This window comes from Schistocerca serialis, chromosome 6, assembly GCF_023864345.2.
Source record: "Schistocerca serialis cubense isolate TAMUIC-IGC-003099 chromosome 6, iqSchSeri2.2, whole genome shotgun sequence".
Taxonomy (NCBI): domain Eukaryota; kingdom Metazoa; phylum Arthropoda; class Insecta; order Orthoptera; family Acrididae; genus Schistocerca; species Schistocerca serialis.
Window position 1 is genome coordinate 263,671,152 of NC_064643.1, and position 72,089 is coordinate 263,743,240.

Below are 72,089 nucleotides of genomic sequence, written 5' to 3' on the forward strand. Positions count from 1 at the left end.
ATTGATATCCTTTCACCTTGTATTTTAATTCCACTCCTGAACCTTTCTTTTATTTCCATCATTGCTTCCTCGATGTACAGATTGAAGAGTAGGGGCGAAAGGCTACAGCCTCGTCTTACACCCATCTTAATACGAGCACTTCGTTCTTGTTCGTCCACTCTTATTATTCCCTCTTGGTTGTTGTACATATTGTATATGACCAATCTCTCCCTATAGCTTACCCCTACTTTTTTCAGAATCTCGAACAGCTTGCACCATTTTATATTGTCGAACGCTTTTTCCAGGTCGACAAATCCTATGAAAGTGTCTTGATATTTCTTTAGCCTTGCTTCCATTATTAGCCGTAACGTCAGAATTGCCTCTCCCGTCCCTTTACTTTTTCTAAAGCCAAACTGATCGTCACCTAGAGCATTCTCAGTTTTCTTTTCCATTCTTCTGTATGTTACTCTTGTAAACAGCTTCGATGCATGAGCTGTTAAGCTGATTGTGCGATAAATCTCGCACTTGTCAGCTCTTGCCGTCTTCGGAATTGTGTGGATGATGTTTTTCCGAAAGTCAGATGGTATGTCGCCAGACTCATATATTCTACACACCAACGTGAATAGTCGTTTTGTTGCCACTTCACCCAATGATTTTAGAAATTCTGATGGACTGTTATCTATCCCTTCTGCCTTATTTGACCGTAAGTCATCCAAAGCTCTTTTAAATTCCGATTCTAATACTGGATCCCCTATCTCTACTAAATCGACTCCTGTTTCTTCTTCTATAACATCAGACAAATCTTCACCCTTATACAGGCTTTCAATGTATTCTTTCCACCTATCTGCTCTCTTCTCTGCATTTAACAGTGGAATTCCCGTTGCACTCTTAATGTTACCACCGTTGCTTTTAATGTCACCAAAGGTTGTCTTGACTTTACTGTATGCTGAGTCTGTCCTTCCGACAATCATATCTTTTTCGATGTCTTCACATTTTTACTGCAGCCATTTCGTCTTAACTTCCCTGCGTTTCTTATTTATTTCATTCCTCAGCGACTTGTATTTCTGTATTCCTGATTTTCCTGGAACATGTTTGTACTTCCTCCTTTCATCAATCAACTGAAGTAGTTCTTGTGTTACCCATGGTTTCTTCGCAGCTACCTTCTTTGTACCTATGTTTTCCTTCCCAACTTCTGTGATGGCCCTTTTTAGAGATGTCCATTCCTCTTCAACTGTACTGCCTACTGAGCTATTCCTTATTGCTGTATCTATAGCGTTAGAGAACTTCAAACGTATCTCGTCATTCCTTAGTACTTTCGTATCCCACTTCTTTGCGTATTGATTCTTCCTGACTAATGTCTTGAACTTCAGCCTACTCTTCATCACTACTATACTGTGATCTGAGTCTATATCTGCTCCTGGGTACGCCTTACAATCCAGTATCTGATTTCGGAATCTCTGTCTGACCATGATGTAATCTAATTGAAATCTTCCCGTATCTCCCGGCCTTTTCCAAGTATACCTCCTCCTCTTGTGATTCTTGAACAAGGTATTCGCTATTATTAGCTGAAACTTGTTACAGAAGTCAATTAGTCTTTCTCCTCTTTCATTCCTAGTCCCAAGCCCATATTCTCCTGTAACCTTTTCTTCTACATCTTCCCCTACAACTGCATTCCAGTCGCCCATGACTATTAGATTTTCGTCCTCCTTTACATACTGCATTACCCTTTCAATATCCTCATATACTTTCTCTATCTGTTCATCTTCAGCTTGCGACGTCGGCATGTATACCTGAACTATCGTTGTCGGTGTTGGTCTGCTGTCGATTCTTATAAGAACAACCCGGTCACTGAACTGTTCACAGTAACACACCCTCTGCCCTACCTTCCTATTCATAACGAATCCTACACCTGTTATACCATTTTCTGCTGCTGTTGATATTACCCGATACTCATCTGACCAGAAATTCTTGTCTTCCTTCCACTTCACTTCACTGATCCCTACTATATCTAGATTGAGCCTTTGCATTTCCCTTTTCAGATTTTCTAGTTTCCCTACGACGTTCAAGCTTCTGATATTCCACGCCCCGACTCGTAGAACGTTATCCTGTCGTTGATTATTCAATGTTTTTCTCATGGTAACCTCCCCCTTGGCAGTCCCCTCTCAGAGATCCGAATGGAGGCTTATTCCGGAATCTTTTGCCAATGGAGAGATCATCATGACACTTCATCAATTACAGGCCACATGGCCTGTGGATACACGTTACGTGTCTTTAATGCAGTGGTTTCCATTGCCTTCTGCATCCTCATGTCGTTGATCATTGCTGATTCTTCCGCCTTTAGGGGCAATTTCCCACCCTAGGACAAGAGAGTGCTCTGAACCTCTATCCGCTCCTCCACCCTCTTTGACAAGGCCGTTGGCAGAATGAGGCTGACTTCTTATGCAATAAGTCTTCGGCCGCCACTGCTGATTATTTATCAAAATTTAGGCTGTGGCAGGGATCGAACCGGGGACCGAAGACGTTTTGTTGTGAATCAAAGACGCTACCCCTACACCACGGGTGTAATATGCCCATTATATCTGTTCAAAATATCAGTTGTTGTTGAATTCTGAGTTAGAAACTGTGAAAACTGAGTCTTACTGTGATTTAGCATCAAATTATTTTCCACTAGCCACGAACTTATTTCATGAACTACATTATTTGATACTGTTTCAATATTACACACAAGATCCTTTATTATCAAGCTGGTGTCATCTGCAAACAGAAATATTTTTGAATCACCTGTAATACTAGAAGGCATATCATTTATATAAATAAGAAACAGCAGTGGCCCCAGCACCGACCCTTGGGGAACGCCCCACTTAACAGTGCCCCATTGGGACTGAACATCACTACCACTCTCAATATCGCGGAGAATTACCTTCTGCTTTCTGTTCTTAAGGTAAGAGGCGAACCAATTATAAGCTACTCCCCTTGCTCCATAATGGTTCAACTTCTGCAGTAATATTTTGTGGTCAACAGTCAAAAGCCTTCGTCAAATCTATTCTCGACCTGTCTCTGCAGACCAGCCACTTCCTTTACGACTGACCATATGGTGTTAATTTTATTCTGAGACTTAGCCATTCTATCTGCATACCACATACTTTTTGCCTTCCTAATAACATTTTTAAGCACCTTACAATAGTGTTTGTAATGGGCTGCTGCATTTAGATTTTGATTGTTTCTAACGTTTTGATATAATTGCCACTTTGTTCTACAAGATATTCCTATCCCTCTAGTCAGCCACCCAGGCTGCCTGTTTCTGCTAGTACCCTGTTTTGAACGTTCTAACGTAAAGCAACTTTCAAAGAGCACGAGAAAAGTCTTGAGAAAAGCATTATATTTATCGTCTACTGTATCAGCGCTATAAATATCTTGCCACTCTTGTTCCTTCATAAGGTTTACAAAGGTCTCTACAGCAACTGGATCAGCTTTCCTAAACAGCTGATGACTATATTTAACACGTGTTGCAGCACAAAAATCTTTTAGAGTTAAAATTTGTGCATCATGATCTGAAAGGCCATTCACCTTTTTGCTAACAGAATGCCCTTCTAGTAATGAGGAATGGACAAAAATGTTGTCTGTGGTTGATTGTCTATGGTTGTTCTACTGTTCCCTTGCACTCTCGTTGGAAAGAATACGGTTTGCATAAGATTATATGAATTAAGGAGGTCTACCAGCATCCTCTTCCTTGCACAATCACTTATACAACTAATATAGCTAACTTTTTGTATTTCCTATAAAGTGAACCAAGAACCTCCTCTAGCTTTAGTAAAAATGTTGTGAAATCGGAGTCTGGGGATCTATAAATAACAACAGTTAGAAGTTTAGCTCCGTTAAATTTAACCACACCTGCACAACATTCAAACACCTTTTCAGTGCAGTACTTTGAAACATCAATTGACTCAAATGGGATGCCGTTTTTCACGTACATGGCTACTCCCCCAAACCGCAAAGAGCTCCTCGAAAATCTTCCAGCCAACCTGTATCCTGGTAAAGGAAGCCTCTGAATTATCTCCTTATTTAAGAAGTTCAGATATACCAATAATTTCAGAGTCAACATCTACAAGCAGTTCACTAACTTTATCTCTAATACCTTGTATATTTTGATGAAATATACTAATTCCCTCATTACTCGGATACCTAAGCTTTGTCAAAAGTGGCTCCTTTGTTAGAGAGACTTCCCTTAAGCAGGAATACCTATCAGCTGACTTCAATCTAAAACAGGTGCAGCTCTAACACCCACTACTACATGAATTTTCCCATGAGTGATCCCACCAACCCCACCTATGCTGTCACCTATAAGCTTTGCCAACCTCCCCTTCCCATACCTGTTGAGGTGCAGGCCATGTCTAGTGAAACCCGTCCTGCTGATAGACTCCACCGACACCACTGAAATGTGACCCATGCTTTCTGTCATCAGCACACCCCCAAGTCTCATGTTATTATGCCTGACGGCTGTATTAAGATGAGGCCGATCGTGACGCTGAAACAGTTCCACGAAATGCACATTCGTGTTGCCGGTCTGAGTGGCTATCTTTTCCAGGTCACCATCTATGTCATACTCCCCATCCCTATCAACACTATTACCAGCCCCACCAGCAATCACTACCTGATCCTCTTTAGTAAAATCACTACATAACCCCCCTATGTTAACAGTCACCTGAGCCAATCCTGCATTAGGCTTCACAATGCTGGTGACAATGTTAACTGGGCGCCATAATGCTATATCGATAATCTTGGCTGATTGTTGCGAAATATTAATATACAAATACAAACTCGTCATGACAGAAGCAAACAGAGTCAGGATACTGTCGTTTTAAATAAAAGACAATGTGTCTGGTGATTTACTTTATCATCTAAACAGATTATTACCGTCTGCTAGATTGCGGTAATACTTTCGTCTTCAAATTTTAACAGGAGAATAGAAATTATTTAAGTTTTTGTCTTTTGTTTTAGAAACAAAAATTATCTGAGATACTATCTCCTATGCCTGTCTCATGTACATAAATTAATTATTTGCCACTACTCGGCCTAATTATTCCATAGAGACTTTTCTAAATGATCTATTATGTAACCAAGTTGCCCAAGAGTGTTTCCCACACTAAAAAGTGCTACGAAAGTGTCCTTAAAGCCGCCGTATGTTTGTCCTCCCGTCCATTTTTCTTCCTGTCATATTTCAGATGGTTTATACTCTAACATTTTTCGCCTGAAACTCAGTTATCCATTCGTCCTAAGGGAAACAGGATCAGCAACCGGAGAATTACTGAGGGGATTGGATGTCAAGACTGGGCACTGGGTGCCATTCATTTACTTCCCGACGACGGAGTAAGTAACCCTATCAAGTCCATACCTAGGAAGTGAATTGAGATTATTCCTTTTAGTATACCGTACAAAACTTTAAAATGCCTCGAAGATACAGAGCCATAGCACAAAGTTGTAGCCATCGTTGGTTGGATGAACATTTTACTGTTGCAAATTCAAGAACTTTATCTTACTGATTCTGAACTCCAATGGTCAGTGAGAAGTATTTTGACGCAAACTTTTCTATCGACCCCCTTGTGTGACCTTAGTTAGCTGTTGTTTCAATTCTTGAGCATCATTCGATCTACTCGTGTTGCATGGCTGTTTGTCCTTGCTGGTGTTTTTTGTGATGATCAAATCTCACCTGACAGAATCAGGAAACATATTTTTTGGTAATGTATTATATCTTTAGGTTATGTCATCGTCTATTGCTACTGGGTTTCGGAAAGTGTTCCTTTACTTGATATTACTTACCGTATAGATATAGATACTTTTTTATTTCACAGTTCTGAAAGTTTCATATTATCGACTTTGTATATTCCTTTTATTATTGATGTCTTAATCTATTTCCACGTTCTGTAATAGTTTTCGAACTGTTCCAGCAAACCTAGCAGGTTTAAATTTTCTTTGATTATTAATTTTGACGTGATCGTGCATGAATAACTGCTAAGGAATGAGCCAACTTATTGAAATATTATAAGTAATTTCTTAAATAGATGATGTTTGTAAATACATTACTTTTCTTAGGCGCACTTGGCAATGACTTTCTGTGTAAGGTTCGGCTGATTCTTCTACTCGACAGTAGATATCTCTTCAAATGAAAACTTGTTTTATCGAACTTCGAAAACATGTACTAACCGAAAAAATGGTTCGTACTGGACTATTTAAGTGCATTTAATGAACACGGAGCCTTTCGCCATGTGAAGACGTAGTATAGCTGAGGATGAATTAAATCAGTTGCTGTATGCAACAATATGCGAGTGCGCATAGTATGATTGCACCTCTACAAAATACAAATGACAATGGCGGTGAGCCGTATAAATCTGCCGTAATCGCAGATAAAACGTTCGTCTTGGCTCGCTTCTGAAACAAAAAGGTGCTGTCTTCTTCACAAAAATAATTGAGGGACGTAGCTCTACATTTTTTTCTGTGGTTGTATCCTGAATTCGATACAACCGTTCGTTGTACTTAATTTTTAAATAATACTTTATTTATTTACTACGTTTCAGATGTTTCCTATGTAAATTACGCTCTTCCCTTGGATGTGACTTTAATCTGGCCAATGTTGATGATCGAAGCCAACTGAGTATTGTATATTAGGTGCGTTAATTAACTTTTTTATAAATTTGCTTTGTAGTCGCTGGAGCACCTGATTTATTTGTACACTGACCGCAGTAACGGCAAGAAGGAGCTGTAAACAGTAAACGACAGTTGCCAGGCGTGTTGCTACATCTGAAAGATGATGTCTATTCACGTTTCTCACCAGTAGCATAAGGGAGGTGCTAGTAGTGCCACTATAGGGATGCAAATCAGTTTGCTTTAAATATACGCTGTAACGGTCGTGAGCGTTAGCTAACAATGAGATTGGATGTCGTGTGATGACGTTAGTTAAGAATATCTTTAAGGCGACAAAGATGACATTATCAATACCTCAGTAAGTTCGGACGAGGTCGTGTAACAGGGCTACGAGAAGCTGGAGGATCCTGCTGCAATACTACGGAAAGATATGCAGTAACATAGCCACCGTAGCAGCAGTGATCACAAGAATGTACTGTTGCAAGAGGACTTGGCTCTGGAGGACCGTGCAGCACTACCGAGAGGAAAGATCGTCGTATTCGGCTTTTGCTCTGGCGCATCGCCCTGCATCTGCAGCAGCAATTTGACCAGCAGTTGGTCCCACGGTGATACAGTGTACTGTTACAAATTGCTTACTTTACGGTCAGCTCTGAACCCAGACGCCATGCCACGTACATTCCTGTCATCCCAAACCATCGTCATTCGTGACTTCATTGGCGTCAAGCGAGAGCTCGCCGCAGGTCACCGTGGAGATGCGTTTTCTGATGAAAGATGGTTCTGCCTCGGTGACAATGATGGTCATTTGTTGGTTAGAAGGAGGCCAGTTGAGGGAAATCTCTACCGGAAATCTGTACCTTAGTCTGGTGATTCAACCTGTTGTGCTGCCAATCATGAACAGGACTCTAAGGGTTGTTTTCCAACACGATAACATTCACCCACACACCTATGTTGTAGCTCAACATGCTCTACAGAGTGACGTCATCTTGCCTTAGCCTGCTCGGTCGCCAGATCTGTCTTCAATCGATCACATATGGGACATCATCGGACGACAACTGCTGCGGCATCGACGAACAACATTAACCGTCCTTGTACTGACAGGTCAAGTGCAACGGGCATGTAACTCCATTCCAAAAACTGACATCCAGCACCTGTAAGCCACAATTCATGCACGTCTGCACTCTTGCAGTCAACATTATGACGGTTACACTGGTTATTAATGTACCAACATTTCACACTTGCAGTGGCTTATCTCGTGCTTACATTAATTCGTGATCTTGGAATGTTAATCACTTAAATACGTTACCTAGACAAATGTATTAACGAAATTTCGTAGCTCTAAATTAATTATTTTTGTGTTGTATTGTGTTTTTAGTCAGTTTATTTATTTGTGACTGCAGCCTAACGAAAATAACATTGTGTAGATTCTATCGCTTTGTGCAGCGCTGCCCTCAAAATGTTTTCTGAGCTAAGTTCATTTATTTATCTGTTTTATATGGAGTGTAAATCTTCCACTACCAGCTCCTCGCTTTCCACCCTACCTCTCACAACTCGAAAGGTAATAATTAAAGGCCCTATAGTTAGATTAATTACTTTAAGAAGAGAATACGAGGTGCAATCATTGGTCTCCCATTTTCATCAATGGTCAGTCAACAACGTTCAGCTGAGTCTTAGAATTTGTCATTCAACATCACCATATGGCCGAGTGGTCCTAGGCGCTTCAGTCCGGAACCGCGCGACTGCTGCGGTCGCAGGTTAGATTCCTGCCTCGGGCAAGGATGTGTGTGATGTCCTTAGGTTAGTTAGGTTTAAGTAGTTATAAGTTCTAGAGGGAAAGTGGCCCGTGGTCTATGGGTTGCGTCTTTGATTCATAATCAAAAACGTCTTCGGTCCCGGGTTCGATGGCCGCCACTGCCTAAATTTTGATAAATAATCAGCATTGGCGGCCGAAGACTTCCGGCATAAGAAGTCAGCCTCATTCTGCCAACGGCCTTGTCAAAGAGGGCGGAGGAACGGATAGAGGTTCAGGGCACTCTCTTGTCCTAGGGGTGGGAAATTGCCCCTAAAGGCGGAAGAATCAGCAATGATCAACGACTTGAGGATGCAGAAGGCAATGGAAACCACTGCATTGAAGACACGTAACGTGTATCCACAGGACATGTGGCCTGTAATTGAAGAAGCGTCATGATGATCTCTCCATTGGCAAAAGATTCCGGAATAGTCCCCCATTCGGATCTCCGGGAGGGGACTGCCAAGGGGGAGGTTACCATGAGAAAAAGATTGAATAATCTACGAAAGGATAACGTTCTACGAGTCGGGACGTGGAATGTCAGAAGCTTGAACGTGGTAGGGAAACTAGAAAATCAGAAAAGGGAAATGCAAAGGCTCAATCTAAATATAGTAGCGGTCAGTGAAGTGAAGTGGAAGGAAGACAAGGATTTCTGGTCAGATGAGTATCGGGTAATATCAACAGCAGCAGAAAACGGTATAACAGGTGTAGGATTCGTTATGAATAGGAAGGTAGGGCAGAGGGTGTGTTACTGTGAACAGTTCAGTGACCGGGTTGGTCTAATCAGAATCGACAGCAGACCAACGCTGGAAGGAGTAGAAGAAAAGGTTACAGGAGAATATGGGCTTGGGACTAGGAATGAAAGAGGAGAAAGACTAATTGAGTTCTGTAACAAGTTTCAGCTAGTAACAGCGAATACCCTGTTCAAGAACCACAACAGGAGGAGGTATACATGGAAAAGGCTGGAAGATACGGGAAGATTTCAATTAGATTACATCATGGTCAGACAGAGATTCCGAAATCAGATACTGGATTGTAAAGCGTACCCAGGATATAGACTCAGATCACAATATAGTAGTGATGAAGAGTAGGCTGAAGTTCAAGACATTAGACAGAAAGAATCAATACGCAAAGAAGTGGGATACGGAAGTACTAAGGAATGACGAGATACATTTGAAGTTCTCTAACGCTATAGATACAGCAATAAGGAATAGCTCAGTAGGCAGTACAGTTGAAGAGGAATGGACATCTCTAAAAAGGGCCATCACAGAAGTTGGGAAGGAAATCATAGGTACAAAGAAGGTAGCTGCGAAGAAACCATGGGTAACAGAAGAAATACTTCAGTTGATTGATGAAAGGAGGAAGTACGAACATGTTCCGGGAAAATCAGGAATACAGAAATACAAGTCGCTGAGGAATGAAATAAATAGGAAGTGCAGGGAAGCTAAGACGAAATGGCTGCAGGAAAAATTTGAAGACATCGAAAAAGATATGATTGTCGGAAGGACAGACTCAGCATACAGGAAAGTTAAAGCAACCTTAGGTGACATTAGAAGCAACGGTGGTAACATTAAGATAGCAACGGGAATTCCACTGTTAAATGCAGAGGAGAGAGCAGATAGGTGGAAAGAATACATTGAAAGCCTCTATGAGGGTGATGATTTGTCTGATGTGATAGAAGAAGAAACAGGAGTCGATTTAGAAGATATAAGGGATCCAGTATTAGAATCGGAATTTAAAAGAGCTTTGGAGGTCTTACGGTCAAATAAGGCAGAAGGGATAGATAACATTCCATCAGAATTTCTAAAACCATTGGGGGAAGTGGCAACAAAACGACTATTCACGTTGGTGTGTAGAGTATATGAGTCTGGCGATATACCATCTGACTTTCGGAAAAGCATCATCCACACAATTCCGAAGACGGCAAGAGCTGACAAGTGCGAGCTGTTCGAGACTCTGACAAAAGTAGGGCTAAGCTATAGGGAGAGATGGGTCATATACAATATGTACAACAACCAAGAGGGAATAATAAGAGTGGACGATCAAGAACGAAGTGCTCGTATTAAGAAGGGTGTAAGACAAGGCTGTAGCCTTTCGCCCCTACTCTTCAATCTGTACATCGAGGAAGCAATGATGGAAATAAAAGAAAGGTTCAGGAGTGGAATTAAAATACAAGGTGAAAGGATATCAATGATACGATTCGCTGATGACATTGCTATCCTGAGCGAAAGTGAAGAAGAATTAAATGATCTGCTGAACGGAATGAACAGTCTATTGAGTACAGAGTATGGTTTGAGAGTAAATCGGAGAAAGACGAAGGTAATGAGAAGTAGTAGAAATGAGAACAGCGAGAAACTTAACATCAGGATTCATGGCCACGAAGTCAATGAAGTTAAGGAATTCTGCTACCTAGGCAGTAAAATAACCAATGACGGACGGAGCAAGGAGGACATCAAAAGCAGACTCGTTATGGCAAAAAAGGCATTTCTGGCCAAGAGAAGTCTACTAATATCAAATACCGGCCTTAATTTGAGGAAGAAATTTCTGAGGATGTACGTCTGGAGTACAGCATTGTATGGTAGTGAAAAATGGACTGTGGGAAAACCGGAACAGAAGAGAATCGATGCATTTGAGATGTGGTGCTATAGACGAATGTTGAAAATTAGGTGGACCGATAAGGTAAGGAATGAGGAGGTTCTACGCAGAATCGGAGAGGAAAGGAATATGTGGAAAACACTGATAAGGAGAAGGGACAGGATGATAGGACATCTGCTAAGACATGAGGGAATGACTTCCATGGTACTAGAGGGAGCTGTAGAGAGCAAAAATTGCAGCGGAAGAAAGAGATTGAATACGTCAAGCAAATAATTGAGGACGTAGGTTGCAAGTGGTACTCTGAGATGAAGAGGTTAGCACAGGAAAGGAATTTGTGGCGGGCCGCATCAAACCAGTCAGTAGAATGATGACCAAAGAAAGAAAGTTCTAGGGGACTGATGACCTCAGATGTTAAGTCCCATAGTGCTCAGAGCCATTTGAACCATCATTACCATAACAACAAAGCAGGAATAAAGATCAATGTCCGTATGAAAAGGTTCCATAAAAAAAGAATTGACGACACTTGAATACGTAGTGCAGCGAATGAAATTTAGTGACATGAATTAACCCCAACCAAGTGCGACACTTTTAATTAACGCCAACGCCAGCTACCTAATAGCCCCACACTCTGCTATGAAGCCCTCTAAAATGTCTCGACTCCGTTCCACCCATTTGCTTCTTCTTTCTACTCCTCTTTGTTCTCTAGAATCTTTCCGCAAAATTTTCCACACTTGACAACTGGTTAACAGCTTTTCCACCCCTTACCTCCGATTCATCAACTATTCTAGGTGAATCTCTCCTGTCCCTAGCTTCCACCTGTGTAACATCAAAGACGAAATCCAGTTCTTCGTACCTCTCTTGACTGGATAAAGGACCATTACTGCCCGTTTACTTGGGCAACGATCATCATATTTTGACTGATAGTCATGAACAATTTTCCCATCTCTTAATGCCTGTTTTTTGCCTTTCAGTTTCTCTATTTCTCATATTATTTGTTCTAGCCCTGTTACTGAATGAGATTTCACGTCTGAAAGCGCCATATTATCAACCACATCCAGCATTTCAGGAAGCACCGACTTTTCTAAAAGAGTTTCATCATCATCAGATTTTGTCTTCTCAGATTCATTTGGTTCTTTATTCACAGTTTCTGTATCATCTCCTGATTGAAACTCTGTTGGTGCCGAACTCACTATGAGAACTTTTGGGAAACTTGTAGGTAGATACTCAGCCTTTCAGATATGTTTCCATATAGTTCCCTCCTTGTGCAATGCTATCGTTGATTCCTGCCTCATAGTCATTAATTCTGTCAAGTATTCCTCACTTGCATTTTCCTCTAAATTCACGCTGGCCTCTCCTCACCGAAGCTAATTTAGATCTGGTTTTGCTACTACGTTCTGCCATACATTTAATACTGATGCTATTCATCCTCTAATTCAGGGCATCATACAGTAGCCCTACATTTTTTCCTTTTTACATTGTGAAACCATTAATGTTATTCACCGCATTGTCTGTAATCTGATTTAGGACATTAGGCTTGAAAAACCAAAATGGCTTCAAAATCTCCTTTTTCCATTCAAGTCCTTTCAGTTTTTTTCCTCAAGGATATTTAATTGGCTTTCTACCACTTCCCTTTTTCACGCTAGCGAAGGTAATGAATAATTAAACGCAGAAAAATCTCCCAGCTTCTTGTTTAAAAATATCGCTTCCAAGAAGTAAATCATCAGTACTAATTTCAGCAGTTCAGAGTGTTATCGAGCCAAATATCTCAGACAAGAACAAAACCGATTACTTGTATGCAGACAGCTCAAACTGTACTGCACTAAAGCTACGCAACATACCTTACTGCATTTACTTATATGTGGGGCCCATAGTGGTATGATAATCGATGCTTCCAGCTGGAGATAACACAACAATCTATGTTTTCGACCTGTGAGGACTCAACAGTCGATACCTCCAGCTTATAAAGATATTTCTGTGAATGTTGGCAGCTGGTAAAGATGCTTTCAGCTGAAGAAGATGAAGTTATATGTGCTTATTCCAATCCTGGCAGGGTCGCCACCTGAAATGTCTTGCCACAGAGATTTCATAGCATTATGTGAAGGCGCAATATGCCATCAGGTAGAATTCACGCACTCTTGCCATTGAGTATTGCACAGGTCAATTTATATGATCTACTACTCTATGAATGTAATTGGAAACTTTCATTGGCGGAACCAGATTAGTTATCTGCACTGATACATACCAAATCAATATAAATAATGGTCTTACGCCATTATTTGATCCGTGAGGCGTGGTTAAACTGCTCAAAACTCGTAAGTTAGTAATTAAAAGCCCTGTAGCAACCTAAATTACTTTCAGGAAGATTCTGAGGTTCGAGCACTAGAATGCACTACGCTCACCACAGGTCATTGCACCACTTTCACCTGGCAATGGAGGATCATTTTTGCTAAAGTTAATGACTGATCAGTGGTTCGAAATTTAGCTCCTTGTAGTCACAAATCAACCTCTTTGCAATGCAGGATCTGTTGAAACATTTTTGCCAAAAGTCGATATTCATTGTGGTTATTGGGTGTTGAAAACTACGACTTTTTGCAAAAACTATTTTGTTCTCAGCCATTTCAAACAGAAGTTAACAAATGCAAACTGTGATTTGCTTCTGAGAGAACTGAAGGGACAATATCAATGTATTACGTCACTGTCAGTGGAAATGTGAGAGTTTTCCCTAAACAGGGAAAGTAAGCTGTAGGCAAGTACTTTCCGCCAGAGCCAGAAATAGAAACAAAAATTAGTGGTTTACCCAATAACATTCACTCCTGGTTATTGTTCACCTCAAGCCAGCTTTTTCAGGGAGATGGAACAACAAGCAAGAGGCAAAAAGGAAGAATATTGTTTCGATAAAATACAGCATAAGGGAAAAAGGTGGCCAGAGGGTACTTGAACGTGCCGCAACATTACAAGCAACAGCAGGGATATCCAGAGACAGTCTCTCAAAGGAATCAAGATCTGGAGAAAAAGGATCAACTAATAACAAAACAAAGGTTGCAAACTTCATGCAACAGAGTTCTATGCAATCCTGACGGAGGAAAATCCAAATGTGGTTAAAAGATGTTTCGATAAGTAATAGAATTTGCCTTAGCCAAAGCTCCTTGTATGTGAAGTAGTGTATTCAAGACAAGTTTGGCTATAAGGTTTGTGCATTATAATTATTTTCAAGCACAAACAAGTGAAAGGATTGTTTTCATACTCCACTTGAAACAGAAGGACCGAAAGGATACAACCAAGTTAAATTCATTCATTTTCTAACTCATGTAACAGACAAAATTAAAATACAATAATGATATGCGACGTGCAAGCTAATGGCCTTCACGGAATAAAACAGATAATTTAGAAAGTTGGTACATTACTTTCGTATTCGTGAACTCAGCTATAATCCTATGAGAGCGTTTGGTAGAGTGGATAAAGAAACCAGTAAAAGGAAGACTTCCTTTCCAAGATGAAATTCTCACCCTGTAGACTTCCTTTTATCGACTGAATATCATAATGTGCCGGAACAATGTGGTATTTTGAAGATACTAAATAAAGATTCAGAAACGTAGGATCTCAAGTCCAGTGGGCTAAAACTCCTACGATGTAAGAGGCCTTTCAAAACAACTGCTCGGCGAGGGAACGGTTTATGAAAAGTCTAAGAGGAAGGTATTGTTGTCGGTATTGGATACTTACAATGAAAGTTCTATAGAGGTTGAAGTACGTTAATCTAACAACTGCAGCCAAGAAATAAGGAAGGCAACCACTTCGGAAAAGAAGAATATGGTTAGTACGGATCAGAAGAAAGCATGTCTTAAAACTTATGAGACATTTTAACGTACCGGTAAAGGTGTAATACTAAGTATTAGAGTGCATTACAGCGTATTATTTCTATGTAAAATGAACAGTGCAGTAGTTTTCTTTGTAATTAATGTTAAAGATAAAAAACAATTGGAAGTAATGTGTTTGAATGTGTATGCTAATAAAACTTTTAGCTTCCATCTTCGCGTTTATCGGCTTTTGAAAAAAAACTTAGAAACTTTGTCTCCTTATTCTAAAATAAATAATAAAATTTTTAAAAGTCGAACACTCTATTGGAATCGTGCCTGTAAAAGCTGTGTAAATGTTAATTTAACTCGTTTGTGTAATTAGTATTTCGGTATTATATTTAAAAAAAGTATTTCGTAAAAAAATCTACCTTTTGGCATTGATCGAGGTTTGAAGAACAACGCTTCTCACTTAACAATAGCGGTTGGTAATTACCTTAACAACAAATCTAGAACACAGTTCAAAGTCAGCGAGAATAAGATCTCGTGAAAAACACCAGCCACACATTTGCAGTGCAATAAATGAAATTTTTTTCCATGACTTATCCCTAGCTACGTCTGTCACTTTTAATTAACATCACCTTCAGCTAGCTAAAGGCTAAACGCTCCGGTCGGAGATTTGCTTTGAGCGGACAACTCCACATACGCTTATCCACAAGATCCGCTGGAAAAATACATGATAGTATCCAAGTAGAAATTTGTATCCGTGCACACGAAATCGCTTTCGAAAGTCTTGTAAGATTTCCGTACCGGAAACGTAACCTTGTTGCTCATGGTGGATCACTAACTCCAGAGCTCCGAAATGCCCACCACTTTAAAGCACAAACTCCATGCCAGGGGAGCCACGACTTCCCACGCCAATCTCCCAAGGACCTCTGGCCGACCTCCCTCGTTTCAGAATCTCCAACCTGCCCTAGGAAATTATTCAATGTTAAGGCCTTCCAGTCTGTCAGAATTAGAACCTTCTCAGTGGCCATTTCCTGCTGCTTCTTGCAGCACTTCTGCAAAGTGGCGCTTCCTAGAAGGACATTAAAAACTTTTTCTGTAATGGATGCTGAAAACACTGAGCGCCACTAAGGAAATGCTCGCCCTTAAAATTCACCTCGTAGGAAATGCTCGCCCTTAAAATCGGCCTCGTTGGCTCCAGTCATAGCTCATCCAGGAGGATTTGTGGAAACATCTGCCATCAGCTCCAGGTTAAAGTAAAGCTCCTTTTCGCAGTAACGCTACCCTGTGGTAGAAAATGGTGAAAGGTCGTTACCAAGGGGTGGGCACACAGGCATGGCCAGGAAATGAGATTTTACAACATGGATAAGACGAATCTAGTGTTGTTTATATTAAGGGGCTGAAGAACATTGTAATCAGGCATGTTCTTGACGTTTCGTAAGAGGTTCGTTTTTATGAGACCGATAGTTACCCCAATGCGTTGTTACCTCAGTGCCCAGCACGTAACCTGGAGGATCAGGAAAGCATTATATTCACTCACTAGCTACTACAATCCAAAATAAGGATATACAAAAGCATAATGAGACCAGTATTAATGTATGTTGCAGAAATATGGAGAACAGATAAGTGTACAGAGAGAAAGATAAAGGTTTTCGGAAATAAAATCCCGAGGAAAATGTTTGGACCAGTTTATGAGGAAGGAGAATGGCGAGTCAGGAGAGTGAATAAGTAAGTATGTTGTAATCACACTGTTCGAAACGAGCAGGCCAACATTCATCATACCATACACATGGTGTAACAAAAAGATACCGTCAAACTTTCGGGAAACATAACTCAAACGTAACGGAAGAAAACATGTCGTATGACATGGACCCAGAAACGCTTTATTTCCATATTAGATCCCGGTTTCTGCAACATGATAAGTTTCTCCGTTGAGCCTGCATGGAAAAACACGGTCTCTTAGAGCCACCAACAATGCCGGCCCAAATATTAACGAAAATTGATGCTGATGACGTGAGTGCACAATTTTATGAGGATTTTCGGCTGTCCATACACGCAGACTGTGAAGCTTTGCAATCGGATCATGTTAAAATGCAGCCTCAACAGTGAACAGCAAATTTCCACTAATGTTCGGGTTGATGCATTGTTCAATGAATCATTCGCAGAAGTGTACATGCTGCTGATATTGCAAGCACACGCTGTACCAAGTACGGATACAGCAGGTTCTCATGCAGATAGATTATTCCATAGCCTGCACGATTCTTTAATATCAGTCTTTAAGATTCTTATCTGCTTGGCGACCAAGAAGATTTCCTTGATACTACGATAATTTCATACGTAGTTTATATAGCAATTTTCAGCAAAGAATTGCAGCCGACATATTTATAAAATAAGGCCGTAAGTTCTAAGCAAAATTCTTTTAAACGCAGACACAAAATCACGTTAATATGCACACACTAGTAAAACGATAACACATCCCAATCTCGATCCATGCCACAATCGCAATGTCACAAAGCAGACATATGTTTCATGAGGCGAACCAAAAGTTAGGGCTGAAGATATGTACGGAAATAAAAATAGAACTATATTTGTGATGTGTGTTAACTCTGTTTTATCCTTTCCTTTACAACTCATTCCATATTTATTAATAACAATACTGATGCAACGGAAAAGAATTTAAGAATTACTTATTTGAAACACCCTTCCAAGTCTGGACAGATAAATCTTAACCATCTCCACTAAGATCTTACCAAAGTAATGACTATTATAGCCTTTGCTGACGGGTTCATTAGAGACCACGTAACTTACAACGGTAATGAGGGTTTTGCTAAGGAAAGAATTACTTTAGAATCTGACCTGGAGGTCCCTGAACTCAAAGATTTTTTAAGAGAAGGAGGATTCACGCTCTCCCTGAAAATACCACTTCTGGCCCGTCATAACTCGGTAAACGACTGACTTGGAACAGCGCAGTTACGACTGGTTTATGGCTATTTTTATGTACAGCCAGTTTCAGAAGAAATCTCGGGGAGAATTAATTGACCGTTTGAGCAATTGCCAACTGAAGTTAACACTAAGTTAAAATTACCATAAAAGGTAGAAGCGAGAAATTAATACAGTGATAATAAGTAAATAGGAAAATAGCACGTTGAAATATGATCAGGAATGTCTTATATTTCGTTATCATATCGATTCAATTTTCTTGGAAAAGAACTTTCAATGATAAAAGTGATAGCACACTGTTGTGCCCGACGCATTGTGAATATTAACTGTGTAGCATCATACATTGTGATATACTGCAGACATAAGCCTAGCAACAACATGAAGCTACGGTGATGGAAATGGAAAGTGTTACAATGTGAACCTCCTGCCCGACATTTATCAAACTTTGTGGAGATTCTCGTCTTATTATGAGTATTGAATGATTTAGTTAATTATTAGTTTATTTATCCACAGAGTGTTTACAAAATGATATCGAACATATCATCTCAATGAAAAATGACAATTTTTAGAGATTTAAGTAATTCATGCAGACAGTAATATTATCTCCTTCCGTGTTATTGATTTTGATATATTGTGTATAGCGGTTTTTATACAAGTTGCAAGCTAGTTCATAGTTCATTTAAAAAATTCCTTTACCCAACTCATTTTAATTACCCTACTGGTCAGTGTCCACACTACACACAACTTATACTACACTACACTGCACTGGATACACACACACACACACACACACACACACACACACACACACACACACACACACACATACACTACTATTTTGGGTCAGGTTCCACACTACACACAACTTGTAATACACTACATTACACTACACTACACTGAACACACACGTACACAGACACAGACACACAAACACACACACACACACACACACACACACATACACACATACACACATACACTACTATTTTGCTGCAAAAACTACCGCTCACTGCAGAATTTCCTCATTATATCGAAACCATCATCAGTGTGAAGAAAGAAAGAGAATGTTAACTCCAATGAAAAAACATCTACGTTAAGCAATTTTTTCAGCCACAAATTACACGACCTGAGAACATCTCTTGTGTCAAAATCACTTTCCATAAATAAACTGTCATGCACATACCTATTACAAGCATTTCAGACACGAGAAATAACATTAGAGAATACAGTCTTTTAAGCTATTAGCTCACATGACGGAAAAATGCAGTCATTTTATGTTCGATAGCAGCGTGCTATAATTCAAGAGGACATTACTGTTTTGTACAATATTGCAAGTCCCATTTTACCAATGCGATGCTATATCACACTGGTGTTTAAAAAACAAATCGTGAGAGCCTGTCTTGTAATAGAATCTCCTTTAAGATGTTACCATGTGTCTCTCTCTTCTGTTACATCAAAACCAATTACCATCTGCTTGCTTACATTTGACATTTTTGATGCATAACTCACCTCTACCGACATATCTGTAAAATTTGTATCACACAGCATATTCTTGTATTCTAGATTTGTAAGCAATTTGATCATCACATCCTGCTGCACATAATGTAATCACGTCAGGAAGAAGCACAATCATTTCTAAGTTCCACAACGAGCTATAAATAGACTTTATAATAAGCGGTTGTGAAGTTTGAAATAACACAGCACTTGCAGTAACACCTATTTTTTAAACACGCAACCATGATGATAATAATATAAAGAGTCATGATTCCACGAGAATAGATACAGTCAATTTCTAATATTTTTATGAGCAAAATTGGTGCAATTTTGAGAGAACTATCAGCATCCAAACTTTAACCGGAGATACCACTCCTTGTAATAGAACCTCCTATAAGATTTTGCGGCATCTCTTTCTTTCGATGTATCAAAACAACAAATACCGTCTGTAACTGACATCGGGCATGTTAAATATACACATATCACTCCACTGGTGCACATGGGCAGTGATCGAAGTTGCTTGTACAAATCTGCATAAAGTTTTGTTGACTGTACTGGAGGAAGACCATATATAACAGACCATCAACCACAAGGGCAGGTTGCTGTATTTGTCCATTGTAAGCAGTTTAACACATAGTGTTTCCGGCTGTAACACATCCAAGCAGTGTACGACTACAGCTTCGTGCACCATCATAAACTTTGCTTTTCTACCTTGCCTCCGAGGTCCACGTGAGCTGCCAAGCTGACATTAACACATTTCGATCCTTTGGCTCGCACAGAAAGCTTAAAATTGCGTGGTGTAAACCATACATGTCCCACAACAGACAAGTTGGTAGAAATAAACCACAGAGGCAATGTTTCTCACTGAGAAAATATGGAAGACATTGTAACGTACGGAAACTGGAAGCGTTTGCAGTACACTGCAGAGAATTTCCAACAGCTATCCAAAGGTGATAATCTATACAGATTATCTCATCTTCCACAGTGATGGATAGCAGATGTCTCAGTGTTCTGTTTCGAAGAGCATTGTTACCTCATTTTCAATCATGTGTGTCATTACTGTTCAACTGCTGATAAATGCCAGAATGTACCATTCACAACAGGCATTAGGTAGTAGATATAAAAAGAGGTACTGTTATCTTATTGGTAAAAAATATTAAAATATGTGGAGGGCATATCAGTACATTGAAACAGGATGACTCTGCAGCATTGAGGAATGCTCCCAAACAACTGTCAGAAGGTGTGACCTGTACATTTAGTCCCGTGCTCCACAGTGACAAGTAACAGATATATAGTGTTTCGCCAAGTCTCCCACCTCCTGAACCAAGTGGTGTCAGTCAATCATTATACATTAATTTACTGCATACCAGTGGATGAATGGGATGTGAAATACACTGTTGATATGGGGCGATGTACAATAATACTCACCGCAGTTGACAGGATGATCAATTTTATCAGTTGCTCTGTTATTTCAGTGCCAGCTAATGACACAGCAGATTGCTTCATAATTTCTGTATCATAGCTAAATCATCTCTCCACTACTCTGGAAGTACCATATGCTAAATTTCAAATGGAGATATATGATGGCGCTGTATGTCCATTCTGCCATATACATCGAAGTATACCAGTTGTTTCGTAATTTAAGTGCCAGACAATGACATGGCAGAATGCTTCCCAATTTCTCTATCATCACTAAATCGCCCCTCCACTACTTTGCAGATAGCATCATATGCTAGATTGTGACTGCAACTGATGACTGTGTAATACATCTATTCTGCCATATACACCAAAGTATAGCAAACAGAGTCCTATACTGATTTTATTGTTACAACTGGCCATCTTTCCCTGTGTGGCTGGGTGTCAGAGTATTCTCGCATTTGTAGGATAAAGTGGAAGACTGACAGATCTCTCCCACATTGTCCTTGATCAATCCTCCCTGAAATACCAGTCTTACCCATGACACCTATCCAAAAGCACAAGAGCTTTCCAGATGCATTCGTGTCAAGTAGGGTAGCACCTCTTATTGTTGTATTGTAGACATGAGAGTATTGCAGTGATATAACCGATGGTTAAGAAGAAACATGTGGTTTATCTATGAGGGAACTTTCGATGGGTGGAGTTTGAAACATTTTACATAATCCACCGAGCTATCATTTCTGAAGGATTATTCCACGGTCTAGAATCAGTACCAGGAAGCTACTGACATGAGAGAAATAATCGTATAGCATAAATACACACTCAGATGGTTACACAGTACTACACATAAAAATGCTATGTTGTTAAAGCCATACATTCTCTGAAGGAATAGTCATGATGAATGCAATGCTGTGCAATGCTCTTAATACTCTAATGCGGGATATATTTGTCCAACAAGAGACATACAGCCACTATACAAGTTTCCTACACCTGCCACTATATTTAAAAACTTTAAAATGATAAAAATACTTCCCCTTACACTATTATAGTGTCCTAGGAAGGCATCGTCACTGTATATCCACCACTCGAGCTGCTTATAAACCAACCAGAACAAAGACTTGACTGCTGTTCTGTCTCTTAGGAAGTTAATTGATTTTATATGTCTTTATAAGTTGGAAACATACCTACCCTCGGTCATCCTTCCCACATCAGTCTTGCTTATCATTAGCAGTAGTAGTAGTAGTAGTAGTAGTAGCATCAGTTTTGGCAGGTGCGGCTACATCTCATTAGGAAATAGAGCAAAGAAAAAATACCATAAATATTTTTAACAGCTGATACATTCAACTGGCACCCATTCCGTGCCACTCGAAAATGCACACAAAGAAGCAGTACGAGAAAGTAAGCACCACAACCAGTAGCCAAAGGAGATGTTACCATATTCTTGTTGTTTTCAGTAGCATCACCACACCTCTGGTGGTATTCCTCTTGCACAAAGAAGTTCTGGTCTGATGATGGGTAGTTTTGCTCATGTGTAGAATAACATAATAATTTCGTCGTAACACCACATCTCTTGAGTACACCCCCATTATACTATTTAAGGTGATACATGGACATGAATCCACTCTCCTACAGGACACTGTAGGGAATAGCTTATGTCTGATAAATGCATTGATTTTTCTTTTTAATACCTATCATTGTTTTTGAGGACGAACCTCAATTCTGTAACACCTATATACGCCCGCAAGTGTTAGAACACAGTTATGGATTGGGATGCAAAACGTTTTTCCTGCTTTAATAAGATGCCTCTGTGTAATATTTATGTCGCCTTTGTTGGAGCAAGAATTACAAAGGGGGGGGGGAGGAAGAGGATTAAAAGTGAATGCAGTCAGAGCACAATTTTTAAGCTTTTTAATTGTATGTTTCCTCAGTCAACATAAGTAATTTTGCAAGCTTTGTCGCCATTTTAGTTAATTCATCGTATTTCCCTCAATTCCGTATTTCCCATCAATTTTTCGTAATTATACCATCTTTTCTTTCATTTTTAATGATGTTATGTTGTTTCTAATATTTTTTGATATTTTTACGAATGGTCATATTGCTAGCATACCCGTGTATTTTTGATTTTATACTATGATATTTGCGTGTCCTTTACATCAGCCTACTAAAAATCCTAAGGATTACCCCCTTCCCAATGATCTACATGCATGCGTGTTGGATAGGATGTTAATGAGAAGTATAGTAAGACTCTCTTCATACCTAGATTGGACTCAACATGTGATTCAGATTGGAAACTCGTAGTGTGGAAACAAATCCATGCACTGCTATGGCACATCAGACAACTCGTCTGCAGACTCATGTAGCAATGCACTTAATGGGAACTCAAAGTCCATCACAGTTCTACATGTTCGTCTTCCACTCTATTGTGTAGGTATCTGCAACGGGGAATTGACATGTGTACAGTGATGATTTCTGCTGATGCTCTGATTTCGTTTTTCCAATAAGTGTATGCTCTTATTGCTTACCAAATTAACCTCACCAGTTTTGTTTACAACATTTAACTCTGATTGTCCCCACAATCATGTTACGATACCTACAAACTGTAGATTACAGGTACTTTTTTGATCCTTATAGTAAGTTATTCGTTAGTTGACAGTATGTCTACTGCAATTAACATGCAAGATCATACGTACTCCCATCAATGTAATTTATAGATGAACATTTAGCAAGTTATGCATGTGAACTGCAACAATCTGCCACTGACAGCACCTATGCACGCATATTACTAATCACGAAGTCTCGATTTCAACCTCTAGTAAATTATTTCCGACAGTGTTAAAGCCCCTCAGAGACCGAAAACTCTTTGCAAAACTATTCTGTGGGGCCTGTAGAGACATTGAAATTCATCCTGCTAAAGAGCATAACATCTTCAATGCAGGTTATACTACCGATATTTCGTAACAATATTTTCTATATTTTCCAGTAATAATAACAAGCAACAGCACCCTGGTGTGGCTATCAAATATCAAATATCCTCCTACACACTTAAACATCCACAATTACAGCACATAATCATCTCAAATCAACTATTTTGTGTGCTAAATGTACGTCAGATTTAGGGAGCCAGTCCTTCATGTGTATTTCCCTTAAGCTACAGACTCATTCTATTTCCATATGCTGCAATGTCCTCCACATGTTTTTATTTTTTATTTCTACTTTTTTCGCCAGTAAGATAACAGAAATTTTTATTATTTCTACTAACTCACGCATGTTGTGAACAGCACCTATCGGTGATCGGCGGCCACAGAACAGTACTCACATACATGACTGGAAAATGAGGAAACAATGCTCTTCGAAATGGAACACTGCGACATCCGATATCCCAATGCTGTGCAAGATGAGTTTAACTGCATAGGTCATCGCCTTCAGATAGCTTTGGACATGCACAACAATGTTACAAGCTCTTCCAGTTTCCATATGTTGCAATGTATTCCACATTTTTTGCAATGAGAAACGTCGCCTCTGTGTTTTATCTTTATCAACCTGTGTGTTGTGGAAGATGCATAGTTTACACCATGTAATGTTCAGGTTTCTGCGAGGGCCAAAGGATCGAAATATGTTAATGTCGGTTTAGGAGCTCACACAGACTTCAAGGTCATGGTAGGAAAGCAAAGTGTATGGCAGCGTATAAAGCTGTAGTCGTACACAGCCTGGATATGTTACAGCTGGAAACACAATGTATTAAACTGCTTATAAAGGACCAACACAACAACCTTCACTTGTGATTGATAGTCTGCTGGATATGGCCTTCCTCCAGCACAGGCAGCAAAACTTTATGCAGATCTATGCAATCAACTTCAGGCACAGGCCACATGCTTCAATGTTGCAATATATGTGTATATGTAATATGCTCGCTGCCAGCAAACAGACAGTATTTAATTTTTTTATATATCCAAAGAAATATATGCTGAAAAATGGTACAGGAGGTTCTATTACAAGGAGTAGTATAATTGGTTAATGTTTGGATGAGGATAGTTCTCTCAAAACTGTATCGATTAAGATAAAACTAATAAAAATTGGCAGTGTATATTCTTGTGGAATGATGCCTGTTTTTATTATCATGATTGTGTGTTTAAAAAATTGATGTTACTGCAAGTCCTGTGTTATTTCATGCTTCATAACCGCTTATTATAATGTAGTCACCACTTGATTTATAAATCTTTGTGGAACCTAGAAATGATAGTGCTTTTCCAGACATGTGAATACGTTGTATGAAACAGGCTATGATGATCCACTGACAAACCCAGAATACATGAATCTGCTGTATGATAGAAACTTTACAGACATGTCGGTAGAGGTGAGTTATGTATCATAAATGTCAAATGTAAGCATGAAGACGGTAATTGGTTTTGATGTAAAAGAAGAGAGAGACACATGGTAAAATTTTATAGGGAGTTCTATTACAAGACAGGCTCTCACGATTTATTTTTTAAACGGCGGTGTGATATAGCATCACACTGATAAAATGGGACTTGCCCAGTGTACAAAACAGTAATGTCCTCTTGAATAATAGCATGCTGTTGTTGAACATAAAATGATTGCATTTTTTCCGACATGTGAGCTAATGGTGTGAAAGATTGCATTATCTAATGTCGTTTTATGTGTCTGAAATGTTTGTACTACACACTAGCACGACAGTTTATCTACAGACACTGATATCAATGCACAAGACGCTCTCAGGTCGTGTAATTCGTCCATCGAGCTGAAAAAAAACATAGATTTTTCCTTCAGATTTTAAATTCTCGTTTTTTCTTTACTTAGATGCGGGTTTCGAAAGAAAGAGAACATTATGCGGCAATAGCCAGTTTTCGCAGCAAAATAGCGGATTTTATTTTAAATTTTTGGCAAGGTGGACAGGTATAGGCGTCTGCAGTGTGACCATTTGTAATCGACGATGGTTCACATCATTGGATGTCCCAAAATGTTGAGATGCGATTTCGATCATGCATTCAAACGTAGAAACTATACCGATTTTGATGATGAACTAAAAGAAGTTGGACTGTTTTCGTGGAGTGAGGACATTTATTACTGTCGCATTTGTATTTTCCTTTTTAAAAGATGCTTGATTACAAGAGATGCATCGATGTTAGAGAAAGTTTTCTCCAGTGCAGAACAGTGGTCGCTTTTTGTGAGGCTACTAGAGGCATTGTGGGCGAGCTTCATAGGAGGTCGCAGCTGTCCTTTTAGTCAAACAACCCCCAGGCAGGATAGCATTCATTAATTTCGGTTTTGTTCTGAGGAATGCTGGCATCACTCTCAATTGTATGTATAGCTTTTGTTTAGCGCTGATATCGCTGATCGCCCAGCCATGTGCTGATCAGCGTCTCATTGTACTGAGGACTTTGCAACCTTATTAGTGGGAGGCTGCTCTGGGGCCTGCAGTCGCTTTAGGTAGAGGTAATTCACTTCATGTAGTGTAAATTTTAAAAAGGCTGTGTCCCCCCACAGGTGGAGGGAGGAAGGGAGGGAGGGAGGGAGGGAGGGAGGGAGGGAGGTGGAAGTATGAGTGGAGGTAAGAGGGCCTCTAAATTTCGGCAGTTGGTGATCATACATCGGAGGAAATACATGTTCTACTGCCTCCTCCTCTGAAATCTTGTAGGATGACGATTTCCCCCAGTACATGTGCTGCATTATGGACCGTTCATTAAGAGTTATGTTTTTCTTGCGACAATTTCGATGTGTAATTAAATATTGAAGCATTTTCAATCAGTTGTGGTAGTGTGCATTGGCCTCAATTACCTAGACTGCAGGGTGATTGTCGAGCAGGTGTCTGTAGAGAACTATGGCGTCAAACAGCGAAAGATACAGTCCTTAGCAGTATGCTTACAGGTAATATACTTATTTATTCCCTCTCTGTGCAACACGAGCATCTCTTCAGTGGAATATATTTCCTGCCAAAAATAATATAGGTAGTATCTTACTCCCCAGTGTTTTTCTCGAAAGCTTGTAGGTGAAGGATACACTTGGAGCCTATCTGCCACTATTTTCGAGTGGTATTGTGAAACTTTTTCCCTGCAGGATAACACCAGTTGTATGGCATCATCAATTTGTGAATTGTATTGCAATTTTAAGCAATCCTTGAGTTGTGCTACGCCTATAGTTGGGTAATTAGGTACATTTTTTTGAATGATTGCGTAATTATTGCCGATATCTACTCGTTTCGCAACCTAAATAAATAAAGTACACTAACCTTCCCCATAGCAGTGCATCTGGACACTTTCCATCAATTGAGGGGTGAACTTGGGCTTTCTGTCCATAAGTACCAGGGTTTGAGTTCTGGAAAGGGCACAACCTTTTTTAATTTCCTGCCTATTCCCAAGTGGAGGGGTGGGTCGGGACGTCAACACAGCCCTGGGACAAGGAAATTCCCACCAAATTTCGAAATTCCAACCAAATTTTGCTATTACCACCAAAATTCAAAATTCTCACCAAAATTCGAAATTCCTGTCGATAGGGTACATAAGGGTGTGGGGGGGGGGGGGGCGAGAGGGGAGGGTTAGGGAGGGATGTGATAGTGCCCCATGTGCAGTCTCGCGAAAACAAATCAAATCATCTGCGATGGGGAGTGGGTGGGGGGGGCATGGGACGCGAGTAGTTAATTTACCAATTTAATTAATTGGTTCAAATGGTTCAAATGGCTCTGAGCACTATGGGACTTAACATCTGTGGTCATCAGTCCTCTGGAACTTAGAACTACTTAAACCTAACTAACCTAAGGACATCACACACATCCATGCCCGAGGCAGAATTCAAACCTGCGACCCTAGCGGTCGCGCGGTTCCAGACTGTAACGCCCAGAACCGCTCGGCCACCCCGGCCCGAAATTAAATGGCATATGAAAAGTGGGCTTGGAGCCCCATTTCACTACTATTTATATATGCATATACATACCACTCTGAAAAAGTACTTGAAACATTTTCATACTTTACATAGTAGTACACGGCATTTTATTTAATTGAGTTCGGATGTTCAGCAAAGGATATCCAAGACGCAGCAGTTGTAATTTTCAATTATTTTTGTACTTCATGTAAGCAAGAATATCTGTGACATGTATAATGTCTTTGAAATAACATTGCAAACATACTGTAATGTACAGTGACCTTCATAAAAAAAAAAAAAATTACACAGGCAAAAGAAGGTGCAACGTAAACTGCCTTGGACTTGGTATGCTGCTGTGGAAAGGCATCTTTGCTCTTCACTAACACCAACCAGCTACGTAATCAGTTCTCCATCTGAAGATGATAGTGTGATCCACAAGCGTCCAACGCAGAAAACTGTTTCATTTTTACAACAGTGATATACTACAACAACGGAAATCATAGGGTATTTTTCACAGTCATTTAACCAGAGCTTAATTAGAAGAGTAGCCTATCAGACTAAAATTAACTCGATTTCATATATTTCACTCATGGAACGCAGCACGATGTGCGAGTGTTAATATGCCGGAGCGCATACGTCGTCCCTTGTCATAACTGTAACAACAACACGGGCCTCGGGTTTTTCATCGTTATGCTAAGGGGCCCCTGCAGCTCGTGAAAGTGAAGCTCGCTTGGTATGCTGCCAACCTAGCATGCTGAGGCGTAAACACATAAATTAAAACACGACGCAGGAATCGACGTCGGATTCTTCGACAAATATGTTGTTTGTTCTTTGTGTGGAATTTCTGACACGTTCTTCTTCCTGCTAACATCGTCCTAGCGATTGGTGGTCTGCTGGAGATGTGTTTACAAAGCTATTAAAGTTTAACGAACCGCTGACTAGCTGAAAGAGCACACTATTACGAAATACCGCTAGCGAAAACATTCAATTTACATAGTAGCGAAGGACTGTTGTGCTAATAAATTTCTCTTTCTTTAGGACCTTCTTTGACATGACTATTCACAGCCAGAGGTAGAAGGAGTTTCCCTTAAATTATTTCCTGATTTTGATCCCCTAGGTTCAAATGGCTCTGAGCACTATGGGACTTAACATCGATGGTCATCAGTCCCCAAGAACTTAGAACTGCTTAAACCTAACTAACCTAAGGACAGCACACAACACCCAGCCATCACGAGGCAGAGAAAACCCTGACCCCGCCGGGAATCGAACCCGGTGATCCCCTGGGGATTCTCTGAAAATACTGAACTGCAAATTATAAATCTCTTTTTTCTATGACATCAAATTAAGATACGCAGGAATGTCACAATAATGTCTTGTAGTAGGCATTTGTGTGGACGTTTTGGGGTGAGTTATCAAACATCACGGGCTTATCCATATCGTATAAACCGTTACATTTAGTACTTATGCACTGTAGTCTTGTATTTGCGTTATTTTAGACGAATGGGTGTTATAAGGATGGAAAACCTCATGCCTACAAGGACAGTCACGTGAGCTCACTATAGCTTCCGAGGTGTTTCCCGCTGAATGCTAGAGATCCTGGTATCTTATCCCAACATAAAATATTCGCCGCGCGGGATTAGCCGAGCGGTCTTAGGCGCTGCCGTCATGGACTGTGCGGCTGGTCCCGGCGGAGGTTCGAGTCCTCCTTCGGGCATAGATGTGTGTGTTTGTCCTTAGGATAATTTAGGTTAAGTAGTGTGTAAGCTTACGGACTGATGACCTTAGCAGTTAAGTCCCATAAGATTTGAACACTTTTTTTTTTTTATTCGCCAGTAGCAAAGAGCCGGAGTAATGTTATCTAATGACTGCAGGTTCTGCACACAAGCCGACGTTAGTACGTACGAACGCAACAACCACCGTGGACGTGAACATGTGCTCCAGGGAAGAACCATGATCAGTCTGAGAACACCACACCTCAAATATTCACAACTGGATCGAAGTTAAGGGAGCGATTCTGGAACAGAGCCTCAAGACGCTATGTATGGAGCCACTCATATTGCTGGGTCATAGAGGACTCAGGAAATTACGTGAATGAATAATCCACATACTCTGGAAACCGCTGTTTAGTGCCTGATAGATCACTGAGCCTTCCCCCATTAACCATGGACCTTGCCGTTGGTGGGGAGGCTTGCGTGCCTCAACGATATAGATAGCCGTACCGTAGGTACGTCTGATCCCTTAAACGGGCAGGTAGGTTAGAAAATTTAAAAAGGGAAATGGATAGGTTAAAGTTAGATATAGTGGGAATTAGTGAAGTTTGGTGGCAGGAGGAATAAGACTTTTGGTCAGGTGAATACAGTGTTATAAATACAAAACAAATAGGGGTAATGCAGGAGTAGGTTTAATAATGAATAAAAAAATAGGGGTGCGGGTAAGCTACTACAAACAGCATAGTGAACGCATTATTGTGGCCAAGATAGACACGAAGCCCATGCCTGCTACAGTAGTACAAGTTTATATGCCAACTAGATCTGCAGATGACGAAGAAATTGAGAAATGTATGATAAGATAAAAGAAATTATTCAGGTATTGAAGGGAGACGAAAATTTAATAGTCATGGGTGCCTGGAATTCGACAGTAGGAAAAGGGAGAGAAGGAAACGTAGTAGGTGAATATGGCTTGGGGCTAAGAAATGAAAGAGGAAGCCGTCTAGTAGAACTTTGCACAGATCATAACTTAATCATAGCTAACACTTGGTTCAAGAATCATAAAAGAAGGTTGTATACATGGAAGAATCCTGGAGATACTAAAAGGTATCAGATAGATTATATAATCGTAAGACAGAGATTTAGGAATCAGGTTTTAAATTGTAGGACATTTCCAGGGGCAGATGTGGACTCTGACCACAATCTATTGGTTATGAACTGTAGATTAAAACTGAAGAAATTGCAAAAAGGTGGGAATTTAAGAAGATGGGACCTGGATAAACTGACTAAACCAGAGGTTGTACAGAGTTTCAGGGACAGCATAAGGGAACAATTCACAGGAATGAGGGAAAGAAATACAGTAGAAGAAGAAGGGGTAGCTCGGAGGGATGAAGTAGTGAAGGCAGCAGAGGATCAAGTAGGTAAAAAGACGAGGGCTAGTAGAAATCCTTGGGTAACAGAAGAAATATTGAATTTAATTGATGAAAGGAGAAAATATAAAAATGCAGTAAATGAAGGAGGCAAAAAGGAATACAAACGTCTCAGCAATGAGATCGACAGGAAGTGCAAAATGGCTAAGCAGGGATGGCTAGAGGACAAATGTAAGAATGTAGAGGCTTATCTCACTAGGGGTAAGATAGATACAGCCTACAGGAAAATTAAAGAGACCTTTGGAGAAAAGAGAGCCACTTGTATGAATATCAAGAGCTCAGATGGAAACCCAGTTCTAAGCAAAGAGGGGAAAGCGGAATGGTGGAAGGAGTATATAGAGGGTCTATACAAGGACGATGTACTTGAGGAGAATATTATGGAAATGGAAGAGGATGTAGATGAAGATACGATACTGCGTGAAGAGTTTGACAGAGCACTGAAAGACCTAGGTCGAAACAAGGCCCCGGAAGTAGACAACATTCCATTAGAACTACTGACGGCCCTATGGAGAGCCATTCCTGACAAAACTCTTTCATCTGGTGAGCAAGATGTATGAGACAGGGGAAATACCCTCAGACTTCAAGAAGAATATAATAATTCCAATCCCAAAGAAAGCAGGTGTTGACAGATGTGAAAATTACCGAACTATTAGTTTAATAAGCCACAGCTGCAAAATAATAACGCGAATTATTTGCAGACGAATGGAAAAACTGGTAGAAGCCGGCCTCGGGGAAGATCAGTTTGGATTCCGAAGAAATGTTGGAACTCGTGAGGCAGTACTGACCTTACGACTAATCTTAGAAGAAAGATTAAGAAAAGGCAAACCTACGTTTCTAGCATTTGTAGACTTAGAGAAAGCTTTTGACAATGTTGACTGGAATACTCTCTTTCAGATTCTAAAGGTGGCAGGGGTAAAATACAGGAAGCGAAAGGCTATTTACAATTTGTACAGAAACCAGATGGCAGTTATAAGAGTCGAGGGGCATGAAAGGGAAGCAGTGGTTGGGAAGGGAGTGAGACAGGGTTGTAGCCTCTCTCCGATGTTATTCAATCTGTATATTGAGCAAGCAGTAAAGGAAATAAAAGAAAAATTTGGAGTAGGTATTATAATTCAGGGAGAAGAAATAAAAACTTTGAGGTTCACCGATGACATTGTAATTCTGTCAGAGACAGCAAAGGACATGGAAGATCAGTTGAACGGAATGGACAGTGTCTTGAAAGGAGGATATAAGATGAACATCAACAAAAGCAAAACGAGGATAATGGAATGTAGTCGAATTAAGTCGGGTGATGCTGCGGGAATTAGATTAGGAAATGAGACGCTTAAAGTAGTAAAGGAGTTTCGCTATTTGGGGAGCAAAATAACTGATGATGGTCGAAGTAGAGAGGATATAAAATGTAGACTGGCAGTGGCAAGGAAAGCGTTTCTGAAGAAGAGAAATTTGTTAACATCGAGTATAGATTTAAGCATCAGGAAGTCGTTTTTGAAAGTATTTGTATGGAGTGTAGCCATGTATGGAAGTGAAACATGGACAATAAGTAATTTGGACAAGAAGAAAATAGAAGCTTTCGAAATGTGGTGCTACAGAAGAATGCTGAAGATTAGGTGGGTTGATCACATAACTAATGAGGAGGTATTGAATAGAATTGGGGAGAAGAGGAGCTTGTGGCACAACTTGACTAGAAGAAGGGATCGGTTGGTAGGTCATGTCCTGAGGCATCAAGGGATCACCAATTTAGTATTGGAGGGCAGCGTGGAGGGTAAAAATCGTAGAGGGAGACCAAGAAATGAATAAACTAAGCAGATTCAGAAGGATGTAGGTTGCAGTAGGTACTGGGAGATGAAGGAGCTTGCACAGGATAGATTATCATGGAGAGCTGCATCAAACCAGTCTTAGGACCGAAGACCACAACAACAACAACAGGTCACTGAGATTGAGGACACTGCCTGAATGAAGTATCTACATCTGTCTACATAGTCTTCAAACCACTGTGTAGTGCCTGTTAGAGACTGCTTAGCAATGTACTACAGGTCTGGGCTTCTTTCTGTTACATCCGCATATTGAGGACAGAGAAATGGCAGTTCAAATGTCTCATTGCAAGCTGTAACTAGCCCGTCAATATCTTTATGTGACAGTCTCTGTCGAGTCAAACAAATCTGTTACCATTCATGCCACGCTTTGTTTATGAAGTGTTGGCAGAAGAGCCAACACCGTGTTGCTAGAGGAGGCCGAAATGCACGCTTTTAAGCTCACGCAGATTGGCGTGAGGTCTGGAACATTACAAGGAAATGAGAACTTAGAAAAACGGACGCAGTTGCTGTAATACTGAACTTTAATTCATAATTGATGAACATCGGTCTGACGGTACAGGCATCATAAGATAAATATCTATTTATAATGGCGCCTTGTTAGGTCGTAGCAAATGACGTAGCTGAAGGCTATGCTAACTATCGTCTCGGCAAATGAGAGCGTATTTGTCAGTGAACCTTTCCTAGCAAAGTCGGTTGTACAACTGGAGCGAGTGCTAGGACGTCTCACTAGACCTGCCGTGTTGTGGCGCTCGGTCTGCAATCACTGACAGTGGCGACATGCGGGTCCGACGTATACTAATGGACCGCGGCCGATTTAAAGGCTACCAACTAGCAAGTGTGGTGTCTGGCGGTGACACCACAGTTTACATGTTCAATATCCTCTGTTAGTTCTGTTCTAAGCCTAGACGTACAATTGATTCGTAAGCAGTCTCATTTTTAGAGGACTTCATTTACCTGGTATCCTGTCAGTGAACCGAAGTCTTAAACCTTTCTTACCGGCCACAGAAACTATGTGATCATTTCACACTTCCGAATATTTAAAATAATTTGCCAGTCTCGTCACCGTCAGACCTGACTGAACACTAAGCAAATTCTTTCAGGTGTACTTCATTTTTACGAGTGGCATAACACGTACATAGCTGCATCATCTGCAAAGTGTCTGAGCGTACTATTAAATTTGTTTGCCAATTCATTAATACACAGTACGAACAAACAGCATCCCAACTGACTCCTTGCGTGGCCCGCGGCTCAGCATGAATGCTGACATTCGATGCTTGTAGCAGCTCGTGTGACATCCGGACGCAGTTTTTCGGCTCAATTCGCGACGCACTGTAAGGCTGGAATCCCCGGCCGCCCACCTGGCTGTATCACTCCGGTCTCGAACAGCTGCCCTCCAAAACAGAAGGCTGACAACGGCTGGGAGTAGATTCACAGGTGGCCCATTGGCTAAAAGACGCGGCAGAATCGAACTTTGGGCCAGCAGTAGGGCAGCAGTCAGTGGACCGACGTACACCTCTCCTCGTAGATGGTGGCTGTCAGAATGTGATCGCTTTGACTAAAAATTTGAGTTCAAGTTAGCTCGGTGCATACTTGTTTTGCCAAAGCACCGCTTATTTCTGCAGCTAACGTAAGTTATTTGGCGAGCTCCGGGTTGGCCGCTCTCATAGCCTTTTGCAGCAGCTGCCGCAGCTTCGCATTTTACTCAGCCATGCCGAATACTAGTATTGGCGCCACAGTTTATAGAGCCACTTGCAGCAATAAGATCTGACACGTTCAGAAAACTAGATGCACGGACAGAAATTTCAAATCTGAGTGAGGAACTTGAAACATTTATCTATTGGGGTCAGGATGAAGAAAAACTGCGGCTCAAGTTTAAAAGAACAGTTGTCCACGGACTGGATAGATATGTCACTGTTACAACAGTTAATGATGAAAAGGACGCTCCATTGTATACAGTTTCTATAAAGAAGCTTTTAAAGAAACAGCGACTTTTACATAATAAATGAAATACAAAACTTAGAGCTATAGACAGAGAAATGCTGAATGTATCGCATTTGGCTGTCAAATAGGCAACGACAGAAACATTCAGTAACCAAGGTAGCGCGGCCTTATCGAAAGATTTCTCGTTCAACACAACGAGATTCTGGTCATACTTAGAGGCTGTCACTGGCAGTAAAATTAGTGTCCAAGCAGTCAGGGATGGCATACGAAGTGAAAAAAAAAAGTAGCAGCAAAAGCAGAAAAGATGAATTCCGCTGTCAAATGTGTTAGTGACGTTAATAAACAGCTAATATCGCTAAAATTAAACAAGTCACAATGTCTGAAGGAATCATTATCGGTTTCTAAGCAGAATTTTGCGGCTGAGATATCACCCATACTAATCTTAATGCACCGTATACACCTAGTAAAAAAAATTGTACCTAGCGATTAGAAGAAAGCACTTGTCACTCCCAGTTATGAGAAGGGCTGCAGAAGTGATTCTCTGCCTGTTGTAGAACACTGAAACATATTCTGAACTCATACATAATAAGGCATCTCGAACAGAATGCCATCCTTTGTGCCAAGCAACGTATATTCCGAAATGATCGATCATGAGAACCCAAACTTGCACATGTCTCAAATGATATCCTGAAAGCCATGGAGCAAGCCAATTAGGTGAAGGCCGCAGTTTTTGACTTCCGAAAAGCATTTTATTCGGTACGACACCAACTATTATTAGCAAAAGCACAATTGTATGGGGTCTCATCATAATTTTAGACTGCACTGTGGGATTACGGTGCATGATATCTTGGCTGGAGAGGCATGTACAGCAGTAGAAGTCATTCCACTGTTGTACTTCGTTCTTCAAGAAATAAAAAAGTCTACGATAATAATGATATTTCTCTGGGCAACCATCGGTCACCATCCTGACAGTAAGCCACCTTCTCAACTCAACAATGACACTGTAGAGGTCATCCACCATGGGCGTCTACAGTCCTAGAATACCCTTGTCACCGTTAACAGTTTCAATACTGACATTCTCTAAGAGGCCAGATCTATTGGTTCCATTATATTTATTATATTTGCACTTTGAGCAGGCTCCCAAATTATCTGTTCTGGATAGTCTTCAGAGAAGGCACTTAGTAATATTTCTGTTTTTTTTTTTTATGACCACAGTTTATTGTCTTTATCACCATCGATTGATGGGTGACAACTGTATCTACAAATGATAATGTCTGAATCGTATATCTTTGCTGCATCCAAACGCAAAGGGTGGGTAGTTTTGAAAAGCATAGATTATTTTATAGGGGAATAAGCGTCATATTTGAAGAAAAGTATTACTTATCTTACAATGGTTATATCTGCCTCTGGGTTTCTCAGGGCTTTCATCGTAACCATCAAAAAGATATGGTAATGGGTTTATCTCAGTGACAGAAGCTAAAACATAGTGTTGCTGTTGTCCATCTTATTTTAATTTTATTTGTTTGAAACACAATTTGTTTTCACACAAAAAGAAAACACTTTATCAGAATTAAATTACAAAACTGACCTCCACCATTCAAAGAGCTTAAGTCATCCGAGAAAGCTCTAGCAACAATCTGACGCGGCATTACAAATACTTGAAGTTGTATAACCATGTTTCAGTACATCTCAACCCGTCTGAAGGTGTCTGACGTCCGTGGCGACAAAATATAGTACTCCTACATACAAAATGAACAGTTGATCTAGAACTGTGAGTCTATTAAATTAATAGTTGATTGAATTTGGTTAGAGAAACTGTTTTTAGGATTTCACTTCTAAGTTGTTTTTGGATAATAATTAGTTGAGCAAAGATTTATTGGCCCAACGATCACTGACACAGACTGCAAATTTTGAAAATGTGAAAATTCTGTTTGTTTATTAAAATTGTTTATATTATCGATAAGCAAAATTAGAAAAATTATAAATGAACACAGAAATTTTGCTTTCGTAATGATTGAAGACTAAAGATATGTCTCTAATTTAAATTTGTTTTTACAACATTTAAGTTAATAATTGCGACTACTAATTTGCATGGCATTAGATCAATACAGTACTCTGAAATATGTCGTTATATATAATAAAAATATATTGGCAGAAAAGTACTTTTTTGACAATCAGAGAATCTATTCTTTCGGGAACAGTTACTATCTTCCCGTATAGTTAAAAGGCTACCTGGCCATTGACCTTCATCTCTTCGAATGTGCACAGGTTCCCCAAACTCTTACGGGAATCGTCACCTTAGTGGGCGCGAGTACTGAATGGATGGGCAAATATCTACTAGGAACATTACGTATGTAGATTGTGGACAGTTGGGAATATGGGTCTCACGGGAAGCGTGCAAGCGATAAGTCCCTGCAGTCAAGCTATTCATATGTGTCCTCGGCGGCTCAGATGCATAGAACGTCTGCCATGTACGCAAGAGATCCCGGGTTCGAGTCCCGATCCGGGCAGATATTTTCAGCTGTCCCCATCGAGGTATATCAACAACACCTGTCGGCAGCTGAGGGTTTCAACTAATTATCATTTACTCTAGAGAAGCTGCACGGTTAACAATGGTATCTGTTCTTTCGGGAACATTTACTATCTTCATATATTTATTTTTTAACTATGGCATTAACTTTTCATGGGTTACGGTCTTTTTCTGTAATTACAAAATTTACCCTGGAAAATTAAGGTTTTTCCGAATGTGAAAACATATGCCGGGGTACAACATATTCATGCAACTATAAACAAATGTGCTATTGAGATTTAAAAGCACAGCAGTTCAAAAAATCTTGTCAGTATTGTACGTATTTAATACTTTATCTGTTACATTACTGCCCTACTACACACCGATAAAGTTAAATCAAACTAAGCAGAAGTATTATCAAAAACCAGTTACAAATTAAATACATTTTGAAATAAAAACTATCGGAAACCAAGGCAAATTACCATTTTAAAGGCAAGCAAAATTGTAAAGGAACTCAAGTCATTTGCAAGTATCACAGGTTCAATGATTTAAGTGTCTACATGCTATATAAAGACTTCTACAAATAAATAGAATTTTGCTCACCATAAAGCCAATGGCCTTGCCGTAGTGGTAACACCTGTTCCTGTCAGATCACAGAAGTTAAGCGCTGTCGGGATGTATTTGGATGTGTGACACTTCAGGTCTGCCGAGCGCTGTTGGCAAGCGGGCTGCACTCCGCCGTTGTGAGGCCAATTGAGGAGCTACTTGACTGAGAAGTAGCGGCTCCAGTCACAAACACAGACAACGACTAGGAGAGCGATGTACAGCCAACATGCCCCTCCATATCCGTATCCGGTGATGCCTTCGGCTGAGGATGACACGGCGGTCGGTTGACATTGTTGGGCCTTCCGAGATCTGTTCGGACACAGTTTAGGATTCTGGATTTTACTCACCATAAAAGTCAGTACCTGAAGAACTAATAATATGTTGCAAAAAGTTTAAATATAATGCATAGGACTTAAATGTGAAGAATGTCAAATATTTACAAAATCCCACTAGAAACACAATCTCATTTCTGACAACAATTAAAGCTCTATGAAATTGCTGAAGCTGTTTACATCTGTACCTCGGTTGTGTTCCTTCGCGTTCCGTAATTCTAAACCCAACCACTAGTCTGAAGTACCGACCAACATATGTTATGGACCCCCTTCATGAGGAAAAATAGTATCAGCTCCTCAGCCTGTTTTATTAATGAAAATAATAATTCTTATACTTTCTTTAACTTACATTTGGTTTACCAAATTCAGTGCTCTCTCCAGTAGTGGACTACCGTCGTTTAGCGCTTCCTGCTCCATGCACAGCCACAGCCCATCAGTATGGGTATATCGTATTTTTGTAATTTAATGGCTAATTTTAAATTGCTCTAATTGTTAGTATGTATTATTTTGTAGATTTGCCGTCGGGGGGGGGGGGGGGGGGGGGGTAGCGTCTTTGATCAGTAATCTAAACGTTGGTGGCCGAACACTTTCGGTATAAGAAGTCACCCTCATTCTGCTAAAAGCCCTGTCAAAAAGGGCGGAGGAGCAGACAGAGGTTCAGGGCACTCTCTTGCCCTTGGGGTGCGAAATTGTCCCTAATGGCGGAACAATCAGCAGTGATCAAGGGCATGATAATGCAGAAGGCAATGGAAACCACTATGTCAAAGACATATATTGTATATCCTGAGGACATGTGACCTGTAATTGAAAAAGAGTCATAATGATCTTTTCACTGGCAAAAGATTCCGGAGTAGTTCCTCATTCGGATCTCGGGGAGGAGACTGGCAAGGAGGAACTGCCCATGAGAATAAGACTGAATAATCAAGGAAAAGATAACATCCTACGAGTCGGGGCGTGTGATGTCAGAAGTTTGAACATGGTAGGGCAACTATAAAATCTGAAGAACGAAATGTAAAGGCTCAGGCTAGATATAATAGAGGTCAGCGAAATGAAACGGGAAGAAGGTTTCTGGTCAGATGAGTGGAGGACAATATCACCAGCAGCAGGAAGATGAAGATGGAGAAGACACAGAGCAAGTATTTGAGGATATTGAACGGATAATTCAGTACGTAAGGAGGTGGGAATCTAATAGAGGACTGGAATGCGGTTGTAGGGGAAGCATTAGAAGAAACGTTTACCGGAGAATATTGGGCTTGGTAGTAGGATTGAGAGAGCAGAAAGACTAATTGAGATCTGTAATAAATTTCAGCTAGTAATAGCGAATACTCTACTCAAGAATCGCGAGTGGAGGAGGTATACTTGCAAAACGCCAGGAGATACGGGAAGATCCCAGTTATGTCACATCATTCTCAGACTAGATTCCGAAATCATATACTGTATTTTAAGGTGTACTCAGGACTCAGATAACAATTTGCGATTGATGAAAAGTAGGCTGAAGTTTAAGAAACTTGTCAGGAAGAATCCCCTGCATGAACCAAGGATCCTGCGGTCGGTATGTTGGCTTGCCTGCCTCAGCGATACAGATAGCCATACCGTAGATGCAACCACTATGGAGGGGTCTCTGTTGAGAGGCCAGACAAACGTGTGGTTCCTGAAGAGAGGCCGCACCCATTTCAGTAGCTGCAGGCGCAACAGTCTGGATGAGTAACTGATCTGTCCTTGTAACATCAACCAAAAAGGCCTTGTTGTACTGGTACTCCGAAAGTCTGGAAGCAGGGGGAAACTGCATCTGTAGTTCTTCTTGAGAGCATGCAACTCCACCGTGTGGTCAAGTGACGATGGCGTTCTCTTGGGTAAACTCTTAGGTAAAATATTCCAGAGGTAAAATATTCATCCATTAGAATTTCCAGATGGGGACACTCACCAGGATGTCGTCACCAGGTGAAACAAAACTGGCATTCTACGGATCGGAGCGTGGAATGTTAGATCCCTTAGTCGGGCAGGTAGGTTAGAAAATTTAAAAAGGGAAATAGATCCGTTGATGTTAGATATAGTGGCAAGTTCAGCTGCAGGCGGAGCAGGATTATAAATACCAAGTGAAACAGGGATAATGCGGGAGTGGTTTTAATAATGAATAACAAAGTAAGAATGCGGGTAAGCTGTTACAAACAACATAGTGAACGTATTATCGTAGCCAATATAATAACAAAGCCCACGTCTACGACAGAAGAACAAGTCTGTATGCCAACCAGCTCTGCAGATGATGAAGACACTGAAGAAATGTATGACGAGATAAAGGAAATTATTCAGATAGTTAAAGGAGACGAAAATTTAATTGTGGTGGTGGACTGGAATTCTATGGTAGGAAAAGGAAGAGATGGAAAAATAGTGGGTGAATATGGACTGGGGGAAATAAATGAAAGAGGAAGCCACCTAGTAGTATTTTGCACAGAGCACAGCTCAATCATAGCTAACACTTGGTTTAAGAATCATGAAAGAAGGTTGTACATGTGGAAGAGGTCTGGAGACACTGGAAGGTTTCAGATAGATTATATAATGGTAAGACAGAAGAGACAGAAGTTTAGGAATCAGGTTTAAATCGCAATATACATCCAGGGCAGATATAAGATGTGTAAGTTGAAGAAAGCAGAGGTTGATGAGAGCTTCAGAGGGAGCATTCGGAAACAGTTAACGAGAACAGGGGAAAGGAATACTGTAGAAGTCGAATGGGTAACTTTAAGAGATGAAATAGTGAAGGCAAGAGAGGGACAAATAGTTAAAAGACAAGGTCTAGTAGATATCCTAGGATAACACATGAGATACTAAATGTAACTGATGAAAGGGGAAAATTTGAAAATGCAGCGAATGAAGCAGACGAAACCGAATACAAACGTTTAAAAAACGAGATTAACAGGAAGTGTAAAATGGCCAAACAAGAATGGCTAGAGGACAAATGTAAGGAATTAGAAGCATAGTTATCTAGGGTAAAGATAGATACAGCCTACAGGAAAATTAGAGAGGCCTTTGGGGAAAAGAGAAGCAGCTGTATCAATATCAAGAGCTCATTTAAAACCAGTCCTGAAAGCTGAAAGGTGGAAGTAGTACAAAGTGGTTCTACACAAGGGAGATGAACTTGAAGGTAACATTATAGAAAGGGAAGTGAACGCCGATGAAAATCGGTTGGGAGATGAGATACTGAGAGAAGAATTTGACAGAAACAAAGCCCCAGGGGACAGATGATATTCTGTCCAAACTACTGATAACACGGTGAGAAACTCTTCCTACTGGTAAGCAAATGTATGAGACAGGCGAAATACCCTCAGACTTCAAGTAGAATGTAGTAATTACAATTCCAAAGAAACTAGCTGAAAAATGTGCAAATTACCAAATTATAAGTCATTGTCGCAAAATAATAACACGAATTATTTACAGAAGATCGGAAAAAATGGTGGAAGCCGAATTCCGGTATTATCAGTTTGGATTACGGAGAAGTGTAGGAACACGTGAGGCAATACTGCCCGTATGAATTATCTTATAAAGTAGGCTGAGGAAAGACGAACCTCCATTTATAGTATTTATAGACTTATAGAAAGCTTTTGACGATGTTGAGTGGAATACCCTCTTTGAAATTCTAAAGGTAGCAGGGATGAATTAGAGAGAGCGAAAGACTATTTACAACTTGTACAGAAACCAGACGGCAGTTACAGGAGTCGACGGGCATGAAAGAGAAGTTTTGGTTGAGAAGGGATTGAGACGAGGTAGCTGTCTATACACGATGCTATATTCAATCTGTACACCCCCCATGAACCATGGACATTGCCGTTGGTGGGGAGGCTTGCGTGCCTCAGCGATACAGATAGCCGTACCGTAGGTGCAACCACAACGGAGGGGTATCTGTTGAGAGGCCAGACAAACATGTGGTTCCTGAAGAGGGCAGCAGCCTTTTCAGCAGTTGCAAGGGCAACAGTCTGGATGATTGACTGATTTGACCTTGTAACAATAACCAAAACGGCCTTGCTGTGCTGGTACTGCGAACGGCTGAAAGCAAGGGGAAACTACGGCCGTAATTTTTCCCAAGGGCATGCAGCTTTACTGTATGATTAAATGATGATAGCGTCCTCTTGGGTAAAATATTCCGGAGGTAAAATAGTCCCCCATTCGGATCTCCGGGCGGGGACTACTCAAGAGGATGTCATTATCAGGAGAAAGAAAACTGGCGTTCTACGGATCGGAGCGTGGAATGTCAGATCCCTTAATCGGGCAGGTAGGTTAGAAAATTTAAAAAGGGAAATGGATAGGTTAAAGTTAGATATAGTGGGAATTAGTGAAGTTCGGCGGCAGGAGGAACAAGACTTCTGGTCAGATGACTACAGGGTTATAAACACAAAGTAAAATAGGGGTAATGCAGGAGTAGGTTTAATAATGAATAGGAAAATAAAAAATGGTTCAAATGGCTCTGAGCACTATGGGACTCAACTGCTGAGGTCATTAGTCCCCTAGAACTTAGAACTAGTTAAACCTAACTAACCTAAGGACATCACAAATATCCATGCCCGAGGCAGGATTCGAACCTGCGACCGTAGCGGCCTTGCGGTTCCAGACTGCAGCGCCTTTAACCGCACGGCCACTTCGGCCAGCGAATAGGAAAATAGGAATGCGGGTAAGCTACAACAAACAGCATAGTGAACGCATTATTGTGGCCAAGATAGATACGAAGCCCACACCTACTACAGTAGTACAAGTTTATATGCCAACTAGCTCTGCAGATGACGAAGAAATTGAAGAAATGTATGATGAAATAAAAGAAATTATTCAGATAGTGAAGGGAGATGAAAATTTAATAGTCATGGGTGACTGGAATTCGAGTGTAGGAAAAGGGAGAGAAGGAAACATAGTAGGTGAATATGGATTGGGGCTAAGAAATGAAAGAGGAAGCCGCCTGGTAGAATTTTGCACAGAGCACAACTTAATCATAGCTAACACTTGGTTTAAGAATCATGATAGAAGGTTGTATACATGGAAGAACCCTGGAGATACTAAAAGGTATCAGATAGATTATATAATCGTAAGACAGAGATTTAGGAACCAGGTTTTAAATTGTAAGACATTTCCAGGGGCAGATGTGGACTCTGGTATTGGTTATGACCTGTAGATTAAAACTGAAGAAACTGCAAAAAGGTGGGAATTTAAGGAGATGGGACCTGGATAAACTGAAAGAACCAGAGGTTGTACAGAGTTTCAGGGAGAGCATAAGGGAACAATTCACAGGAATGAGGGAAAGAAATACAGTAGAAGAAGAAGGGGTAGCTCGGGGGGATGAAGTAGTGAAGGCAGCAGAGGATCAAGTAGGTAAAAAGACGAGGGCTAGTAGAAATCCTTGGGTAACAGAAGAAATATTGAATTTAATTGATGAAAGGAGAAAATATAAAAATGCAGTAAATGAAGCAGGCGAAAAGGAATACAAACGTCTCAAAAACGAGATCGACAGGAAGTGCAAAATGGATAAGCAGGGATGGCTAGAGGACAAATGTAAGGATGTAGAGGCTTATCTCAACAGGGGTAAGATAGATACAGCCTACAGGAAAATTAAAGAGACCTTTGGAGATGAGAGAACCACTTGTATGAACATCAAGAGTTCAGATGGAAACCCAGTTCTAAGCAAAGAAGGGAAAGCAGAAAGGTGGAAGGAGTATATAGAGCGTCTATACAAGGGCGATGTACTTGAGGACAATATTATGGAAATGAAAGAGGATGTAGATGAAGATGAAATGGGAGATACGATACTGCGTGAAGAGTTTGACAGAGCACTGAAAGACCTGAGTCGAAACAAGGCCCCGGGAATAGTCAACATTCCATTAGAACTACTGACAGTCTTGGGAGAGCCAGTTCTGACAAAACTCTACCATCTGGTGAGCAAGATGTATGAGAAAGGCGAAATACCCACAGACTTCAAGAAGAATATAATAATTCCAATCCCAAAGAAAGCAGGTGTTGACAGATGTGAAAATTACCGAACAATCAGTTTAATAATCCACAGCTGCAAAATACTAACACGAATTCTTTACAGACGAATGGAAAAACTAGTAGAAGCCGAACTCGGGGAAGATCAGTTTGGATTCCGTAGAAATACTGGAACACGTGAGGCAATACTGACCTTACGACTTATCTTAGAAGAAAGATTAAGGAAAGGCAAACCTACGTTTCTAGCATTTGTAGACTTAGAGAAAGCTTTTGACAATGTTGACTGGAATACTCTCTTTCAAATTCTAAAGGTGGCAGGGGTAAAATACAGGAAGCGAAAGGCTATTTACAATTTGTACAGAAACCAGGTGGCAGTTATAAGAGTCGAGGGACATGAAATGGAAGCAGTGGTTGGGTAGGGAGTAAGACAGGGTTGTAGCCTCTCCCCGGTGTTATTCAATCTGTATATTGAGCAAGCAGTAAAGGAAACAAAAGAAAAATTCGGAGTAGGTATTAAAATCCATGGAGAAGAAATAAAAACTTTGAGGGTCGCCGATGACATTGTAATTCTATCAGAGACATCAAAGGACTTGGAAGAGCAGTTGAACTGAATGGACAGTGTCTTGAAGGGAGGATATAAGATCAACATCAACAAAAGCAAAACGAGTGTAATGGAATGTAGTCGAATTAAGTCGGGTGATGTTGAGGGTATTAGATTAGGAAATGAGACACTTAAAATAGTAAAGGAGTTTTGCTATTTGGGGAGCAAAATAACAGATGATGGTCGAAGTAGAGAGGATATAAAATGTAGACTGGCAATGGCAAGGAAAGCGTTTCTGAAGAAGAGAAAGTTGTTAACTTCGAGTATAGATTTAAGTGTCAGGAAGTCATTTCTGAAAGTATTTGTATGGAGTGTAGCCATGTATGGAAGTGAAACATGGACGGTAAATAGTTTGGACAGGAAGAGAATAGAAGCTTTCGAAATGTGGTGCTACAGAAGAATGCTGAAGATTAGGTGGGTAGATCACATAACTAATGAGGAAGTATTGAATAGGATTGGGGAGAAGAGAAGCTTGTGGCACAACTTGACCAGTAGAAGGGATCGGTTGGTAGGACATGTTCTGAGGCATCACGGGATCACCAATTTAGTATTGGAGGGCAGTGTGGAGGGTAAAAATCGTAGGGGGAGACCAAGAGATGAATACACTAAGCAGATTCAGAAGGCTGTAGGTTGCAGTAGGTACTGGGAGATGAAGAAGCTTGCACAGGATAGAGTAGCATGGAGAGCTGCATCAAACCAGTCTCAGGACTGAAGACCACAACAACAACACAGAACAAGCAGTAAGGGAAAGCAAAGAAAAATGTGGAGTATAAATGAAAGTTCTGGGAGAAGAAATGAAAACCCTGAGATTTGCCGATTACATTGTACTTCTGTCAGAGACAGCAAAGGACTTGGAAGAGCAGTTGAATAGCATGGACAATGTCGTGAAAGGAGGTTATAAGATGAACTTCAACAAAAGCAAAACAGATATAACGGGATGTAGTCGAATTAAATCAGGTGATGCCAAGAGAATTAACATAGGAAACGAGACTCTTAAAGTATTAGATGTGTTTTGCTATTTGGGCACCAAAATAATTGACCACGGGCGAAGCAGAGAGAATATAAAATGTCGACTGACTATGGAAAAGAAAGCATTTCTGAAAAAGAGATATTTGTTAACAATGAACATAGATTTACGTGTTAGGAAGTATTTTCTAAAGGTATTTGTCTGGAATGTAGACATGTATGGCTCAGCTGGCTGTGAGTCCTATGGGACTTAATTTCTTAGGTCATCAGTCCCCTAGAACTTAGAGCTACTTAAACCTAACTAACTTAAGGACATCACACACATCCATGCCCGAGGCAGGACTCAAACCTGCGACCGTAGCGGAGTCATGTATGGAAGTGAAACATAAGCGTTAAATACTTTAGACAAAAATGGAATAGAAGCTATCACAATGTGGTGCTACAGCAGAATGTTGAATATTCACATAACTAATGAGGGGGAATTGTATAGAATTGGGGAAACACGAAATCTGTGGTACAAGTTGACCAAAGAAGGGTTCGGTTGATAGGACACATTCTGAGACATCAAGAGATATAATTTATTATTGTAGAAAGTGCGAGGGTTAAAAACCGTGGAGGGACTCCAGGAGATGAAAACAGTAGGCATAGTCAGCAGGATGTGGGTATCAGTAGTTATTCGGAGATGAAGAGGCTCGCACAGATAGAGTACCATGAAGAACTGCTTCAAATCATTCTTCGGACTGAAGAACGCAACAACAACAGGTAGAATCAGTGCGTAAAGAAGTGGAATACGAAAATACTAAGGAATGAAGATAGACAAATGAAGTTCTCTCAGGCTACAGATGATACGATAAAGAATAGCTCAGTATGCAGTTCGGTTGAAGAGGAATGGATATATCTAAAATGGACGATCGCAGAAGCTGGAAAGAAAAACATGGGCACAAAGAAGGTAACTGCGAAAAACCCATGTGTATCACAAGAAATACCTCAGTTGATCGACGAAAGTAGGAAGTACAAGAATGTTCAGAGTAATTCAGGAATACAGAAAAGTCAAAATAACCTTCGGTGAAACTAAAACAAGTGTGGCAACATTAAGAGTGCAATGGGAATTCCACTGTTAAATGCAGAGGAGAACGCAGATAAATGCAAAGAATAAATTGAAGGCCTCTACGATAGGGAATATTTCCCTGATTTAATAGAAGAAAAAACAGGAATCGATATGGAAGAGATGGGGGATCCAGTATTAGAATTAGAATTTAGAGGAGCTTTGGAAGACTTAAGATCAAATAAGATAGATAACATTCTATCAGAATTTCTAAAATCGGTGGGGGAAGTGGTAACAAAACTACTATTCATGGTGGTGTGTAGAATGTATGAGACTGGCTGTTTACCATCTTACTTTCGGAAAAATATCATCCACACAATTCCGAAGACTTCAAGGGCTGACAAGAGCGAGAATTATCGCACAATCACCTTAACATATCATGCTCCCAAGTCGACGACAAGATTAATAAATAGAAGAATGAAAAATAAAATTAAAGAGGTGTCAGATGATGATCAGTTTGGCTTTGGGAATAGGTACCAGAGAGGCAGTTCTGGCATTTCGGGTGATAATGGAAGCAAGAGAAAAGAAAAATCAAGGCACTTTCATGGGATTTCTCGACATGGGAAAAGCATTCGCAGTGTCAAATGGTACCAGATGTTCGAAATTCTGAGTAAAATATGGGTAAGCTGTAGAGAGAGACTGGTAATATACAAAATGTACAAAAGCCAAGTGGGGATAATAAGACTGGATGACTAAGAACGAAATGCGCGGTTTAAAAAGGCAGTAATATAGGAATGTATTATTTCGCCCCCACTGTTCAATTTATACATCTAAGAAGTGATGGAAATAAAAGAAAGGATCAAGAGTGGAATTAAAATCCAAGGCGAAAGGATATCGACAGTAAGATTAGCTGATGATATTACTGCCCTGAGTGAAAGTGAAGAAAAATTACAGGATCTGTTGAATGGAATGAACAGTGTAATGAGAACAGAGTATGGATTGAGAGTAAATCGAAGAAAGTCGGAAGTCATGAGAATTAGCATACATCAGAACAGCGAGAAACTTAACATCAAGATTGATGGTCATGAAATTGATGAAGTTAACAAATTCTGCTACCTAGGCAGCAAGATAACGAGTGCCGGACGGAGCAAGGAGGACATCAAAAGCAGACAAGCACTGGCAAAAATGAATTCCTGGTCAAGAGTAGGCCTTAATTTTAGGAGGAAATTTCTGAGAATATAATTCTGAAGCATAGCATAGTATGACAGAGAAACAAGGACTGTGGGAAAACCGAAACAGAATCGAAGCTTTTGAGGTGTGGTGCTAAAGACGATTATTGAAAATTAGATGGTCTGATAAGGTAAGGAATGAAGAGGTTGTGGGCAGAAACGAAGAGGAGAGGAAGGTGCAGGATGATAAGTCATCAGTCTTCTTCTAACTGATTTGTGATTACCGCTGTAGGTCTGAAGATGATCAGGTGATGATCGAAACCAGTCACCTTTCAGTAAATGTACCTTGCGACCTATACAGTAACAATTATTTTCAAAGATTATATTTTGATCTCTGATATCTCCAATAATGTTTCCAAAAATAATTATTACAGATGTGATCAATAAGTTGTTCTCCCTCTTTCACATTTAGGCATGATGGTTCAAAAGAATTTTTAATCGCTCTTTCATCGAATTAAATTTATCAAAATTTTCGACGAAATGCTTTTCAGTGTGAACTTTTAGTGTTGCAAGATGATGGAGAAGACAGGTTTTTCTCGCTGTGTCTCCGTGTTATCTATCACAGACACTAGAGCAGGAAACATATCTAACTTGCCCGATCTCATTCGGTTTTGCCACAGCACTAATTTCTTTCTCCGATGCTGAAACAGTATGCTAGAGAGTAACTTTTCTCCTTGAAGAGAGAGAATACCTCATTCCTGAGTTCAAACATTCTTATTAGTACCTTGACACCGTGAAAGCTATCGAGCATTACTGAAAAAGAGCAAATGCTTGTATTTATCACGCATCTCCTCCATAGCGCTTTAAATAGTCTTCAGTTTAAATATTTTGGCTTAATAACGTTTCTATAAGTGTGTGCAGATCTTCATAAGGGGACGGGCAAAGTTCTGCAGCGTCCAGAGTCTCCAGATGCAGCATGCAGTGAATCCATACTGCAACAGGAGCTACAGCTTTAACTTTCGCTTGCAGTACACCATGGATTCTAGACATTGAGTGAGTTCCACAGATGCATGCTCCATTGTACCTATTTTGTGATACCCGTTTTGATTTTAGAAGAGTGCGGATCATGTCAAAAACAGGCTATGAGCTTAGCTTTTTTCTGTATCGGCTCACAGAAAATCAATTACTTTCAAAAGTTAAGCTCACCAATTAAGCTCACCAACGAAACGAACATAAGCAATCAAGTGAGAATCTATATAAATTTCACTCGATTCGTCCACTTGAAGTGCATAACGACTGCTGTGCTATTTGTCTATTAGCTGCTCCAGTAAATCTTCTTCTATGCACTGTATCATTAGAGGTTTCAGCTACTAAGCAAATGAGTAACCAAACGTTGTCGATACTGTATCACTCACTGCTGGTAAAACAAGAGTTTCTGCAACCGTTTCCTTCATTTAGCAGCTATATGCGCAATTTGGTTGTGGTATCCACCAGTATAAAAGTTCCGCACCGAAAAGCGTAGCGTTCCATTACACGATTCTGAGAAAGTATCGTTGGCCGCACTTCTCCGTGCACGGCACTCTGCCAACATTGCAGATCGCCTTTGGGCTCGCTTCAAACTACAGCGATTGGCCACCCACAACATTCAGCGATTGGCCACCCATAACATTCAGCGATTGGGCGCCCAGCCAGTAACTGTGGAGCCTTTTTTAACGCCGCTATTGACGCCTACAAGCCAGTTCTCATTGTGCTGTGCTACTCCACAACTCGACGGAGCTACTCTGCGGTGGATCTGTTGCTCGGTGTTGATTTGGCTGCGCTGAGGAGATAGAATACGAATGCCATTCTGGGACTTGGTCTTTAATGTTCACTAGGCTTAGTATGTCAATGGACTTGTCATTTCCGCCGCAATTCTGCATTTCACTTGTACTGCCTGGACGTTGGTATAACCACCATCAATTTATATAATTTTCCATAAAGTATTCATCTATAACTTCTTTCTTGGTTGCAGAGTTATTTGTGACAGTGTTGTGTCAATAAACCGTAGAATGGTGAAATATTTGTTGTGTTGTTCCTTGGTACAATAAAATGGCGACGATCGAACAACCATCTACACTGGAAGCTTTACTCACACAACTCATTTATCAGCAGGAAAAGAACCAGAAGCTGCTACTGAATACCCTCCAACCGCTTCTTCAAAGCTTACTGCAGACGCAAGCAACACAGCAAGCGCCGGCTTTTTCCCCTTTGATGAGACATTAGAGGATTAGGAAGCCTACGAAGAAAGTTTACTGAGGCATTTACATGCAATCAAGGTAACAGATTCCAGTCCCATGAAATATTTGTTTTTGACTTGGTCAATGCCTGAGACTTGCCGGCTACTCTGCAAATTGGCCCCCTGATCTAAGCCTTCGAAGATCACCTTTTGAAATGTTCGTTCGTTGGTGACTAAATAGTACCAGCAGCATACCTATGTTATTTCCTCATGGGTAGCATTTACCCAATGCAAGAAACAGGCAAGCCATACACATGGAGAATGATCCGTAGAGTTGCAAGGTTTACGGCGAAGATGTCATTTTGTTACCCCTAAAAGTAAGGAGTCCTATGCAGAAAAAATGATCAGGGACGTGATCATCTCGGGTACTCCAGACAGGTACCTCCAGCACGAGGCACTTCATCTGGAAGACCCGTCATTAGGCACAGTTTTGGACTTGGCACAAATTTTTGGAGTGACCCAAGCCGCAGGCTCGTGGATCGACAGAGCAGCCGTTAATGTAAACACATTCGAGACAGCAGCCAATGGCCGCACTAGTGGCAATTCAGGACGTCGCACCATCAACCAACATCGTCCTCAACCCGTTCACCCCGATCAAACCGGTCTTGGGTATCGAAACGATTGCCGTCATGTCCGGATTGTTTCAAGAAAAACATCGAAGTGAAGACTGTCCTGACAGAACGCCTATTGCCAAAACTGTTCTGTTAAGCCACTTAGCTGCTGTACTTCGTAAGTCCCATCAGGTAAGACAGCCCCTTGGCCAACAGATATAGCATCAAGAGAGCTCCAATAACCTTTTTATAGAAGTGCAAATTACAGAAAAACCAGTTCAATTACAAACACAAACTTGGGCAGCCGTGAGCATTCTGAACTACGGTATGTCCTTGAAACTTGGAGGTCCTCCCTTGCAAGAATCAAAGAGACGTCTAATGGCGTATGATAAACATGCCATCCTAGTACGTGGTCAAGACGAACTGTCAATGACAAATCATAATGTCACCCACAATGTTACCTTCTTAGTCGTTAGCAGTGATTCCGCTGAGACTTGTTTGGACTCGACTCATTTCAGAAATTTGGAATTTCAACAGACGATTCCGTTAATTTGGCATCCAAATATGTTCCGTACTGGGACCTAGAGATTGTCTGCCAGCATTATAAGGACCTTTTCACCCACGAATTCAGTACTGTAAAGGATTTTGAGGCGCACATCGCACTGAAACATAATGCACGGTGTCGATACTTTCTAGCCCGCGCCGTTCCGTTAGCTCTCAGACTCCAAGTAAAGGCCGCTTAAGCAACCTTGTTCCTTTCCGGGGAACATATCGTATTACCGAAAGATCTTACCCGCAGCAGCAACAGAAACCGCCCCCTTCAACCAGATACACAAAACAGGGGTGCCTTTCAAGTGGATGTTAGCTTGTTAGAGCACCTTCCTTAGGTTGAAATCCCAGTTGTTGACGGCCCCATGTCTTGCTCGTTTTGATCCAACAACGCAGATAGTTCTTGCAACAGACGTATATGATAAAGTCGTCGGAGCGACCCTGGCACAAAGGGTGTCGGATAGCTCTGAGCACCCTGTGGCCTATGCACTGAAAACAATGACTGACAGCCAACACAGGTACTCCCAAATAGGAAAAGAAGCGCTGGCCATCACCTTCCCATTCAAGAAACTACACGTTTATGTTTATGGCAAACAAAGTTTCATCTCGTCACAAACTTAGTAAATTCAGCACCAAAGACTCCAGACAGGATTGTTCACCGACTCCTGCGTTGGGCTTTATTTTCAGAGCACTACAAGTGTGTGAAGCATTTTCACAACACGATTGAGGGTGCCTACCCTGACGTCCTCTCCTGCCTTTGATGGGGATCCGATCCAGAGTTCGACAAAGAAGAAATTCAGTATTTTCACATCGATGAAGAAGTAGAAGCCGCCGTAGATTCTTTCCCCAAAAACAGCTCCCAGGTCGCAGATGCAGATGGTAAAGACGAGGTACTCTAACATGTCCGGAGTCACATAATTAATGGATGGCCAGAACGACAACCACCCAAGGTTTCCGCGGCATTCCATCAGATCTTCAACGTCCGCCATCATCTTCTCGTTTCTGACGAGGGACACCCACGAGGAGCATTTCCTCATTCTTTACTTCAGAACGTCCTGCACCTATACACCTAGGTCATTGGGGGGTACTCCGAACTAAACTCCTGGCTCACATGTTCACTTACTGGCCGAACATGAACCAGTAGATTGAAGGACTCATCCAAACATTTCCAAACTGCCAAAGTCATGAGGCAGTCGCACGACCTTCACCATGCCACGTCAACCACCAACACCATCTCTGTCACTGCCATTAAAAAAATTAAAAAAGACTCGGTAGCTGAAACTATGGCGGAATTGCTTGTAACTGACAACGGTCCACAATTCCGTAGCAAGGATTTTCGTTATTTCTGTGCCCAGCATGGCATTCGAAACATTCAAATGGCCCCCTTCCATCTACAATCTAATGGATAAGAAGAGAGGATGGTCCGCACTTTCAAAACTCAGATGAAGAATTACCTATATGATAATTGCACCGATGTACGACAAACATTTTTTTTTATCAGTAATAGGTCCACCTCCCCCAGAGACAAAAGTCCTGCGGAACTTCTCCACAGACGGGAGCCACAGACCCTCTTGAGCTGCTCATGCCGACGCCACAGACAGCATCACAATTACCTGCTTCCAAATTCCGCCGTGGGATCTTTGTGTTTGCCAAAGGATTTGGCTGGCAACTAGCCTAGTTTCCAGGAACAATCGTCCAGTACCGTGGCCATAAGCTTTCGGGCGTAGCTTCCAGACAGGGAGGATCAGAGACATCGCATTCAACTTCGTCTTCGCATAGTTTCCCAACGGTTTCCTTTGTCCCCCATTCTGTATCACAGTTCCCAGCCACCTAGTTCTTATCCTACCCCCATCCACCATACCAGTGTAACATTAGACTCATACATGCCTTTTGCCCACAGTTAGCTGACCAACACCAAACCCCAACAAGAGCAACCCCAGACATCAATTAGTCCTCAGGCTGCCCTTCCCGGCCACGAGATGTCGCCCGATCACCAACCACTGGTAATTCCGGATGAAAATGAAGACATGCCTTCTGCTCCACCTGATCCGCTGTCGAGGTCCAACCTTACAACCTTCACTCCTGGCCAGGGCTTTTTCGTCTGTATGTTCCTATGCTCCGAATGAGCAACGGCGCTGAGGACTCGGAGGAGGATCTCATGGATGGGGCGTTCTTTCGCTGCAGCCGCCTCTCCGCTTACCCAAGGGGGAAGGGGTGTGGCATCCACTACAATTAGAACACGCGACGCTAGGAAATGCTTCGTTGGCCGCTCTTCGTGCGCGGCATGCTGCTAACAATGCAGACCGCCTTCGTGCACGCTCTTCAAACCATAGCGATTGGCCACCGATAAGTTACACACTGCGGGCGTTGTTCACCGTTGATTGTAATTTTCGTGAAGCCAATAATAAATAGTTCCCACCGTACCTTCTCATTTTCACCTTTGAGGTATCTCCCTCTCCTGCGCCAGTTGACGAACCACTTGCGTTTCTATTTCTCTCTCTAACTTGCGACCGCTTAATACTGCAGTCAAATCTTCCTCACGAAGTTTGAAAGACTGTAAGGAGACATCGAGACACACGAGCCAAAGCTTGTACTGCGCGCAGTAGTTAAGTATACGGTCACAGTGCAGCTGGCAACTGGCGATTCCGCAGACGGCCAACATTGCATAGCTCGCCCGATAAATTTACACGTTGCCAAAATATGAGCACGGCTTCGTTATCGTCGATCCCGCCTGGCATAGTGCCGACGTCATGTGAAATTCAATCCAGATGAACATCTTCTTGTCGAAGGAAAATAAAAACGAAATTGTTTCTTACTAAGAATGGTTTTCTTTCCTGGCACCCTCGCACGCCGTTCGCGCCCCTCCGTCCCTGCCCGCTCTCCCTCACCGGGGGTTTGCGCCCAACCGTTGGAGAGCCACTGCTCTTGGTGCTACCTCCGTTGGGGTTGAGGTGTGGGTTACCATTAAACGAGATCTCCTTTAAGTGGCCTTCAACCAGGTAATGCGAGACCGCGTGTTCCTCGTGCTACCTTGAGGTATCTCGACACAGAGAGTGTCCTTGTTTTGCCCTGGCCAGAGTGTTCTCCAGATCTCACACTCACTGAATATGATCATTGTTCGCCGAGAAGCTGGCAGATATTCACCCACCAGCCGCGGAAACTGACGAAGTCTGCCACGCAGCACGTATTCGTATCTGTCACGCAGTTTCAGTTCATCTGGAGTGGAAGTCGCATTATAACCTTTCTCTTTGCAGGAACTAGAATCTCTGTGTACTAGGTCTGAAACCTAGTACAGCTGCAAACTGATACAAATTTCATCGTTTATTCAAGCTACTAAACTGACCTACACTGCGCATGTGAAATTGCGTTGTTTCCCATCCTTCTAGGTTTTACAGATTTAATGACCTTTAATGACCAAAAGTGTAGTTTTGACGCCTTGTTACAAAAAAAAGATGGACTTATTCCTCAAGACGTCCTCCCAAGAGACTTGAAAACGCGTGGACTAGGAGCTGGTGACGCTACAACGTAGATTTCCACGCTCCACTACACTGTGGAGCGTGGTATAAAGGATCTGGAATGTCAGATTTTTGTCTCGTGGAGAGAAACGTGGCCAGTGAGATGCGAAATCGTTTTACGTTACAAACAGAACTTAGAAGGAGCCTTATTTTATGGTGCTAAACATCGCATTTGGTGGATTTTCTTTCACATAGAGTGCATGGTGTGAATATAAGTTGCGAAAGCCAATGACCTGAAAGTGAACACAATTAACATTCTGAAATTTTTCCTTTTATGAAACTTTTAATAAAATGTATGAGCCGTGGCGCCATTGAGTTAGTAGGCTGTTCTGTCTGGCACCACTAGCTCAGGTGCAGTATCGACTATCCGTCTTGCGATCCCATTGCAAATATCTATGAGGAATAGTTTGTATCTGTGGGTTATGTCCTTAGAAGGTCTTTGTTTGCCGATATATATACGTGGTTCGCTGTCCCGAGGGAAAGGCACGAAGTTTTGGGGACTGGCGATAGTGTCGCGACAAGAGGTGGTCACGAGGTCCGGGCGGCCGAAGCCATGAGCTGAGCAACGACGGTTTGCGCAGAGCGAAGACATCGGAGTGCTTCACCAGGTCAGCGTCGAATATAAGCAGCAGGCCGACATCCCGTCGGTTGGTTGGCAACATTCGTGTCGGATGACCGCTCGTGGCCTGGCTGCCCTCTTCTACCTTACTTTCATCAGCATCACTTAGTAGCCGCTACGACTCACCATGGATCAATGGAACCGCTTGCTGGTAAGGGGCAGTTGTAACACCGAAAATGCAGGATGCATGGCACCTACTACCTATAGATAATTTTTTTCTGAATTTTACGTAAATATTTGTAATTTAAATGTTTTCTTTTAATAAATAAGGACATTGCTTCACTGTATGCGTAAATTTAGGTAGAGGTCTACATCTACATCTACATTTATACTCCGAAAGCCACCCAACGGTGTGTGGCGGAGGGCACATTACGTGCCACTGTCATTACTTCCCTTTCCTGTACCAGTCGCGTATGGTTCGCGGGAAAAACGACTGCCTTAAAGCCTCCGTGCGCGTTCGAATGTCCCTAATTTTACATTCGTGATCTCCTCAGTAGGTATAAGTAGGGGGAAGCAATATATTCGATACCTCATCGAGAAACGCACCCTCTCGAAACATGGACGGCAAGCTACACCGCGATGCAGAGCGCCTATCTTGCAGAGTCTGCCACATGATTTTGCGGAACATCTCCGTAACGCTATCACGCTTACCAAATAACCCTGTGACGAAACGCGCCGCTATTCTTTTTTTCTTCTCTATCTCCTCCGTCTACCCGACCTGGTACGGATCCCACATTGATGAGCAATACTCAAGTAAAGGTGGAACGAGTGTTTTTAAGCCACCTCCTTTGTTGATGGACTACATTTTCTAAGGACTCTCCCAATGAATCTCAACCTGGCACCCGCCTTACCAACAATTAATTTTATATGATCATTCCACTTCAAATCGTTCCGTACGCATACTCCCAGGTATTTTACACAAGTAACTGCTACCAGTGTTTGTTCCGCTATTATATAATCATACAATAAAGGATCCTTCTTTCTATGCATTCGCAATACATTACATTTGTCCATGTTAAGGGTCAGTTGCCACTCCCTGCATCAAGTGCCTATCCGCTGCAGATCTTCCTGCATTTCGCTGCAATTTTCTAATGCTGCAACTTTTCTGTATACTACACCATCATCCGCGAAAAGCCGCATGGAACTTCCGACACAATGTCATTTATATATATTGTGAAAAGAAATTGTCCCATAACACTCCCCTGTGGCACGCCAGAGGTTACTTTAACGTCTGTAGACGTCCCTCCATTGAGAACTACATGCTGTGTTCTGTTTGCTAAAAACTCTTCAATCCAGCCGCACAGCTGGTCTGATATTCCGTAGGCTCTTACTCTGTTTATCAGGCGACAGTGTGGAACTGTATCGAACGCCTTCCGGAAGACAAGGAAAATGGCGTTTACCTGGGAGCCTGTATCTAATATTTTCTGGGTCTCATGAACAAATAAAGCGAGTTGGGTTTCACACGATCGCTGTTTCCGGAATCCATGTTGATTCCTACAGAGTAGATTCTGGGTTTCCAGAAATGACATGATACGCGAGCAAAAGACATGTTCTAAAATTTTACAACAGATCGATGTCAGAGATAAAGGTCTATAATTTTGCGCATCTGCTCGAAAACCCTTCTTGAAAACTGAAACTACCTGTGCTCTTTTTCAATCATTTGGAAGCTTCCGTTCCTCTAGAGACTTGCGGTACACGGCTGTTAGAAGGGGCCAAGTTCTTTCGCGTACTCTGTGTAGAATCGAATTGGTATCCCGTCAAGTCCAGTGGACTGTCCTCTGTTGAGTGGTTTCAGTTGCTTTTCTATTCCTTGGACACTTATATCGATTTCAACATTTTTTTGTACGTGCAAGGATTTAGAGAAGGAACTGCAGTGCGGTCTTCCTCTGTGAAACAGCTTTGGAAAAAGGTATTTAGTATTTCAGCTTTACGCGTGTCATCCTCTGCTTCAATGCCATTATCACACCACAGTGTCTGGATATGCTGTTTTGTCCCACTTACTGATTTAACGTAAGACCATCATCTTGTACAGGATTTTGGATGTAAATTGCCCTAGTGGGCTGGTGACCATTAATTATCCCCCTTTCGTTCGTTAGTAGAAAATAACTTTCATATTCCAAATTATAGCCCTGTTCGGTTTAAATACTTTTTATTTTTAGTAGACTTTCCGTCAGAAAGGTCGGCTGTACACTTTCCTCCTACTTATCGGTATCACTTCTTCGGGAAAGATAGCCTTATCCAATTCGAAAACATCCATTAGGCATATACGCGATCCACAGTCATATTTTATATAGCAAGCGGGATAGGCCGATTAGTAAGAGGGAGGTTACACAGTGACATTCTGTAATCCTCGTTGTGATTTGTGTCATTGTCTACCTGCCCTCTTTATTATTTTCTGGTTAGTACGCGACCCTCAGAGTTTTACAGTCGGCGCTTTGGTCGTAAATATAGGGCGTAACATTGTACCAAGACACTAGTTGTCGTTTGAAAATTTGTCCCGCTATTACATTGCCTTTCCTTTCTTGTTTGCACCCGATCATTAATGTTCTAATGACTCAGCTCCTGGTCGTAAATACAGCCGGAACAGTTGTACTAAGGCACAGGTTGCCGTTAAATAAAACAGGGACCGTGTGGTTAGATTTAGATGTTAACCGGCTCATTTCTTTGATTGTAATTGCATTTCTCAGTCATTAGTTATAATCTGAACAACCTGTCATACTAAACGGTTTTCGTTGCTGTGTCTGAAAGACCGGTGAAATTTTCTGGATCTTGTGGTTCCACTGAGTGAAGTTGTCTTGTAGTAAGTGTTCACAAGTAATGTTTTAAGACGTTCCTTCAGAGCGGCTTAATGTCTGACAATCAGTTGAACTATGATAATATTAGACATAAAAGTTTTCTGGGTATCGTAGAGCGTCATAATATATAAAACTACTGCTGCTGGAGAGAAACCAACGTTTCGGCCCGGTTGCCGCGGCCTTCTTCTGGGTCTCAGAAAAAGGCCGCTGCAATCGGTACCAAACCTAGAAAACTTTTATGTCGACTCTCTCTGGCCGCGGAAGCCTACGCAATTATATATGAAAATATTAACAGCCAACTGCCACCAGGGCCTTAGCCAAAATAAGATTGTCAGAAGGGACTGGTTGGGGAACAAAAAAATGGCTCTGAGCACTATGGGACTTAACATCGGAGCTCATCAGTCCCCTAGAACTTAGAACTACTTAAACCTAACTAACCTACGCACATCACACACATCCATGCCCGAGGCAGGATTCGAACCTGCGACCGTAGCGGTCGCGCGGTTCCAGACTGAAACGCCTAGAACTGCTCGGCCATTCCGGCCGGCATGTTGGGATACAGTCGCACCTTGGTTGTCGATTGAAATTACGAAGTTCATTGCTTTGAAGTAAGCCTTATCATTGTCATATTGTTTGCTGATCTGTTTAACCTTTAAGCACAGGTGTGCATCTCAAACCCCGAACCTTCCGAGATACACATTTCAAATTAAAAGTTACGTTATCTGTTTTGAGTAATTGAATCACTATTGTCATCAGTGGTGCTTGTAGAGTTTTCATGTGTTGCAGAAGGGCATATAAGAAGAGAGACTGTGTCCAGAGCGGTAGTAAACACCGCTGTTTCACCCAATAACGTGCGGGCTGCAGGTCCGGCCGTCTTGTAATCATTGTCATATTGTTTGCTGTTTTGATTTCTTTTGCAAAAGCTTATTCAGCTTAAGTTTTAAGGTCAAAAGAATTTGGCAAATTTATTCATTTTGTAAAAAAAATTATTTTTATGTATTGTTAAATAAACATGTTGTGTGAAAAGAAAGATATGAGTGGGTCCTCCCTTGCACATTCTCCTTAATTCCAGTAATCACCACGCATCAATATATACAGGGTGATTAAAAAAACGTTACAAACTGATATGACACATCGGGTATACCACAAGGACCAGTAATTACAGTGGAACTGGAAGTCAGAAACGTCTCGAGAGGACGTTACGGTCACGATAGGGCGTTGCTATACAAACACGGGTAGAGTGCGCGGAGACCGTCGCCACTCACGCTATAGACGAAAAGGGGTGTGATTGTGTCGTGCGATATGTCCCGATATGAAGGTTCCGTGACACGCATTATCCGCCACCCTGCATCGCCGATTGTGCAAAACCTGCTCGTTCCATGTGCACAAGTCGCATGCTGGTCACCAACGAACAACACGGACAGTTGCGGAGGGAGAAAGCGCTCTCGAAAGCGTACAGCATAAGCCGTCAACAAGTACACGAGGTATATGCCGATCCACTGTTGTCCCTCAGCCCTCCGTATGGGGCATTGTACATGACCAAGGACTGCATCCGTTTAACTTCCAACGCCTCCATGCATTGCAGCAGGGGGCATGATGAACGTTCACGTCCTGCATACGTGGGTGGATGTGAACCCACATGCTAAAACGTACATACGTTTCAGAATGCAAACTTACTCTTCACGTGTGGGCTGGTACCGTCGGAGACTGCTTAATTGGGGTGTACGTTCTCCCAGACCTACTTGATGGTCGCACGTATCTCGTATGTCTGCAAGAAGTTCTGCTGGACATGAGTGATGTTCCCACGACTGTTCGTCACCGCAGTGAATTCCAGCACGAAGGAGAACCAGCACATTTCAGCATACAAGTGAGGACAGATCTCAAGGCAACATTTGCCGGCCGCTGAACTGGTCGCGGTAGGCCAGTCGCATGGCCACCACGATCATCCGATCAGCCCCAACCGATATTTTTCTGTAGGGGATTTGAATGGCCTTGTGTTTGAAACACTTGTTACATCGCCAGAGGACCTAGTGCGCAGGAATGCTGCGGCAGCAGAATGTCTTCGAGATACAACAGATATCTTTGAGAGGGTACGCCGTTCAGTTGCAGCGTCGATGCCAGGAGTGTCTCAATAGATTTGGATAGAACTCTGAGCGTCTCCTGCAGTGGTCCTCTATTTGTAGCTTGTGACTAAATAACTGCAACACAATTTAGTAGCCCCGGATGGGCTTTGAGATCCTCCGATTGCTGTGTGATTACTAATCCTTGTTGTATGTACGATGTGCCATATATGTTTGTAAATATTTTTTTCTTTTTTTTCTTTTTTTTTTTTTTTTGCGTTACCTTGTATACCTACGTGTGCAACGGCCTTGCCGCAGTGGTTACACCGGTTCCGTTGAGATCACCGAAGTTAAGCGCTGTCGGGCGTGATCGGCTCTTGGATGGGTGACTATCCACGCCGCCATGCGCTGTTGTCATTTTTCGGGGTGCACTCAGCCTGGTGATGCCAATTGAGGAGCTACTCGACCGAATAGTAGCGGCTTCGTTCAAGAACATCATCATAACGACCGGTAGAGCGGTGTGCTGACCCCACGCCCCTTCTATCTGCATCCTCCACTGAGGATGACACGGCGGTCGGATGGTCCCGGTAGACCACTCGTGGCCTGAAGACGGAGTGCTTTTTGTTGTATACCTACGTCTTAGTTTATGAACTGGCTCTTGTTTGTATCTTACCAGTAAATATATTCGAATAAAATCACAATATTGATTACAACCTTAAAATCTATGTGATGAACTATGTTATTTCAGAGTCTTGGTAGTCATTGCAGCGTCGAGAATACTGATAGTATGCACACGCAAACTGACGTTAGACACTACGCCTTAACTATATTCAATTTAAAACCGAAAATGGGAAGAAAATTCATTGGAATTAGCCAATAACTTTTGCAGGTACGTATTTCAGACCGTTGCACAGCATTTCGTAATGGTCTTCTGCCAGCAATTTTCTGTTAAGGCCATCGACGAAAACAGAATCTTCACGAATTGCTCCGCTCTTGCTTGCCAACAAATTTAACGCAGCTACCTTACGCGGGTCCAATTTCATATAGAAACTGTGCGGATTGCAAGCCAGATAAGGCCGACAACGGGCGCTGGAGAGCGCTGAAAGTGAAGATCACGTTAACCAACCCACTCGCATATGCCGATGGCGCTGTCTCTAGTCGGGTCCAACGTCGCATCAGCGTCCACGTCAGTGTTAGCTGCTTCATCCCGTGAGAGGACGCTTAGCAACCGTCAACGGCGACCCGCCTCACATTTAGGCCCTCTGAGCGGTGTCCGATGATTTGTCCCGGGGATTCAGAACTGGTCCGAGGAGGCTTCCCAGAAGAGACGCATTCGCAGAAGAGGCCTGCCGCGCACAGAGCGGGAGCACGCCCTCACTTGCCCGGGGCGCGACTTTAGCCAGAGCGTGCACCTAATGACGTCCCACCCTGCCGTACCGCCCAGTCGCCGCCGCGGGGAGCGCCCAACCCAGGTCGCGGTGCCTGCAGCCACCACTCGCCGGGACGGGTTGTTGAACTAATCCCAGCTTGCACTTTCCTCCTGTCTCTCAGAGGTTCTTCACCTAGGCTACGTCCTCTTCAATTCCTCCAGTGTCACACGGCCATTACTCTCTACAACATTCGTTCCCAACCTTTCTGAGACCATCCGTCCTGAGTGTAATCAGGTATTAGTTAGTTCCCCCTCTCCCAGCAACCACCATCGACCTTAGCGCATAACTGAACTTTAGAACAGAAAAACTATTGTAAAATTTTTATTTTTAAAATAACGAAAGATAAATTACACTCAGTTTTCGTAAATGCTACGTTAAATCACAAACTAACGAGCCAAAGTGATAGTTGAAACTTCCTGGCAGATTAAAACTGTGTGCCCGACCGAGACTCTAATTCGGGACCTTTGCCTTTCACGGGCAAGTGCTCTGCCAACTGAGCTACCCGAGCACGACTCACACCCCGTCCTCACAGCTTTACCTCCGCCAGTACCTCGTCTCCTACCTTCCAAACTTTACAGAAGCTCTCCTGCGAACCTTGCAGAACTAGCACTCCTGAAAGAAAGGATACTGCGGAGACATGGTTTAGCCACAGCGTGGGGGATGTTTCCAGAATGAGATTTTCACTCTGCAGCGGAGTGTGCGCTTTCAGGAGTGCTAGTTCTTCAAGGTTCGCAGGAGAGCTTCTGCAAAGTTTGGAAGGTAGGAGACGAGGTACTGGCGGAAGTAAAGTTGTGACGACGGGGCGTGAGTCGTGCTCGGGTAGCTCAGTTGGCAGAGCACTTGCCCGCGAAAGGCAACGGTCCCGAGTTCGAGTCTCGGTCCGGCACACAGCTTTAATCTGCCAGGAAGTTTCATATCAGCGCACACTCCGCTGCAGAGTGAAAATCTCATTCTGGAAACGTGATAGTTGCTAATGATCATTTCTAACAACCTTAATTTAGAGAACGCTGAAGCGAATCTTACTGCATAACGAGCGTTACCAACTACTTCCCCTCAGAAAAGAAAACAAACCATCCACATTGAGCATACTTCGAACAACCCTGTCGACATGATGGCGAGCCCGCAAGTTGCCAAAGTTCTTTCGACTGTGCCGCAGAAGCATCCTTGTGAACCTCTTACACGTCCTCCATACTTTCCTGATCCCTCCCCGTGTTGTAGTTGTTGTTGTGGTCTTCGGTCTGAAGACTGGTTTGGTGCATCTCTCCATGCTATTCTATCCTGAAAAACCTTTTCAGCTCCGTATATGTACTGCAACTTACATCCTTCTGAATATACTTACTCTATACATCCCTTGGTCTTCCTCTACAATTTTTGGGTCACCCGCTGCCCCCTCCCCCCTCCGCCTTCCCACCAATACTAAATTGATGATCCCTTGAAGGCTCAGAATGTAGCCTATCAACTAATCCCTATTCCTAGTCAAGTTGTGCCACAAATTTATTTTATCCCCTACTCTATTCATACTCCCTCATTAGTTACTTGGTTTACGCTTCTAATCTTCAGCATTCTTATTTCGCGCCATATTTCACTTAAGCACATGCCTATACTCTATACAGATGCTTTCAGAAAATACTTCCTGGCACTTACATCCGTAATCGATGTTAAAAAATTTCTCTTCTTCCAAAGCGCTTTTCTTGCCATCACCAGTCTACATTTTATATCCTCTCCGCTCCGACCATCATCACTTATTTTCCTGCCGAAATAATAATGCCACGACAAACTTGTAGGAGAGGTCGGTCACATCATGATGATTGAGAATTCCATAGCAACCCATGGCCGCAAGTATCAGTAGCAAGTGGTAACAGAGGTCGAAGGAAGTAAAGGAAGTGAGAGAGTGATTCATCTGAAACATTTATTGGACGTAATGAGTAAGCATGTTGTATGACATGAATACGGCTCTAATGTCACAACAGATGCTCGACGTTTGCACCATCAGATGCCACGCACGCCTCACACTGGGGGAGCATTGACTGCCGGACATGCTCGAACACACTGGGAGTTTCTTTGATTGTAGCAGCTGCGTAGCTGATTCTTGCGACGAGATCCATTTCAGACTCCACAGGATCGCGATACTTCAGAGATCTCCAGCGTCCATACAGAAACAAATGAAGGCTCGATAAATTCGGTGAGCGTAGGGTACAAGGGACCCGTCCACCATGCTCAGTACATCGATGCAGGAGTGACCTGTTCAAAAGCCCGCCAACAGCCAGTCCAAAATGAGCAGGCGCCCCATCACATTTGCTGAAACATCGGCAGGTAAGCCAGGAAGAATCTGTTCCACAAAGGTCTGATAATATGCTGTGTTGCAGTAGGATGATGAAAGGTATGCTCCCACTAAGCAGTCACGACCAAACACGCTCACACATTAAGAGTGAAGGAGTGTGTTGCCGCAAACGTAGGATTCTTCTGGTGTCCACGAATGCTCTTTGTGCCATCCCAAGCGAATGTGGCTTCATCAGTGAACAACACATAAGGTGTGAAATGCTCGCCTTGGCCATCTTGTTGCAGAAACAACTGTGCGAAACTCACGCTGCAGGATAGTCCTCGTACTGCGGTAGATGCTCCCTTTGGATGATGATGTTGATGTTTAGTTTGTGGGGTGCTCAACTGCGCGGTTATCAGCGCCCGTAAAAATTTCCAACATTTGCTCAGTCCAATCCGGTCACTTTCATGAATGATGATGAAATGATGAAGACAACATAAATACCCAGTCATCTCCTCAGTTTGGAGGTAGAGATGTGCAAGTACTCGGTGTTCAAAGCACGCTGGATACTGCTACGAGACATTCTTAAGTCCGAGGCAACGGTACGTATGCTTGTGCTTGCATTAGTCTCCATGGTATCCAGCACACTTTCTTCCCCAGCAACCGAACGAGCCGATCGTGGCCTGCCCTCACTAGCCCTGTCACTTCTAATGACACATACTTCCACAAACTTCAGGGGCGACTCTTGTCTATCTGGCAAATGTTCTTGATAAATGCCTCCAGTGACACATCCATTGTACTTAGCTATTCCATATAAACGGAAGAGCCAAAGAAACTGGTACTCCTGCCTAACATAGTGCAGGGCCCACGCGAGCTTGCAGAAGTGCCACAGCACGACGTGGTATGGACTCGACTAATGTCTGAAGTAGTGCTGGAGGGTACTGACACCATGAATTCTGCAGGGCTGTCCATAAATCCGTAAGAGTACGAGGTAGTGGAGATATCTTCTGAACAGCACGTTGCAAGGCATCCCAGATATGCTCAATAACGTTCATGTGCGGGGTTTGGTGACCAGCGGAAGAGTTTAAACTCAGAAGAGTGCTCCTGGAGCCACTCTATAGAAATGCTAGACGTGTGGGGGTGTCAGATTGTCCTGCCGTAATTGCCCAAGTCCGTCGGAATGTTGAGGAAGAAAGTGTGTTGGATGCTGTGGAGACCAGTGCAAGCAAAAGCATACGTGCCGTTGCCTCGGACTTAAGAATGTCTCGTAGCAGTATCCAGTGTGTTTTGAACACAGAGTACTTACACATCTCTACCTCCAAAGGGAGGAGATGACTGGGTGTTTGTGTTGTCTTCATCATTTCATCACAATGGATATGAATGGATGCAGGTGATCAGACAGGATGCTTACGTACGTGTCATCTGTCAGAGTCGTATCTAGGCGTGTCAGGGGTCCCATATCACTCCAACTGCACACGCCCCACGCCATTACAGAGCCTCCACCAGCTTGAGCGGTCCCCTGCCGACATGGTGGGTCCATGAATTCATGAAGTTGTCTCCATATCTGCAGATGTCAACCAGCTTGATACAATTTGAAACGGGATTCATCCGAGCAGGCAACATCTTTCCAGTCATCAACAGTCCAATGTCGCTGTTGACGGGTCCAGTCGAGGAGTAAAGCTTTGTGTCGTGCAGTCGTCAAGGGAACACGAGAGGGTCTTCGGCTCCGAAAGCCCATATCGATGATGTATGGCTGAGTGCTTCACACTTTTTGATGGCCTAACATTGAAATGGACAGCATAATGCAGACAGGTTGCACTTCTGTTACGTCGAACGATTCTCTTTAGTTGTCGTTGGTTCCGTTCTTGCAGGATATTTTTCTGGCCACAGCGACGTCGGAGATTTGATGTTTTACCGGATTCCTTATATTCATTGTACACTAGTGGAATGGCCGTACGGGAAAATCCCTATACCATCGCTACCTTGGAGATGCTGCGTCCCATCGCCACGGCTACAACAGCAAGTTCATACTCACTTAAATGTTGATCACCTGCCATTGTAGCAGCAGTAACCAATCAACAACAGTGCCAGACATAAAATTTGTTGTCTTATATAAGTGTTGCCGTCCGCAGCGCCGTATTCTGCCTGTTTACATTTCTTTGTATTTGAATAATCCTGCCTGTACCAGTTTCTTTGGCGCTTCTGTGTATTATGTGTATATCTGCAAGTTCATCGTTCGTCAGTGTCGGAACTGCTGCGTGCTACTCGTATGCTGACTGGTACTCGAATGAGAAAATCCTCACTTTCCTCTCCAGCAAATTTCTGGGAAACCCTGTATAAGAACAGGTACTAATGTCACGTCATTATTGAGATAAAGCTAAGTCTCCAATATCTTTAATTACACTGAAGTCACACATATTTACAATGTATGAGGAAAAGCAGTACTACGTATAATAGAAATACAATATCAACAAGACGTATTGAACCATGACGACAAAACCATGTCAACGTGTTTGAGAAATGTTCCACGGAAACAAAATACGTGTAGGTCTTCGACGAAAAATATTTCTGTATATCAGATCGATCACGTAGCCATTTCCTACGATGTCAACATATTTGAGAAAATCTTTAACATAATGCAGCGCGTCAGCAACCGTATATGTATAGAAAATAAACAATTTTTTCGGCCTTCATCGCTGTCACGTGTGCTGAATGTCCTTCTTATTGCATTTGCCAGACAAGAAGGACCCTGTCGGTTAGGTTTAAAGAGCAGCTGCCGACAAAAAGCGGTGATGGTACACGAGGATCTACATTTGCTGAACATCTGGTCCAAAAGGCGTATGCTCCCAAGCCTCTAAAAGACTCAGAGCTTTTGCATAATGAAGTCAAGGGATGTAGGCTAGACACCCTCGAAGAATTGCTCCGGTGGAGTTGACCTACAGTCCGCTTCGAATGGCCGATGCTGTTTCCCTATCTGCTTTGTCCCTTTATTATAGTGCGATTGTACATGTGTGTCCTTGTATTTCGTAATATGCTTGTTAATGACACATAGTTTCTAAGGCGTTTTTGTGTTAAAGACATTTTATGCTTAGCACGCATGGTTTCGACATTAATTTTTTAGTTATTGTAGCGGGGCTTCACTCTCTTACTATAATATTAAAATGTAAAAAAAAAAAAAAAAAAATTATACCTTGGCTTTGTAGTTTGTTCTCAGGTAAATTGTTTAATGTTGCCATACCAATAGATAGGTTTGTCCATTTGTAGGACGGCTTTCAGTCACATTTTGTTTATATGTATATTTGCTCTAAATAATTTTGAGACGGTTTGTCTCTCGCGCCTGCGCTTGCGCTCGCGCGTGCGCTTGGCCGCGGCCGAGCCTCGCCGCGAAACTGCTCGCGACGCCTAGTTTCCGTGCCGCTCATTATGTGGTCCTTATTTCTGGCCGGCGTAGCTCTGTCTACGTTCGCCTTAATGGTTTTAATCTTGACAGACATAATCTTTTGATTATGCGTCTTTATTGTTTTAATTTTTAATCTGTGACATGGCCAGTGTTTGGCTCTCAAAATAATTTAATTTTTTGTAAGTATCACGTTTTCTTTATTATTCAATCAATAGACTGATGATGCATTTCAGTGAGTAATATATGTCCGTATGTGGTTTAATTTATAGGTTCTGAAAAAGATTCCATTACTGGAATCGAAACCTAGGTAAACGAGTAAAAATTACCTTGCAACTGAAGGCTGAAAAAATTGTTTATTTTCTATATTTGAGAAAAGACCCACGGAAACAAAAGACGTGGAGGTCTTTGACGAGAGAGATTTTTGGATATTAGATCGATCATGTAGCTATTCCCTACGACCTACACACAGAAATCCACCACTTTCAAGTCCGAACAGACAGGAACATCGACCAGAAAGTGAAATTTAGCCCGAAGAAAATATGGCAGAAAGAAGGAGAGGTACAAGAATTCGACAGTAGCAGAACCAGAGAAACCAAGTATAATGATGAATGAGAAAAAGAACAGGGCAAAATTCCACGCGAATTAACTCGCTAAAGATCAGAAAATTTAAACCACCTTCTCCCCTCCCTTTGCCAGTCAATCATTGACAGTAGAAGTTTCCCGCACCAGGATTCGAACCGGCATCCCTCCGAATCCAGCGCCATTACATAGGGCGTCCTCGTGTAAACAGCGGATACGAGGACTGAGCGGATCGGTTAGTATATTCAAATACGTAGATAGCGTAATACAATGGAAAGGGCTAGCACGGGAAAGGATCAGTGCTACGATTGCAAAATCAGACAAGGCTTGCCATGTGACAAGTAACTTTAATAACAAAAAAAAAAAAACAGTGTTTAGGGGATGAAGTGTGAGATTACACTTTTAGTATGGCATATCTCACTTCCAAGCTTCGGCGGTGACGATATGTGTGCGTGATGTGTTGTAGTAGGTAAGTGTCGGGACATCCTACTGTGGGAGATATTATTACAATTCATGCAGATGGGAGAGTGGCTTGAACCCATGACTCCTACTACCACAACTGCTATTTGGAGCTGCTTGTTGCTTGGGGACAGGGTTTCAATGTATTTAGAAAGCAAGGAGGAAAAGAGAAAAGGTCGTGCCTATAACGGATACCGTGACAAATAAATGTCAGATTAACTTATGTAAAGGTATATTTCTTGTCTTGATCTTCCACAAGTTTCATATGTTGAAAAGAGTTTGTCAACCTTCTTAGTATACGAGATTGTGTTGTGAAAGACGATGTTGTTGTAAAAGAAAGTGTGAATACAGAAGGTTTACAGTACAGTTGTTTACGTGATTCAACTAGGTTGGAAGATAATTAACGTTCTCTTTTAGCACTCATCCTCGAATAAGGAGAAGAAGTCCTGTGAATACTGCTAGAGCACGTTTAGGCAGACGGGAAAGTAGGTTCACCTCAGGAAACATCAAGAAAAGCAACCGAAAGAAATTTTATTACGTAAATCAACGCATATCAAACATAAGAAGGCTACAGGTCGGACATATGGCATACCAAATGTCACTGCGATTGAATGACGACCTAGGTGAAGGATGCGGGTTAGCGCCGTCGAAGAAGGGAATAATTTCGGAAAATCAGTCGTTGCCAAGGGTGACAGATACCAACAAAAAAAAAAAAAGTAGTCGTACGCAGTGTAGCTCAATAAATTACTCTACAAGAAGGAAAGTAACTTCAAATGCTATCTTAAAGAAAAATTTTAAAACTTGGAATGAATAAGGGAACATCGAAATTATACTTTGCCTTTTCTAAGAACTCGTGTGAAAAACAGTAAGTACGACCGAGTTCAAGTGAAAATACACAAGGAAATACTACACGGTCCGGTCACATTAATGTGACCACCGCCTATGTTCGACATCAACGTTCAATAACCAATCAGAGATGGCAGATGGCTGCACTAGCAATTGTGGATACAGGAAGCGTGGCTGGAAGATGCGGAAAAATTGCAGTCGTTGTTGTAACTCGGATACGGATCGATTTACCCAAAAGGTCACGATCATTGGCATTCGGGCATTCGTGCATTTCCGAAATGGCAAAGTTTTCGAACTGTTCTCGTGCTACCTCATTGAAGTATACCGTTTCTGGCAAAGTAACGATATCCAAAAGCGGCACCAAGGCCACTGTGGTGCACCACGAGTCATAGACGACGGGTGTGAACGACAGCTGCGTAGAGGTTTATGTGCGAACAGACGTACAGCTGTTGACCAATTGACCATGCGGATGAACCAAGGGACTACCAAATGCGTTTCCTCAACGCTGCATTTGGGCCTCCTCAGCAGGCGCCTGGTTCATGCTCCCTTGTGACTACTGTCCATTGGCAACGAACCCAGGAAACTGCATGCCAGAACTGCAACTGGAAGTCCACTGACTGCCAATAGGGGGCCTTTTCAGACGAGTCCATTCTTACATTCCATTGGCGTGAAGCGTCTGAAACCAAATAACCTGCAACAATCGTCAGAAGGGACCAGGCCAGAGGAGGGAGCGTTATGGTCTGGGGAATGTTTTCTTTGGTTTCCCTAGGTAGTATCGTCACTCTGAAAGGCACACTGGATCAACACAAGTATGCATATCTCCTTGGCGACGATGTCCACCCCCTACAGGGAGTTGGTTTTTCTTCAGCACGATGACATCTATCAGAGGACAGTGTAACATGTCACACACGCCGCAGTGTACATGCGTGGTTCAAAGAATACTACGGGAAGTTTATCGTTCTCCCCTCGCTACCGAACTTTCCGCATGTACACCCAATCGAGAATCTACAGGATCACCTGGACTGGGCTATTCACTGTATGGATCCTCAAGCGAGATACTTATTGCAGCTACCCACGCAATGGAGTCTACACAGCTCTACACCCTTATCGGCACCTTCCAGAACCTCATTGACGCCCTTTCTGCAAGTCTGGCAGTTTTCTGCGCTGCAAAAGCGATTGTTCTGGCTTTTGACAGGTGATCACATTAATGGAACTGGGCAGTGTATAAGATTTTGTCGTTTGGTTAAGAAGATTTCCTGTCTTGGTATCTCAAAGCTGCAGCTCTTCAGGCGACAACTGACACGATCGCGGCTCATCTCTGCAGGTGGGTGAATAAGAAGTGACGTAATTCAGGTACTTTTAGATCTAAATATTTACTTTCGGTTAAGATTGTATGCCACTTTGGGCTCGCAAGAGGGAGGAATTAATGAGCTTTATTAACGCTAGTGGAGGGAAATTAGAAGATTTATGTCATAGTGTCAAATCCAATATAGAAGAGTCGTCTAGTGGTATTAAAACTCATGTGAAGAAAGTAGCTAAAGAAATAGATAAAATGTCTACAGTAGAATAGACATTAAAGCTACGTAACGAGATACAGGCTGAGACAGAAATACAGTTAATAAGAATAGAGGTTAAAGAACAGTTCAAGGAAATAAACGGTAAGATACAACAAAAAGTCGACCGGTCATGTGAAGGGAATCCGTGTGACGTTCCTCTTGCTGAGATGCGAATGCGCTGTCTGAAGAAGCAGTGTCCCTGCTAACGCTACTTAGCTGGCCTGGTTTCTTTGGCAGGCCGCTGTCCCGGCTGCAGTTCAAATGGCTCTGAGCACTATGGGACTTAACATCTGAGGTCATCAGTCCCCTAGAACTTAGAACTACTTAAACCTAACTAACCTAAGGACATCACACACATCCATGCCCGAGGCAGGATTCGAACCTGCGACCGTAGCGGTCTCGCGGTTCCAGACTGTAGCGCCTAGAACCGCTCGCCTCGCTGCAGTGTCTGAGCTGTTATATTCCCTCCCTCCTTATATCAATCCAGACCGCCCGATTCCTGTTTTGTTGGTCTGACTGTGACAGAGACACCTATGCATCAATTAATGTTCATTCATCGCTGAAATAAGACAATGGTGTGTCCTCCCTTCGTTTTTATTTTACACTGGATGCAGTACTTTAATTCTGTCATACTTATGTACTGAGGTTCTGCGCCCCTCTTTGCTCTTTTCCCTCTTTTTCACAACTTACTATTGCTCATTGTTATTATGTCACTTCTTCACTGATGCCGGTATGATTGTTGCGGAAATGCAGTTTGATAGAAGGGAAGGACGGGATTTGGGCAACTCTACATCTGAGATGATGTAGACTTGTAGATAACTGTCAGAAGGACTAACTCAGCATGTAGGAAAAGTCAAAACAGCCTTCGGTGACATTAGAAGCAAGGGTGGTAGTATAAAGAGTGCTACGGGAATTCCACTGTTAAATGCACAGGAGAGAGCGGGTAGGTGGAGAGAGTACATTGAAGGCCTCTATGAGGCGGAAGATATGTCTGATGTGACAGAAGAGGAAACAGGAATCGATTTAGAAGAAATAGCTGATCCAGTATTAGAATCAGAGTTTAACAGAGCTTTGGAGGACTTAAGATCAAACGAGACTGAAGGGGTAGGTAACATCCCACCAGAATTTCTAAAACCATTAGCAGAAGTGGCAACAAATGATTCAATGAATGATTCTGGCGACATACCATCAGACTTTCGGAAAAATATCATCCACACCATTCCAACTGGACACGCATTCGGGAGGGTGATGGTTCAATCCCACGTCCGGCCATCCTGATTTAGGTTTTCCATGATTTCCCTAAATCGCTGCAGGCAAATGCCGGGATGGTTCCTTTGAAAGGGCACGGCCGACTTCCTTCCCCTTCCTTCCCTAATCCGATGAAACCGATGACCTCGCTGTCTGGTCTTCTCCGCCAAACAACCCAACCCAACACAACCATTCCAAAGACTGCAACAGCTGAAAAGCGCGAGAATTACCGCACAGTCTACTTAACAGTCCATGCATTCAAGTTGCTAATAAGGATAATATACTGAAGAATGGAGAAGAAAATTGAGGTTATGCTAAATAACGGTCAGTTTGGCTTTAGAAAAC